Source organism: Canis aureus, chromosome 18 (genome assembly GCF_053574225.1).
Source record: "Canis aureus isolate CA01 chromosome 18, VMU_Caureus_v.1.0, whole genome shotgun sequence".
Taxonomy (NCBI): domain Eukaryota; kingdom Metazoa; phylum Chordata; class Mammalia; order Carnivora; family Canidae; genus Canis; species Canis aureus.
The window spans coordinates 48,622,123-48,694,211 of NC_135628.1; the positions used below are offsets into that span (position 1 = coordinate 48,622,123).

Sequence of the window (72,089 nt, forward strand, 5' to 3'; positions counted from 1 at the left end):
TCATCCCTTACATGTGACCCAGAGTTCATCACAAGTACCCCATCTAGTTTACATATACCCTCTCAGAACATGCCTGTAGCCCTCTTCCCCTTGTCCAGTGGTTACCTCTGCTTCATTACAATGTTAAAATCTCCACTCAGGGAGGAACACAAACCTCATGAATGTAATATACAATACATGTCGAGGCATGGTGTAGAGGCATGTTTCCCAAGGACTCATGCATGACCTCATACCCACCTGTCCATGCAATAACAAAACATCCCTTTGTGAATATTCATCCTCACCCTAAACAGAAGAAATCCCCTCACCCCTGATCCAGGCGTCACAGCTTTGTATTTATTCCCAGGATCTTCCTTGCTGCAAAAAACATCCTTTGTGCGACAACTCTACCTGGTACAGTCTCCACCTGTAACTAACCAAGGAATGAACTCATGTTAGTTCTGTAACAAAAGGTAGTCTTATGAGACACTTTTTAATGCATAAACCAATTAAACAAGGCCTTGGAGAAAATGTTTTGACTTCAGATGACAAGATCCTTGGATTTATTTTATTTATTTATTTATTTATTTATTTATTTATTTATTTATTTATGAGAGACACAGAGAGAGAGAGAGAGAGAGAGAGAGAGAGAAACACGCAGAGACACAGGCAGAGAGAGAAGCAGGCTCCACGAAGGGAGCCTGACATGGGACTCCATCCTAGGTCTCCAGGATCATGCCCTGGGCTGAAGGTGGCGCTAAACCACTAAGCCACCTGGGCTGCCCAAGATCCTTGGATTAAATGGAAATGAATTCTTATGTAAAATCACATTGCAAAAAAAATCTTGAAAATTATCTTGTTTTGGTTAGGCTTGAGGGTGAGGAAGGGAATCAACAAGCCTCAGTTCTTATTGAAATATGGGATGCACTGCAGGACAAAATGAACATATACCTTCCTTTCTAAGCTGAGTGAGTGTAACCCTTTTTCTGAACCTTCAGCTTAGCCAGAGTACTGGACTTTGAGAGAAAAAAAGTCAGTGAGCTGTAGTATGTAGTATGATAACACTCAAAGTAAGATTACTGCTTTGTCCTAAGCAAGCAGTAAATTTCTTTCACAGTTTCTGTGAAGGAAGACTATCTTGCCATCCATAAGAAAGCAGTGAATATTTTGCTACTGTTTTCAATTCCATCATGTGTGAGCCAGCTGCTGTGTTTAATAGGCATTTTGAGCCAGAGTAGAATTTATTTCATTTCAATTGAAAATAAGTCCTTTTGCATTTAATTCAATTTTGACTGAGAATTAACTATTTTGTGCAGCAAAAACTAAGCATAGTTTCCACATTAAAGAAATTTCAATTCTATACTTTTAGTTTAAATACTATATATATAATATATATACAGGCCTATAAAGGAGTTCAAGGAATAAAGCCTTTTTATGATAATTCTGTAATTCCTATCCCTACCTATTCACTTCTCTGATACCATAGTAAAGGAATGTTTTTTTTCAAAATCATACAGATTTGTGACTTAGACTCCTTTGTATTCATATTGTTTTAGATTATGGCTGAGTTAAAATTTGCTACTGAACACTGTCAATAACATTAATGAAAATCAACTTACTTTGATTTTACTTACACCAGTACTTTAACAAAAACTCACATTTACCTTATGAATTTTAAAAACGTATACAAAGAAACAAAATTAAAGAAAGGCAGACTCTGCCTAAGAGCCTTTTTTTAGTCTTTCCAAAAAGGTTGCCTTTAGTTTTAAGAATGGGGAAACTTGAAACTGCAGTTATATAAATCATGTACAATTTATCTATTTTATTAGCAACTTGGACAGAAGAAATTTATGACAAGAATTTAAGTTCTAGTTGAATATATTTTTTTGTACATGGAAAAACTAAAATTCCCATTACCTGCCTTCTAGACTTAAAGTGGATATAATTTAGGGGGATCATAAACCACACAAAGAGAGTAAGCTAATGAATTGGCCAAAATAAGCTCATCCAAGGAAAATGTCATTCTCTTCTTAAAATAGCAGTGAAAATTATTTCTGTAATATTATATCTACAATTAATGACCTCATTAAGTTACTAAAAGCTGTGAATATAATTTTTTTGTGTGGCTAAACCTAAAAATTATTCCAAAAATTTCCCCAGAGTAAAATGATTAAGAAATACTGTGCTCTTTTATAGATTATATAGATATATTACATATATAGATATAAATATACACATAAACAGAAAGCAAGCAAGCAAGCAAGAAAAAGAAAGAGAAAGAGAAAATCTTTTTCTATTATAATATCCCATCACTGGTAAAGTACTCTAGTATATACCTTCTAAAAATAAAGAGACTCTGCTATATTACCACAATACAACCCTCCCATTTAGGAAATCAACATTCATACAATGCCATGTTCCAGTTCACAGACTTCATTGTAATTTTGCCGACCATTACATGAATGTGCCTTTTTCATTTCCAGTCCAGCTACTTGTCCAGGAAACAGAGTTGCTTCTGATTTTCAGGATTCACAAATCTTCAGCCTGAAAGAGTTGCTTAATCTATCCTTTTTTATTCTTACTAGTCCTGAAATTTTGCAGGATTTTCATGCTTTGAGATGATCCCCTACCTCAGTCTGGAGGATGTATCCTCCTAACCAAACTTAGATTTCTCCATGGAGAAGTCATTATTGTGTAGAGAGATATTTCAATATTATACCAAGCATACAGTCCTTAACAAAGCTTCAACCATCATCATTGTTTTCACAATTATCATTGTCTATCATTCCTTCCTTATTTTGTTATTTTATTAAAGAAGATTTTTCTTTTCTCCCTATTTACTTGTCAGTATGGACTCATGACTTCTTTATGAAATCTGATAGTATTAATTATTTTGATTTCCAATTGTCCCAGATATACTCAGTGAGAGAACCATCAAGTTAGCTTTTATATACTTTGACATGACTTTGTCATTCTTTGGGCATGTCTTCACGTTCTGGTGTAAGATATTCCTAGACAAGAAGTTTTGTTAATGCAGATGCTATTTAGACACTAGGAATAATGATAAGTGGCTATCAGTGAGCTTATACTCATCTGTGAATAAACACACACACACACACACACAGAGTTGATTCTCATTATTTATAGCATACAAATAGACTTTATTATATGAAATCATTGCAAATTTCAAATTAGGAAATACTGAATCATTGCCCCTATGGATATAGGGTTAATTTTCTAGGAACCTCTGGTCACATTTCCACCAACTGATGAATGTATGACCATGTTTTATGTGTGTTTCTGTTTGAAGACCTATTACTTTATATATGTTATTAATTCATTAACATAGAACTCCTGGCTAACAGTATTATAAATCAAACCTGAACAAAGCTTATCTAATGCATGTATTTTTTTCCATAAGGCACATCATAGTTACCTTGTACTGAGGAACACTAAGTGGAGGGGTATCTGGGTGCCTCAGTTGGTTAAGCAACTGACTCTTGATTTTGGCTCAAGTCACCAACTCACAGTTCTGAGATGGAGCCCCACAGCAGACTCCATGCAAGGCAGGGAGCCTGCTTAAGATTCTCTCTCTCTCTCCCTGTGCCTCTGCCCCCTATCTCTCCTTCTCTAAAATTAAAAAAAATAGAAAATTTTAAAAAAAGAACACTAGATGTAACTTCAGCACTATGCCAAACATAGTGTACACATAATGTACATAGTGTACTTACCTCAGGAAGTACAGAAATGTGAAAACCATGGCACTAAGTAGACTGAGAAAACAAAATTTGTTCACAAATATGGGCATTTAAAAGAAAGCAGGGCATTTGTTTGTTTGTCCTTAGCTGGCAATATGCAAATTAGACAAGTCTGATTTTTTTTATGATTCTATTCATGACCGCAAATAACCATGAAAAAACTAGGTTGATTTGGGCGTCACAAATAAACTGTAGCAAGTAAACAAATTCTCAAACATGGAATCCATGAATAATTGGGATTAAGTTGTATATTTTAAAAGATAATAAGAGTTCATGCCCATGTTTTCAATTCCAACCCCAAATCTCATGGTTCAAACTAGCCTTTATGCCTGCCATGTTTGTGAATTATTTGTCAGTGCAGAAATGTAAGTGTGAATACAACTATTCCCAATGTATTGACTTATTTGTCCCATCAACAAACTAAACTACTCAATGTAACCAAACTCCCAGTCACTCTGACTATCTTCTCTACCTAATCTGTCATGACCCTGTTCCCTAGGTACTAGGGCATGCTGTGGATGCCTTCTTTTAGCCTCCACTCCTTATCACTACCCCACTCTCAGGAGCAAGGAACACTCAATGTCCAGCTTCTTTGTGTGCCTGAGTTTACTATCTCCACCCAGACTCCCAGGAGATACTCCCTTCCTCTTATCACCTGCTTCTAAGAACATGATGATTCAGTTTGAGTCAGTACCTAGGAATAAATTATTGAGTAGTAGAGTAGGTTTATGTTAAACCTTATATAAATTACCAAATACTTTCCCTTTTTAAAATTTTTTAAAGATTTTATTTATTAGAGAGACAGTGAGAACAAGAGAGATCACAGTGGGAGAGGGGTAAGCTGACTTATTGCTAAGCAGAAAGCCCCATGTGATGTGGGGCTGGTTCCCAGGACCCTGAGATCATGACCTGAACCAAAGGCAGATTTTTAACCAACTGAGTCACCCAGGTGCCCCTCCAATTACTTTCAATAACATTTTACCATTTTCTTCTTCATATGGCAGTCAACATTTGATGATGTCAGTTCTTTTTAATGATAGCCATTTGTTATGAGGTCAGATCTGACTGTGTTATTTTTTCCCTGATAACTAATAATGATAAGTCCATTTTATGGAGTTTCTGTTCAAGTGTTTTGCATATTTATTTTAATTTTTTATTAAGGAACAATTTACCTCTAGTGAAATGCTCAGATCTTAAAATTATTTCAGAGTTTGAAATCTATCAGCTCTTATATCCTACCTGAGTATCAATACATATATTTCCCCCATGACTCCAGAGTATTTTCCTGTGTCTCTTCTCAATGAATACTCGAACAATTCAATTCCTCCACCACCAAATATCCAGAAAAGTAATTTGTATCACCATAGTTTGGTTTTAACCATTCTGCAACTTTTTATACATATTTTTTTGTGTGAAACTTCTTCAATTGAGTATAGTTGTTTCTGAGGTTTATCTATGTTGTTGCATACATTAGTAGTTCATTCTTTTTTATGACTAAGTGGTATTTAATTTTATGATTATACCACAGTTTGTTTATCCATTTTCCCATCAATGGGCATCTGTGTTATTTCCACTTTTGGACTACTCTGCATAAACATGCTATAAACATTATGTACAAGACTTTTAATAGACTTACTTTTTCAGTATTCTGGTATACATAATAGGAGTGGAATTGCAAGGTCAGAGAGTAGCTATATACTTAACTTTTAAAGCAACTGGCAAAGAGTTTTCCAAACTTTTTCTACCTTTTGTCCACTTAAAATGTATGCTATTTTATGATTTAATGTTAGGAGATTTTTGTTTTCTAATCCACCAACAAAGTCTGGCCAAAACATCTACTCCTTGTTCGGTAATTAAAAGTATGCAGCAGTCATAAAACATACAAAGCAATGAAATAAGAGCAATATAGTTATATGAGAAAAACATTATCATCCCACAACTAAAACCCAGCCAAACCCGTCTTTCTTAAACGAAGGCTAGGAAAAAAAAAAAAACAAAAACAAAAAAACAAGATACAGGTAACAACTAGGGGAAGCTCTTCTAGAGAACAAGGATCAAAACTTAAGGTCTTGTTTTGGCAAGATTTGCATACTTCTATGTACTGATAAAATGCCAAAATGTAAAAAGTGTATTTATTACATTTTCACCCCATATGCATATTCTATGAAAGAATAAAAGAAAACCATGACTTTCACAACTATGGATGATTCATAACTCAGAATTCCTGAATTCTGTTGTAAGGGAGGAAAGACTTTTTGACACTCCTACATTTGATAGCTGAGTCTATAAAATAAGCTGAAAAAGACATATTAACAGGAAAACAGATAAACAAATTTATGAGTTTTTAATACTCCATGCACAGGATCATCACAGGGAAAAAAGATGGAGAGCTGTGAAAGCTTATACACCATCTTAATAAGGGAATGGAAAGAAGGATGAAGGCACCTTAGAAGAAACTAAATGATTTTGAAGAATAATGAGTGGGCCCTTAGAAGAACGGATGGGAGATATGATAGTCTAAGTCTGTCTGGGTGTGGTGTCAACTTGGTGTTGACTTGGTGTCAAACTCTAAAAGAGTTTTCTTACTGTGGCAATAGTCAATCCTCTCTGGGTGAAGAAACCTCCAGGGAGGGGATTTATCATGAATGAGATTTTTGGAGGATCTCCAAAATGATGAGGGAAATTCAGAGAGATGAGGGAAATTCAGAGAGAGAGACTTCAGCCCAAAAGAATCTATACACCGAAGTGGCATATTTTGCAATGGCATGTCCTGAACTCCTTCCCTCTCAACATAGTGTGTAGTTAATTTAGGGGGATCCCTGAGTGGTGCAGCGGTTTGGCGCCTGCCTTTGGCCCAGGGCGCGATCCTGAAGACCCGGGATCGAATCCCACGTCGGGCTCCCGGTGCATGGAGCCTACTTCTCCCTCTGCCTATGTCTCTGCCTCTCTCTCTTCTCTCTCTGTGACTATCATAAATAAATAAAAAAAATTAAAAAAAATTTAGGTTAATGTTCCAAGAGAAAATCTCAGAAAAGTCCACTTAATGACAATGAAAAGTAAGTAAAAGTAAACTAATACTAAAGAAGAGTATGTAATTGAAAGAAGAAACCACACTTGTGAAATTAACACATTTGTGAGTCTTTGTTCAGTTACAATCTCCAATCCATGTGCTTCTTTGGGCAGGCAGAAAGAAAGCTACAGCCTTCTTGGCTTGCTATGCCAGAGCACAGAGTTTCAAGCAGAGTAAAAATCTAGACATTTAAATGAAAATGGGAAGAAAGAAATCAAGTGAGGTAAATGCCAAAATCTGCATGTAAAATTTATACAAATCCTTTGCTGACCACTAAATTATACCACTACAAGGAAGGGCTGGAGGGGTGGGGAGGGAGGTTGGGAGGTGGTGAAGTCTGACAAAGAAAACGCAGCTTCTAGGAACTAAAATATCTCAGCGGAGATTTCAGTTACCATTGTCTGCAGAGAAATACAGTCTGAAGTTTGAGTCCATTCAAAATAACTGTATGCTAGAAGAAAATCACTCTTCAGAGACATCACAGATACTGAACTTATAAATATGTTGTTCAAAATGTACAATATACCATTGCACAATACATTGTTCAAAATTTTAAATTAAGGGGCACCTGAGTGGCACAGTTGGCTAAGTGTCTGACTTTTGGTTTCAGCTCAGGTCGTGATCTTAGGGTTGTGAGACTGAGCCTTGCATCAGGCTCCATGCTCAGCATAGAGTGTGCTTGAGATTTTCTCTCCCCCTCCCACCTGTGCTTTATCTCTCTAAAATAAAAATAAATAAATAAATCTTTAAAAACATTTTTCAAATTAAAAATAAACAAATTAATATATGAACAAACAGGAAAATGACCCATACTCAAGAAAAGAAAATCAACACGAAGTAATCAAAATGTTGTACCTACTAGAAAAGGAATTTAAATAAACTATCATGAAAACATAAACTATATAAAGAAATACACACATAATCTAAAAAAATAAAAATTAATAACAAATGGAAATGATCAATTTGAGAATTTTAATTTATATTCAAAAATTTAGTAGATGTGCTTAAAAACAGGTTAGAAGAAAACATTGATGAAGTCAAAGACAGATTGATAGAAAATATCCTTTGTACAGAAAGCAATTAAAAAAAGGGACTACTAACAATGAACAAGTGGAATTTGAAATTAAAAATGCAATACCATATACATTAACACACCAAAAGTAAAACACATATATATCTAAGAAAACATGTACAAAATCTACACAAGGAAAAGTATAAAAATCATAAATTGAATCAAAGAACTAAAGATATCAGATGTTCCATGGTCATATTTGAGAAGGCTCACTACTGTCAAAATGTCAGTTCTTCTCAACTTGATATACACCTTTAACATAATCCCAATTCCAGTAAGTTTTTTTTATTATTGACAAACTGATTCTTAAATTTTTTAAAGAGATAAAAGTACCAGAAGAGCCAATACGATACTGAAGGGGAAGAAAACAGGTGGAAGACTGATACTGCCCAACATGAAACTTAATACAAAGCTACACTAATCAAGACAGTATGGTGTTTGTAAAAGAACAAATAAATCAAAGGAACAGAAGAGAGACCCCAGAAATAGATTCACATTAATATACTCAACTGACCCTTGACAAAGTAGCAAAGGCAAGACAATGAAGCAGAATTAAGGCTCTTCAACACAAATAGCGCTGAAACTGGACATACACATGCAAAAAAAAAATGAATCTAGACATAAATCTTACCCCTTTTAGGAAAATTAACTCAAAATGGATCATAGACCAAAATATTTAACACTAAACTATAAAATTCATGGGAAAAAAGACCAAAAAAAACTAGATGATCTTGAGTTTCATGATACATTTTGTTAAATCTATAATGAGTGATCAATGAAAAAAATGAGTATGTTCAAATTCACTAAAATTAAAAATGTCTGCTCTGTAAAAGACACTGTCATGCAAATGAGAAGAAAAGCCACAGACTGGTAGAAAATATGTGCAAAGCACCTATGATGAAAGAATGGTATTCAATATGTATAAAGAATTCCTAAAATTCAACAATAGGAAAATAAATAACCTAATTGAAACTTGGATAAAATATGAATAGATCCCTCACAAAGGAGATATATAGATAGCAATCAGGCAATTGAAAAGATGTTCAGTATCTATGTTACCCGGGAATTGCTAATTAAAACGTGAGAAAGGGGTGCCTGGGAGGCTCAGTCAGTTAAGTGTCAGACTCTTCATTTTGGCTCCGGTCTTGGTCTCAGGGCTGGCACTGAGCCCCATGTTAGGCTCTGTGCTCAGCAGGGAGTCTGCTTAAGATTCTATCTCCTCTCCCTCTCCCTCTGCCCTTCCCCTCCCTGGCTCTCACTTTCTCTCAAAACACAAACAAACAAATAAACAAAAAACCCAACCAACCAACCAAATAAACAAAAACAATGAGACATCACTACACATCTTTTTAGAGCAGCAAACATCCAAACATTGATAACACCAAATGCTGGTGAGGCTATAGATCAAAGGAACTCATATTGATTATTGATGGAATGCGAAATGTATAGCCACTTTCAATGACAGTTTGACATTTTCTTGCAAAACTAAGCACACAGTCCAACACTTGTACTTTGTGTCATTTACCTAAATAAACTGAAAACTTGCATAGAGAACAAATTTGTAGGACCAATATCCACACAAAACCTTGCATATGAATGTTTATAGCAGCTTCATTTAAAATTCCCCAAAATAGGAGGCAACCAAGATGTTCTTCAATAGGTGAATAAACAAACTGTGACAGATCCAGATAATGGAGTATTGTTCAGTGCTTAAAATAAATGAGCTAACAATCCATGAAATGACATAGAAAAACTTTAAATACATATTGCCAAGTGAAAGAAGCCAATCTGAAAAGTGTATGTACTGTGTTATCCCAACTATATGATATTCTGGAAAAGATAAATCAATAGAGTAAAAAAGCTCAACAATTGGTAGGGGCTTGAGGGGAAAGACAGGAAAAAATAGGCAGAAAATAGTATTTTTAGAGCAAATTATCCTGTATGTTACTGTGACTCTGGATATACATAGTTATACATTTGTCGAAAGCAATGGAATTGACAACAGGAAGAATGAACCCTAATTTAATTAAGAACTTGGGTTTAATAACAACAGAACAGTATTGACCCATCATTGTAATAGATGTATCTCATTAATACAAGATATTAATAATGGAACACTACAAGTATGAAGGAATAAGAGGTATATAGGAACTATACTTCCAGCTCCTTTTTCTGTGAAATTAAAACTGCTCAGGGGCACCTGGGTGGCTCCGTCTATTAAGCATCTGACTCTTGATTTTGGCTCAGGTCATGGTCTCAGACTTGGGTGATTGAGCCCCACTTTGGGCTTCGTCCTGAGTGTGGAGCCTACTTGTGATTCTCCCTCTGTCCCTCCCCTGCTCTCTCTCAAATAAATAAATTAATTAAATATTTAAAATAACTGCTCTAAAAATATGGACTTTAATAGAAATCACAAATAAAAATTCAACCATTCAAATGACTACAATACAAGTAAGTAGACTGAACACTCAGAAGACAGATTTTTAGGCTAGGTGAAAAATCTAAACTCAAGTATACGCCCTTACTAAAGATACATGTTAAATAGAAAGGCACAAAGATACAAACTTAAAGGAAGCAAAATATGTACTGTGCATCTTGAATCATATTAAAGCTAGAGTGACTAGAGTAATTGTCTAAATACAGGAACAAATAGCGAGACGGAATATTACCACAGGGCAAAAGTGACATTTCATAATGATTACAGGTTCAAATGTATTCCCCAAATAATGGAAATAACAGAATTGCAAAATAGGTGAAGAAGATTTGGCAAAACTACCTGACAAATCCATAATCATAATTGCAATCTTTAACACTACTCTTAGTAACTGATAGACCAACTAGACAAAATACCAATAAAGATTTGGAAGATGTGAATATCACTATTGATTACTTTATCTCAAATGATATTTGTAGAAAACTACAACCAATACCTCGAGAATACAAATTCTTCTGACATGCACATACCAATGTAGATATTGAGCTAGGTCATAAAACAAATATCATTCAATTTCAAAGTAGACTACTCTTTCAGACTATGTTCTTAGACAGAAACAGAATCAGTAAAATAAAATTAGATGTTTCAGAAAGTCCCAAGTATTTCAAAATAACAACAACTTGCTTTTTAATAACATGTAAGTTAAAAAAGACAAATTCATAGTTCAATTTAGAAAATTACAAATGATTTTTAAAAATTTTTGATGAATATGTTACATATCAATATTTGCAGAAGGCATAAAATTATGCTTAGAGAGAAAAGCATAGCTCTAAATTCTTACAATAGAAAATAGGAAAGGCCTAAAATCAATCATCTGTTCATTGTATACAGCTAGAAAGGAACAAACAAATTAAATGCCAGGATGTAGACAAAGGGAAATAATTCAGGAATGAATCAATGACATAGCAAATAAACAGTAAATTAACAAAGCCAAAAGTTCAAAAGCTTATACTTTGAAACAATCAAAATCATAACAACAACTTGTAAAAAGACTGCCACTGGGAGAGAGAGGAGCACAGACACACAGAGAAAAGACAAGGCAGAGAAGACAAACTGCTATCATGAGAATGAAAAAACGTCTTACCACTAACATCCTAAAAATATCAAAGCTGGGAAAGTATTATGAACATCTTTATTCCATTACTTTGTTAAGTCACAGAAATTATCCCAATTTCTGTCTCCTTTTTAAAGATGTAGGACAATTAATCTCCTATAAATATTAACTAAAAATAGAAGTCAAACATCACATAAAGTTATCATAGAGAAAAAGAGAAGAGAAACAACTTCACACACAATTAAAATCTGACTTAGGTTTGCACTCGCATCAGGGTCCCTGAGAGGAGCCTGCTTCTCCCTCTGCCTATGTCTCTATCTCTCTTTATGTGTTTCTCATGAATAAATAAATAAAATCTTTAAAAAAAATGAAATCTCACCCTTTAAAAAAATTAAATTAAAACAAATGAATGAAATCTCACCCTTTAAAAAATTAAATTAAAACAAATGTATAACATGAAATCCCAACAAAACCAAAGCTTGCTTTTTATAGTACAATTTATTAATCAGATAAGCCCCTTGATCATTTGTTCGAGAAAAATAAAAGAGGGAAAGAAAAAAATCACACAAACCGTATCAGCATTAAGTAGGGAATATGAAGGCCAGTCTGAAGAGGAAATCAGATGAAGTAATTATTAATATCTCTATTCACTAATTGATTTATTGGAGAACTCCTTAAAAATAATACTGGCTAAGGCATAAGAAGAAACATGAAATGTCACTATATCACGTGAAGACACCACAGTGAACTCCGAGGGCTAACACCACATATTTTAAACATATGTCATGCATAATCGCTTCTCGGCCTTTTGGCTAAGATCAAGTGTAAACATATGTCATGCATATATGAAATGCAACTTTCAGAGGTGAACTGAAATGCATGAACATCTCGTGACTGTAGAGATCAAGATTTCTGTATTGGATGTACAAGTGTTAACCATTAAGGAATTAGAGTAAAAATAAGAACTTTTGTTTATCAACTATTAAGAGAGTAAAAAGTCAATGGGTAAAGTGGACAAGCATATTCCCAATATTTCTAAGAAAATACTTATAAAGAGAATGTACAATAGACTATGTAGAAACACAAACATACACAACAAAAATTGGAGACTTTTACCTATCATTTGATAAATGTCAGTTAAAACCATTATGATGTACCAACCACAAATCATCAGAATTGTGAAGATAAATAATAATGACAAAAATACTAAGTTTTGGAGAAAATATGGAGAACTCTTTTGTTTTGTTGAAGAAAGTGTAAGTTGGTCCTTCTTTGAAAATATGTTATGCAATCTCTACTAAAACTAGAAATGCATTGCATACATTCTTGGAATTCTATTCCTATAGTTATGCCTAAAAGAAATGCACACAAAATTTCATCCAAAAATATGTACTAGAACATTCATTTCCATAGCACTGTTTGCTTTTGTATTTTTTAAAGATTTATGTATTTGATAGAGCAAGAGTGCATGAACAGGGGGAGGAGCAAAGGGAGAGGGAGAAGACAGAGAGAAAATCTCAAGCAGACACCTCTCATGAGCAGGGAGCCTATTTTGAGGCTCAATCCCACAATCATGAGAACATGACATAAGAGCTGAAATCAAGAGTTGGACACTTAACTAACTGAGCTACCCAGGTGCCCCAGAAATAGCACTATTTGAAGTAGTTCAAAACCTTAGAAACTAATCAAAAACCTTTCAGTAGTAGAATGGATAAATAAGCAGTGCTATTGTCACATCAATTACACAGCAATAAGATGAAATATCTAAATCATGCAACAGCATAGCTGAAACCCATAAATTTAATGAAATTGAATGAAAAATGACCCAAACAAAAAGTACATTGTTTATCTCATTCATGTATAGTGCAAAAAAAGGACAAATGTTTTAGAAGTAGGCTGTGGTTATTCTTTCATAGGGTACTGACTGGAGGAGAGTGCGAGAGATAATTTTGAGGTATGGACAGTAATAGTTTGTAAAAAAAAAATCATCCCAATTCCTTTGCCTTCACTCTTAATTCACCATTGCTGTCAAAGCAAACCATTTATAACTCAAGTCAATACCCTGCTCAAAGCATATGTCTGCTCATGATGTTAATTTTGTCTGGATGACCTCACCTACACCTTACTCTAAGTCTTATTCCTTCCTAAGACTCAGTTCAATTGTCAGCACTTCTGCGAATACCAAAGTGACCATCCTTGCTCCTGTGCTTACCTCTGCTGTATCAAATTGAATGCAAAAATTCCAGGTCCCAGGGAGAAAAAGAATAAATTCTCTATTAATCAGTGTAGTAATATTAATATCTTTAAAAACCAAAAATAGATTTTATGAACACTTGTCTGTTATTGAAGATCTGTATTTGAACCTAAGAGCAATTATTTTTTTAATATTTTTAATTTTATTTATTCATGAGAGACACAGAGAGAGGCAGAGACAGAGGAAGAAGCAGGCTCCCTGCAGGGAGTCCAGTGAGGGACTGGATGGCAGGACGCTGGGATCACAACTTGAGCTGAAGGCAGACACTCAACCACTGGGCCGCCCAGACACCCTGTACCTGATAGCAATTATTAAAGTATTTAGAAACATTAAGGATATTGTTTTCTCTATTCTTCTCCCAGAAAGGATGATTCACTATTCTACTATTTCATTTGCTTTTGTTGGTCACCTGCTTTCTTTTAACCCGTTTTGTCTACAGGTGTATCTATCATAACTGGAATGTTTCTGTGTTGCTGGTGACTCACTGGAAATGATAGGCACTAGCAATGTAATTTCTGATTTATTTTAAATTTTAGCTACGAGCTCAATAATGTTTCTTTGAGTTCATTTATATGACAAAAACACTCTGTATCACCATAGAAACTTTACCAGGTTTACCTCAAATTCCTCAGGGAGGAGGAAGCATTAATGTGTCTGAATTAGAGAAAGATATTTCATTCCTGAGTCCAAATTTGGGAGATAATGACATTTCTGCAATGGAAGGGCAGTTTCTCCTGATGTACAGAACTCTGTTTATGACTTACTTGTTTCCATCTCTACCCGTTATCAAACAATTCAAGATACTGATTAGCCACTCCATTATAGGCAGTGCTAATTTCTGGGAATACGATTTTATGCAAAAAATTATGGATTTAATGGAGATGGAAGTTCAGTCATTTAATAAACAAAAGAAATAAAATGTGATTGTTAAAAGGCCAAATAAATAAAGTCATGAGGCTATTTAATAAGGAGTTTTACCTTATGAAATCAGTGCTGACTAGAAGGTAGCTAACTTCCATCCTTAGTCTCTGCTGATCACTTTCTTCACACTCCTGGCTTAAGAAATAATTTCTCTAAGAAGGCTTATTTGAGTAATTATATTTCACTTTGAATATTCCTTTACCCTGACTATGCTCAGGCACTGGTACAGAGTAGGATGTACTTGCTTACATAGAACTTTTTAATGGTGGTTTAGTATATAAATTTAATGACTTTTATTAGATTACCAACTTTCTGGAATATTCTGTCCATTTTAGTTCTCATAATACCTTGTGAGCTCTCACACAGAATACTTTCCTAAGTCCTCATTTATAGTGCTTAATAAATATGCATTGAGTTAAGGAGATTAAAGTGGAATTATGGAGGGATGCTTTACATGTGAAAGATCTTCAATTCTAGAAATATAGCAGTAAATTATTAGGGAGCTTATCGCCAGGAATCGACATATGCAGACCATCACTCTGTTTCATTCATTCAGTTCAAAATTCACTCTGTGTGTTCCTGGCTGTGAGAGAGGTCTCAGAGCTAGGCAAACTTTTCTGAACCAGTATAAGGAATTTTAGGACATCTAAGTTATTCAGATTTTATGCTCATAAGGAACACAATCTGCAGATGTTAAATTAGCCAACAGGGAGCATATTTGTGGGCCTATAAATGTCAGAGAAGCGTACTGAAACAGATAAAAGGAAAATAAGAAGAATTTATGTAAGTGATTTGAAGCTTAAACTACATTCCACAGATGAGAGCTGGCTCTATCTATAGAGGAATTTTAAAAAGCTGTTTTATTTTCTTCAAGCTTTTCAAAGAGTAAAAGAATAAGTGAAGAAAGGTTGCTCCCCTTTTATGTTGCTCTGTATAATTCTCATATTAAGAAAAGTGCAATGCGTACATTCAATTGCAATTTTAAAGGCCATAAACTAGCACCCACAGGTCTTAGTATCTAAATCTCTTGTATACTCATCTGATGGGTGACTATAACCTTAAAGCATGGTATTCTTGTTCAGTGGCTCATCTTCATGTGATTCCTCAGACCCACACTGTATCATAAAATTTAATTGCGGACTTTTGTTTGCTGATATTTCTACTGATTTGTTTTAATGTCATCCATCTTTAGATGCAGAAAGGGATTTTTAAATTTCAGAATGTGAACTCAATGTTAAGTGTTTTAAAATACACTTAAGTGTATTTATATTAATAAATTAATTGTTAATTGTTAAGTGTTTTATATTTCTACATTGAAGTAGAAATATAAAAAAAAGAAAAAGAAAGAATAAATAGATCTTTATATCTTTCTAATACATTTGATACACTGGGGAATGGTTTTTTCAGTGTTTGAGCTTTAAGAGCAGGAAAAAGAAAGCTTAGAAAAATAATTAATGGTACTAATACTCACTGATATAAAGAGTAGCACAACTGTTTTCAGTACATTATCAAGTGGGAAAAAGTAAGCTACATGATGGCCCTTTTTGAAATTCTTTTGTGAAAATTTTCTAATGATTCTTATGAGATTATGAAAGGCAGTATATGAAGATGGAAACTCGGACCTGTCACAGGGAACATGTGTGCTGCAGAAATGGTACCATTACTCTATCAACAAGCCGCTCATTAGGACAAATGATTATGTGCTCTCAAGGACTGAAGCATCATATTCATTATAATCAATCTGTGTACTTGGACTAAAGAGATTATTACAAATTCAGAAATACAGCAATTGTCCTATTTTCTTCTTCTTCCACAATTGGAAAAATGAACAATATCTGAAAGAAATCCAGTCTTACTGTTCACTCCTCAATCGTATGAACATACCAAGAATAAACCAGTTTCCTTGTTTGTGTCAAATTTTTTTTCAATATAGTATGCCGAAAGATACAACACTGTGATCACTATATAGAAAGAATAGAATTATTTTTAATATCTCTGAATATGCTATAAAGTACTAGTATAAAATAAAAATTATAGCTAGATTTAATATGCTTTTACTTGACTTTTCAACACCTTTCCATTGGTGTTAGAGAAAGATATTGCTTTAAACTAGGTGAGAAAGGAGGGCTGGGAGAGTGGAAATAGTAGCATAGTAAAGGTTCTTGAAATCTACATCTGTAGCCTGCCAAGAATGCTGACCAAGCTTTGTGTAGTACAGAACAGCTAGTGCCACTCAAATGCATAAAGAAAACATAAATAATAAAAGTGAAGCCAGCTTTTAAAAATCTAGACAAAAATAGTTTTCAATGCAAGGCAAGATTTTTAGGATCTTAGAAACTCTCTGCCAGAATTTGTTGGCTGTGTACTGCCGGTATTCATGAGAACTGAATACAAATTAGTATGTTTTGCTAGCTTTTGGATGCACCTAAATCAAATAATTGACTCCTAAACCGCCCCGTCTAGTGAAGATCTTTCCTCTTGTTATTAAATTTTAATTATCTCAGGTTTTCCGATTTTAAAAGTCACTTTTCATTTTTGAATAAAGCTGCTAACACATGGCATTCTTAAAAATGGATGAAAAGTCATGAGAGTCAGCTGACTAACCCAAAACAGAAAAGGCATTTACCATTCTCAGAAAACTGATTGGATCATGAAAACGTGTAAATTTTATTCCCAAGTGAATTATTACCTATACTGATTCTATTTAATTATATAAATTTTTACTTAAATATTGGAATTTCTACTAACACACAGAACACACGAATGGAATTGTCAGACTGTATTCCACTTTGTGGAAGGCAAGCTTGGGATTCTGACTACTGCCCATGTCCTCCAAAATGAACACCAGAGCAGCATAATTTTTAATCCATTTATATAACAGACTTCCATTTAAGTGTTATTTTCTTCAAGGAAGGACTTTCCATCTAAAATGGGCTTAAAAATAAATAGAATTAGATATTAACAAATAGTCATTATGCTGTCAAATCTCCGGCATTTGTTGTAGATTCTATAATGTAACACTATGATAAAATGCTAGGACTTAAAATAGTATCATCTAGGGCATCTGGATGGCTCTGTGGTTGAGCGTCTGCCTTTGTCTCAGGGCTTGATCTCTGGGTCCTGGGATCAAGTGTCCCATTGGGCTCCCCATGGGAAGCCTGCTTCTCCCTCTGCCTGTGTCTCTGCCCCTCTGTGTGTCTCATGAATAAATAAGTAAAATCTTAAAAAAAAATTGTACCACCAAGTCATCAGATTCATTGTTTCATTTGTGTCCAGAGAGAGGGAAAGATTGGACAGGATTTTCCTCCTGCTAAAATTACAAAGATTACACAGTGTTCTTGGTAACTTGTTTTAACTCAGATCCTCAGGATTTCAAACTTTTGAAGAGTTTCTTGGGAAACACACAAGGGAATGTGGACCTCTCTGAAGTGAAAAATGATAATAGCAAGCCAAAACTACAAATACAATGCTTGATGTTGATGATCTGTCTTCTATCTGTTACTTAAATTGCTAACAGATAACATTAATAATCCAGATTTTAGAGTTTTCTGAATACTGGTAGAGATGAACTAGGGTTAATTTAGGACATGGAAATACAAATTTAAATATACCAAAACTAACACACCACATGTAGTTTGGAGAAGTTATTTAGAAATGCCATCTAATAATCTGAGTAGAACATGGAGACTCTCCTTTCTTCCTGCCCTCTCCTCATTGTTTCCTCTCTCTTTTTTAACCCATAATGTGTTGGATCTAATAAAATGTATGAACACAGAATTCTATAGCTTAATGACACATCACAAAGTAAACACGCAGTTAACTGAGACAATTAGGTCGAGAGATTGAATTCATCTAGTGTATCATAACCCCTCCTAACTCTTTCAACAATGACATTCCCACATAATGTTACCTATATTTTGACATTTATGTTTTTGCATGTATTTATAGCTTTAAAATATCCAAGAACCAGTGTTTAGCTTTGCATTTTGTTTTATATAAGTGAAATCATATGAGATACATACTTTTGGGTCTGGCTTCTTGCATTTAAATTTATATCTATGAGATCCATTTGTGTTCTTGCATGGAGCTGCAGTTTGTTGATTTTTAATGGTGTATTTTACTTCATTATATTAATAAAACACAGTTTATTTAACTATCCTACTGCTATGGGAAATTTGGATTGTTTCTACTTTTTGATTAATAAACAATGCAATTATAAATAGCTTGGAATACATTTCTTGCGTGTAGATCAATTTATCAGTTTTTACCTTTATATTTAGTGCTTATTTTTAATGCCCTGTTGATTAAATCTTTGCCTACTGCAAGACCATAAGATATTCACTTACATTAACTACTAGAATTTAATGATTTTGCATTTTACATATTGATTTCTATCTGTAATTGAATTCTGTGGGTAATGTAAGGTAAATATCAAACTTTATTTTCTTCCACAAGGTTATGCAATTGATCTAGCATCATTTATGAATAGGACCATTCTTTCCCAATGTTTTATAGTACCATTTTTATTATCTTGAAATCATGTCCTGAGCTTGTCTAAGGGCTCTCTTTTGAGTTCCGCTAGTTTATTTCTCTTTTTTAGGATCCCAAATCCCAATTTATCAAAACTTTTGATTTTCAGTAAAGCATATATTCCTTATCTTCTAGTTACCTAATGTCTATTTTTGGCCTTCAAAATTTCATATAAACTTAAAATTATTTGTTACATTGTGATTACATTGAATATACAGAGTAACTTAGAAAGTATTTACATCTTTCTAGTACTGTATAGTGTTTAGTTACCAAGTTTCTGTTGACCTCATTAAAACTTTATTCTCTGTAATAGTCTATGTAAGACTGGTATTACTTATTCATTATTTATTCAGAATAGTTGCCTTAATCCAGAGTTCCATTTAAGAAAAAATTTGCAGTTATGCCTGCTTCTCTCTCTGCCTGTGTCTCCGCCTCTCTCTCTGTTTCTAATAAATAAATAAAATCTTAAAAAAAAGAAAGAAAGAAAGAAAAAGTTTTCAATTATTAAAAAAAATGGATCCCTGGGTGCTCAGGGGTTTGGAGCCTGCCTTTGGCCCAGATCTTGGAGTTCCAGGATCGAGTCCCACATCGAGTCCCACGTCCGGTTCCCTGCATGAGGCCTGCTTCTCCTTCTGCCTGTGTCTCTGCCTCTCTCTCTCTCTGTCACTCATGAATTAATAAATGGGCTCTTTAAAAAAAATTGTAATTATGGATTATGTTTCTTTAGTAGTTACAGGAATATTAGATTTCAAATTTTCTTACTGCAGTTTTGGTAAGATGTATTTTTCCTTTTGTACATGGAATATCTTTCTTTAATTACTGGCATGAAATTATTCATAATATTTTATTATTTTTAATGTATGTGTGGTAGATAGGTAGTAATATATCTTTTAAATATTTTGATTTTAGTTTCATTTTTCTCATTTTTATTAGTAATTTTGAAAAATCAATTTTCAATTGACTTATCCATTCTTTTTTTTTGTTTTCAGTATCATTAATCACCACCTGTATCTTTAACCTTCTTTTATTTTCTTTAAGAAATAGATGTCTAACATTTCCAGTATTTATTTTTTCTAATATATAAATTTAAAGCTATAGTTTTCCTTCCAAGTCCAGATTATTTCAGAATTTTTAAATCCATTATTTAGTACAACATTTAAAAATTAAAAACAGAACTAGAATAAACTAGAAACTAATAAACTAGAAAAAAGCAATCAAGCGTAGTGTATATTAAAAACAACAACAACAAAAAACACAACAGTTAAATCTTTGGCAAAGTGCTGATAAAAAATAGTAAATCCAAATAAACATTATAAATTGAGAAGTTACTTTTTAAAGGAACATATTATCCATACATAAATTTTAAAGTAATCAATTTTAAAGTATAGACATAAAAGATAATTTTAGATAGATATAAATTGCCAAAACTGAATGAAAAGCTACAAAGTTGATTATTTCAAGATACTATATAAGGCTGAAATAAAGGCAATAAAAGGAAATAAAAATTTTTTAAAGACCATTTACTACAACTGTTTGAAGAGTGATCTTAGAGATATGCAAAATAAATTGACAGAAAACTAAATGAGACAAAAACAAAATGGCATTTAATTTTTAGAGAATGGAGCCCATCTATAACAGAATTCCTATGAGTACTTGGTTTCTTTAAAAAATATCCAGATTAAATTTGTGGTAACATTTTGTTTTACAGTGTGTTCCTGAAGAGCAACATCACATGCTTGAAACTGGAACTAGTTCAGTTATCAAGCAGCATTTATTTGACAGTTTTTATGAGAATTCTTCCTGGAAGCCCACACACACAGAGAAACATATTGATTTCCTAGGTTTAATAGGCAGTAGAAGAAGTGACAGTAATTTATTTGTGTAACTCCTGGAGGGATGCAGTCTAGACCTAGGCAGGACTCAATGCTGTCAACCAAAGTAGATAGATTATCACAACATGTTTAGCAAATGATCATGCAGGCTAAAGGCAAACATGCCTTGAAGGTGAGGGGTAGTGGTGTGAGCCTGACCCAGAAGAATTTACTGTAGACTAGGAATACTTTTGCTTGAATTTCTATGAACATCACAAACATGGATACTGTTTAAATTATTAGAAGTTTCTTCCTCCTTAAAACTGGTAACCAAATCAAAATTAAAATTAGCTTTAACAACGTAATTACTTGGGAAAGTAAAAGGAAAGCCATTCTTTTTTAAATGCATTTTTACAAGAAAAATAATAACCCAAGGAAAAAAAAACTACATTTTTTTAAATTCCAAGAACTATTAACTCTACCAGATATTATAATCAAGTTTCTTTCTGTCATGCAGTTTTAATGATTGAGCCCCTAAAATAGAAGTCTTTAGTATATCTCGTTGAGTTAAAATAATTGGGTATTCTGGGAATACAGTCATAGAAAGAACTACCACTTTTTCTGGAAAGTCATAATGCAAATTTCCACCAATTATGCACAACCTACTTGAGTCTCTACTCTACAACTCAAACGTTACATTCTTAGGTTGTTTCCAGTACTCATGGACACCACATTCTGTCACAACAAAAATAATAGAAAATGTGTCTTCTCAGTCTATGTATAATAGAAATTTGCAGTAAATGCCCTGTAAGTAAATTGAAAAAAATGTTTTCCTCAGGTAATCTGGATATTTTTAAGTGATTTATACATTCTATCTAACATTTGTTCTTTAGAGTATAGAATTACTACATCACCATGAACTAATGTTTCCAGATATTACTGAGGTAGATTTGGATTTTAAAACTTAGTCCTGTGGTTAATAGAAAACACAGGTAGAAATAATGTGTTGCCTCCTCCCCTCAGTGATGTTTAACAGATAGGAGGAAAAGAATCAAGAACTCAGGTATGGGCAGATCCAAATCATAAATAAATTGGACTCGTGACCTTCAGATGTTTTTTGTTGTTGCTGCTCCTGTTTTCCTTTCTTGAGCTGAATAGCTCTTAATTCAAAGAAATCTTTAGTGAGGATCCACTATATAACAGAAAAAAAAAAAAAAAAAAAGCAGAAATGCTCTGGATGAAGCAGGTCTGGGTCACCAGGGCCTGCATTATGCAGCTAAGGTCACACACTATACTCACATGATGAAGTCCCTTTCTAAATTAGATGGAGTCCCATAGATAGGTCACAAAAGGCTTCTTCTGATCCAAAACAACTTTTCCATTAACCTTTATTGCTTGTACAAATAATGACAGTTCCTTTGGTTACGACTATATACTTGTTAAAACACAAATGTCCTTGCAGGGGTAATTAATTCAGTCCATTATCAATTATTAATACACTAAAACAAATTACTGTTCACAAGCCTTCCTTAAGGCAAGAAAATAGATAAAACATATTCTACCCAGAAATATTATAGGGGAAGTTTAGAATACTTAAACTTCAGCTACTTCAAATTTCCATAAGATATAGGTCACCAGTTATATTTTTTTTCACCAGTTATATTTTAATATAATTTTAACTAAATTTTATTATGGAAATAGCAAATATAGAATACTGAATTTTGAAGATCCATAGAATCAGGGAGGTGATCAGAAATTAAGGCAACATGGCTAAGAGGTAAGTAGTAAGGGCTACAAATATCAATGGTAGCATGAAAGTCTTGGCATTTGTGATGCTGCTGAGCAATTTAAAAGCTGATAGAAGACAATTCTCTACAGGTCTTTTGTGATTCTACGCATCTTGTGAAGAGCTATTGACAGCTTTTGTTCTGAATTACCTGTTAAAAGTTTTTATATAGAAAACAGCCTTAAAAGAAAAGAGTGTCTCCTTCTAGGGTAGAGGTCGATCAATTTATTTACCAGGTTATTCAAAATAATGGCTCTTTCTGGGGAAAAGGTAAAACATGTTTGCCATCCTAACCATGTGGTGTTTTCTGCTGTGCCACGAGTAATAAAGTTCTTTGTCTCTGGCCCAGGAGTCTGTGTGTTCTGTTAGCATCTATAAAATTATGGTAGGCTAAATTGTTAGCTTCTAGAGTAAAATCTCAAGCCCTTCTATAATCTTTACAGCGGTGCACCATACAGAAAAGGTCAGGAACTGAAAGTATTGCTCCCAATAAGTAGTGCAATGGGGCCTGTCCTGGCCAAGAATTGACATAAAAACTACTAAAGCAAGGTTGTACAAAAGAAAAAAATTAGCTCTTACAAGTTACCAGGAAAAGATCAGAGACTAAAAAGAGAAGCAACTGTTCATCAAAGGGGTTCTTTGGGTCTTGAACATGATTATTAGTCATGAGATCATCAGGCCTAATTTTATTATGCACCTTATTCCCATTTCAATAGGTTATCCCAAAGAAATCTAAATCTCATATGATTCTGTATTGCGTTTGTTCTGACACCCATAGAGTGCCTCTCCTGTCTCCCTGGTCCTCCTTGTACAAACTATATATCTTCCTTCCTGCTTTATATTTTTTTTGCTGCACTCATGATCATCCAACTTATTATGCATGTTTTTTTTATTATGCATGTTTTGTATAATGTCTTTGTTTGACTTCTTCCACTAGCATATAAGCACCAAAATGGTAGAGACTTGTCTATTCTATTCACTTTATTAATCTTTACTTCTGGAATAGGGTCTAGCATTGCTTAAATAATAAATAGACATTAGTTCAGATGAATTAATTAGTACATGAACAGATGAACAAGAATGGGGGATTGTGGTTAAACACTTCAGTTTATTTCAAGGCTTTCAGTTCCTTTGAGCCTTCCTTCCCAGACCCACTTACTCTTAATGCATAGCTCTAATCTGGATCCTTGAATGGCTGACTTATATGACGTTTTCAAATTTATCTAAATAGAAAAATAGGGATGCCTGGGTGACTCAGAAGGTTAAACATCTGTCTTTGGCTCAGGCCATGATCCTGTAGTCTCAGAATTGATCAAGCCCCACTTCAGGCTCCCTGCTCAGTGGGGAGTCCGTTTCTCCCTCTCTCTCTGCTTCTCTCCACCGCTGGTGCTTGCTCCCTCTCACTCACACTCTCTCTCCAATAAATAAATAAAATCTTTTTAAAAATAGAAAAATGCATGCAGCTCCAAGAGGAAAACATAATATAGTATGTCTCTCCTGGGACATGTAAACTCGAAGCTGGTGATCAGACAATCACTGCTGGGTGATAGCTCATAGAAAAAAATGTATTTCACACATATCTAACTGCAAGAAATTTACAAGGGGTTAATATTAGTCAATGCTTTACCTTCACAGAAGTCTAAGCAGATACTTAAAGATTTACAACTTTTTTTTCTCTACAGGAAACTCAGACACAACTCATGTGCCTCTTCATTTTTCATGTTAAAATGATCTAAAAGAGTTATGATAAGGTTTTATAAGAGTCCTTCCTCTGTAGTTATGGATTATCTGTGACTACTAGTGTCCTCAGCCCTCCAACTGAGTAGGAGTAGGACTTATTTGTCTTCCAGTAAAATGTCATAAATAAATGCTAGCTAGGGGGCGCATCTAGGGGGTTGAGCATCTGCCTTTGGCTCAGCTGGTGATCCCAGGATCCTAGGATCCAGTCCCGCATTGGGTTCCCTGCAAGGACTGTGCTCCTCTCCCTCTGCCTATGTCTCTTCCCCTCTCTTTCTGTGTCTCTCATGAATAAATAAATAAAAAATATATATTTTTAAATGTTGTTAGCTAGGATTCTAAAACCTGCCATATTTCTGTGTCTCAGGCTTAATAGTTCTATAGGTGGAATTCTGTACATGCAAGCCTTAAATGAATGCATTTGTTTTACTAACTTGTGGAACCCAGATTCAATCAACAAGTCACATTTTGATTTTTTTTCCCCTTAAAAATAAAGCTACATCATCATTAGCTGGTGATTGTTTAAAATTTGCCCACACAATCCTGTTGCATTTAGGAATTGATATATCCAACTCACACATATCTATATATCTAAACAAATATATACATACATATAAAATGTAATTTTTAAAGATCTATTTATTTGAGAGAGAGACAGAGGGAGAGACAGAAAGATAGAGAAAAACACAGAGCACAGGGGCAGGAACAGAGGGAGAAGGAGAGAGAGAATCCGAAGCAGACTGATTACTGAGCGAGGAGCCCAATGCTGGGCTCAATCTAAGGACACTGAGATCACAAACCTGAGCCAAACTGAGAGTCAGATGCTTAATCAACTGTGCCACACAGGTGCACCTATAAAAATGTATTTTTAACATACAAATATTGTTTTGTCAGTGACAAGAAGAACAATACAAAAAATATACAAACCACTGGTGTGAAATTGCCCTGTAAAGACCACTGTGTGAAATTAGATGAATGAGAATTTTAGATTTGGTTCTGGGTTTTTTTTTTAATGTGTAGGAAGAAATATTTCATGGTCTATTATGTATAAATAATATGCTTCTGGTTGTTACAAAATTCTAAAATGTGATCCTGAAACCTACTATTCTAAGAATAAATTAATTTCATTTTTTTCAAAAAGTTAATATTCAAATTATGACATGTAACTTACTTTTGACTGTCAGACTGTTCAAGCTGGATTTTTAAACCTTATCAATACCTATTGTTATACTGAACTCAAATGTTAATGTAATGTTTCTAAGTAGATTTACAGACAGACACATTGTAAGAGATTACTGATGCTTGTTAATGATTAAAAATAGAAAGAGAAATCATAACAGAAGCTCAGAAAGAACTTATTAGAACATTATTCATTTACCTGTATTCTGTAAGAAACAATTTAAGCAAAAACACCTGCCAGTGATGACCTATTCCGATTCAACCACCTTAAACAGAAATTTTGACTACAAGTCTGAAATAAACACTTGGAATTATTAGTAGATCTATATTAGCCCAAGTGATAAAAGGAAGGAAAGAAAGAAAGAAAAGGAAAGAGAAGAAAAGAAGAAGCATGTATTTCATTCAAAAGATAAAGCTATGGATGCACTATTTTTTTAATTTTTGGAGCCAACAATTAATGATGAATACAGTGAGTCCAGATGGGTGGTTTGAATTCTGCATCAGAAGTTGAACATCAAGTATGTGGTTTTGCTGATAGGAGGTTAAAATTAGCAGTTTAAATTAGCGAGAGAGGAAGTATTTTGTTCAATAAGTTGAACTGAAGTTCTTTAAATATTATGGCATAGCTTTAAAATTATCCAAAAAGGATGTTCCCATCTCATCTTATCAAACTGCCTTTCACTTATCTCCCACCTGCTCTCCCTTCCTTGCCCACATTCAGGTGAAAAGGGGGATCAGAATATTAAAGTTATTTAAAATGCAATGAATTATTTTTATTCTGCAAAGGAAATGTGTTAAGATAAAAGCTTATCAAGGAATTCTGGAGTTTTAGAATTCAGAAATATTTGCATGATTTCATTAATATGTTCAGAACCTTGGATTTTCAAACATTTGAAAAAAGATGTAAGGTTTCCTTAGAGAAAAAAAATTATAGGTATATGCACATAAACCTGCATCAAACACTTTCTTACCCATATCCATATACTCACATACAGACATTATTACACACATTTGCATATTTTCAGATTTGCACATATTAACAAAACCTCATGCATATTCATATGTTTTTATGAACACTTTCAAAAAGAACCATATATTCTTGATTTCTGTCTACAGAATCAGAATAAAAATTTAATTTAACCAGAGGTCAGCAAAATATGGCACATAGGCAAAATCCAGCCAAGTGGCTGTTTTTATAAATGAAGATTTTAAAGGAACATAGCCTAACTCAGTTAGCTGTGTATTATTTATGGCTGCCTTCATGCTATAATTACAGAGTATAATACAGGACTGTATGACCCCCAAGCCTAAAATATTGCAATCTAGCAACTTAAAGAAAAAGTTAGCCAAATCTAAAACAAAAGTCTGTATGTGCAGGGTAAAAAGAAAATTCAAGTAATTTGTAACCTACTCTAAAGAATTATCTAACAGCATGGTGGATTGAATTAAGACCATTTTCTGCCAAAAGATCCTACAATAATGTTGTATCACATCTCACATGTTATCGTGAGAAAATTACAAAATAATGTTTCACCTCTGCACATACCAGGGTACTCCAAGTGAAATTTCTACACAGATTCTCATGAGGCTGCCCCAAGTGACAGGAGGTAGAACTCTATCTATTGACCAAGGAGCCATGAGGGATGCTAATATGCACTCAGGGCCAAGGCTTTTTAGGAGGGGAAGGAGAATAAAAATAATAATAATAAATTATCATCTGTGAGTGAAATCAAATTTCTAACCTATGCTATGAAAAAGTCAGAGTTTGAACTTATACTGCCAAACCAAAATATTAGTATGATCAAATCTACCTGCTACGGAGTGCCTGGGTAGCTCAGCCAGTTGAGTTTCTGCTTTGACTCAGATCATGATCTTAGGGTCCTGGGATTCAGCCCCGCATTGGGCTCCGTGCTCAGAAGGGAATCTGCTTCTCCCCTCATTCCTTCTCTATTCTCTCTCTCTCTCTCAAATAAATAAATAAAATATTTTTTTTTTAAATCTATCTATTATACACAGAGGTATTTCCACAATTAAGCCCTCTCAGAGCTGCCATAAGTTAACCAAAATTAGATTGGTATTCTTGGATTAGTTTACAGTCCAAAACTAAAAAAAGAAAAAAGAAAAAAGAATCCACAATTAGATATCATCAAAGATGGTCCATAAAGGAGGAACAGCACCTAGACACTTAAGAAATAGAAAAATATACCCAAAACCAATAAAATATCTAGGAATAAACTTAAACAAAGAGGTAAAAGACTTGTATTCTTAAAATTATGCAACAGCAACGAAAGAAATTGAAGATAACACCAAGAAATGGACAAATGTTCCATGCTCTTGGACTGGATGAACAAATATTGTTAAAATTTTTTATACTACCCAAAATTATCTAAAGATTTAATGCAATCCCTATCAAAATACCAATAACATGTCTTACAGAACTAGAACACACTATCCTAAAATTTGTATGGAACCACAAAAGATCCTAATGGATAGCCAAAGTAATTTTTTAAAGATTTTATTTATTTGAAAGAGAGATAGCAAGAAAGAGAACACAAGCAGAGGGGAGAGGGAAAAATAGGCTCTGCACTCAGATGGGAGCCCAACACAGGACTCCATCCCAGGACCCTGGAATCATGACCTGAACTGAAGACAGATGCTCAACCGACTGAGCCACCCAGGTTCCCCTAGCCAAAGTAATCTTGAAAAAGAAAAACAAAACTGGAGGTAGCACAATTACAGACTTCATGTTATGTTACAGAGCTGTAATAATCAAAACACTGTGGTACTCGCATAAAAAGAGACATATAGACAATGGAACAGAATACAGAACCCAATAATAAACCCCCAATTATATGGTCAATTAATCTTCTAAAGGAGGAATGAATATCTGATGGAAAACAAAACCATCTCTTCAACAAATGTGTTGGGAAAACTGGTCAGCAGCATGCTAAGCAATAGAACTGGACCACTTTCTATCACCATATACAAAAATAAACTCAAAATGTATTAAGAACCTAAATGTGAGGCCTGAGAATATAAAAATCCTTGAAGAAAGTACAGTCAATAATCTCTGACATTGGCCATAGCAACATTTTTCTAGATATGCCTCCTGAGGTAAGGGAAATAAAAGCAAAAATAAAAATAAAAAGCTTTTGCACAGCAAAGGAAACAATCAATAGAACTGAATAGGTAACTACTGAATGGGAAAAGATATTTGCAAATGACATATCTGATAAAAGTTTAGTATCCAAAATGTGTATAACACTTCTACAACTCAACACTCAAAACCAAATAACCCAGTTAAAAAAACGGGCAAAAGATATGAACATTTTTCCAAAGAAGACATCCAGATGGCCAACGGACACATGAAAAGAAGCTCAACATCACTCATAATCAGGGAAATGCAAGTCAAAACCACAATGAGATATTACTTCACACCTGTTAAAATGACTAAAAATAAAAATCAAGAAACAACATGTGTTAGGGAGGATGCTGTGGAAAAGGAAACTGTGCATTGTTGCTGGAAATGCAAAGTGGTGCAGCCACTGTGGAAAACAGTATGAAGTTTCCTCACAAAGTTATGAATAGAACTGCCATGTAATCCAGCAATCACACTATTAGCTATTTACCCCCAAAATGCAAAAGCACTTAATTCAAAGGGATACATGCACCCTTATGTTTATTGCAGCATTATTTACAATAGCCAAATTATGGAAGCAGCCCAAGCATCCTTAGATAGATGAATGGATAAAGAAAATGTGGCATATATATGTATAATGGAATATTATTCAGCCATAAAAAGAATGAAATCTTTACTCACAGGTAGAATTTAAGAAACAAAATGAACAAGAAAAGGAAGAAAAAGGGACAAACTAAGAAACAAACTCTTAACTATACAGAATAAACTGATGGTTACAATAGTGGAGGTTTGTGGGGGGTTGGGGGGAAATTGGTGTTGAGGATTAAAGAGTACACTTATCATGAGGAACATTGAGTAATGTATAGAATTGTTGAATCTCTGTATTATACACTTGAAACTAATATACTACTGTGTGCTAACTATGCTGGAATTAAAAAAAAACTTTTTTAAAAATAACAGAAAAATCTGAAGAAGACTATACTCTGACTAAGCTTACAAACCTAAAATAAATAAGTAAATAAAAAGTTAGACATTAGGGAAATTGGCAAGTTGATGGGTAATATAACCATTAGAATTTCTTTAAGTTAAAACATCTATTTTAAGTTAAAAATTCAGCAGAATACTTAGGAAAAAATGGAAAACAGAAAAATACAACCTCTGAAAAGTAAATAAATAACACTGTATCAATTGACTTCAACACAATCCATAGGGATTCTCCCCCTCCTGATTCCTTTAGATATATTCAACATAGAACACTGTGTAAGCTTAAGGTGTACATATGTTGATTTTATACATTTATATATTGCAATACAATTACCACAGTATTTTTAGCTAATGGTTCCACCACATCTAATAATTATCATTTCTAAAAGAAAATGGGAAATAAAGAAAAAAAAAGGGCTAAGAGGTACCAAAGTAAAATGGAAGAGTATAATACAAATGCAATAAAATTAAATAACAAATTTGAGAGAAGCAGTATTATAAGAAATAATAATTGATAATTTTCTAGAATTGTTGAAAAACATTAATTTCACATTAAGAAATTATAAGTTATTCTCTCCATAGATATATAGATATGGAGATCTATGTATCTCTCTCTCTATATATATGTATATCTATACAAACATATAGATGAACTCCATATATGTGTACATTATAGTAAAAAAAGAAAAAGGAAAATCAAAGCAAAGAAGAATGTGAAAGCAGACAGAAAGGGTAGTAATTACAAACATAACATGATAAAAATTTAGATCAATATCAGGATTCATGTTAACAATACAGACAAGACACTAGAGTACACTTTCCATGTATTCAGTGATAACAACTAATTTAGATGTTCATATGCCACTAAGGTATCATTCAAGACTAAGGGAAGAAAGAGTATTTCCAGACAAAAGAATGAATAAGAAAGCTTACTACTAGTAGACCATGGTAGAAAGTATCAAACATGGCTTATGCTAAGAAAAATCTAAGCCTAGAATGAAAATAAGAAACTTAAAAAAGAAATGATGACAGAACAATACATTAGAAAAATATATTTGAATTATTTGAATTTAAAATTACTGTGCTATTTCTCAATAGGGAGTAGCTTCAAAATAATAAAGTTCATCAAAAACAAAGGGAATTAAATGTTGTTGTTGGTTGAAGATAGGAACATACATATTATTTTTAAGAATGACTATGAAGGGAAACATATAGAAAATGTAAATTCCAAAGAAAAATGGATAAAATAGGAACAAAGAAAATGTAGAAGAGTAGTCTGAGCACATATATATTGACACTTATCCATCTTTAGATCCATTTAAAATGAAAGTGATTAAATGTACTTGTTATACACAAGAAGTCTGGGGATGTTTGCATGAGCTGGGGATGGGGAGCACAGTGGGTGACATATTTAAATCAATTTATGGGAGACTAAGTAGACACTTCTTTACTGATGTAGCAGAGGAGGAAGAAAGAATATATTCAGGAGATCTAGACAGACTATCTGGAAAGGCTCCTGGATCCAGGTCTGGAAGAAAGTAAGACAGGCTGTTTACTGGGAGCAATGGGGGTGAGAGTGGTTAATAGGGACTCCATAAATGGAACTGGGATAGCTGACACTCCTCACACTCTTGGCCCTTTATCTGGCCATTTTAGATCACACAGAGGGCAGAGATTAAGTGGCATAGACATTACCTGGACCAGTGGAGAACTCCAGGCCTCAAGAGAATTTACAGAGTTGCTGAAAGAATTAGGGATCCTATGGTAGATGCTGGTTCCAGAATCTAAAATATCTTCTTATTGCTACACACAAGATGAACAGCAGGAGAGTAAGGAATGACTAAGATAAACTAACAGCATAGAAAGAATGAAAACAATTAGAATTGCAGGCTTCAAGAGAACATTTCAACATCTCTAATTTATATTTTTAGAATGACTCAAGAATGTATTGGTTACATCAAGATGGAATAGATACAAAATGAACTACAAAAAAGGGGGGATGGGTTGGGAAAGAGCTTTAAGACTGTGTACTCATTGTGCAAAGAAAAAAATTAAAGCATTAAAAAATGAAAAAAATAATGAAAGAAACCTTATTTAGAATTAAAAAAAAAAAAAAAGACTGAGATTGATCTTGAGAGAAAAGCAGCCTAATGCAGCATTCCAATAGTGTCCATGCATGAATGGCATGAATTTAAGCAGAGGAAAAGAGGGAAAAAATGGAAAGGGGGGAAATACCTCCAGTGAGAAAAGAAGTTATTTATAAAAGCTGGAGGGAAGATATCACAAATTTCACAGTAAAAGGACCTGCTTATTTCTACATTGAAAATAGGTGGAAAATATAACTAAATGAATCTTCCCCTTGATACATAACTTAGAAATGCAGAGCATTAAGTTTCTATTTTTTTAATTTTATTTATTTAATTTTTTTGAAAGAGAGAGCACACAAGCAGGGGGAGCAGCAGAAGCAGAGGGAGAAGCAGACTCTCCACTGAGCAGGACAACTGATGTGGGACTCCATCCCAGGACCCCGAGATCATGACCTGAGCCAAAGGCTGGCACTTCACCAACTGAACCACCCAGGTGCCAGAGCATCATGCTTCTAGAGAGAAAGTACAGGTTAGTTGCATCAGTTCTCATCAGAGTGGAATCTACAAATAAAATTGTGCAGGATCTTCAACACTTTTTTTTTTTTTTAGAGAGATTTTACTTATTTATTAGAGACGAGAAAGATAATGAGCATGAGGCTGAGGAGCAGAGGGAGAAACCAACTCCTTACTTAGCAGGGAGCTCAAAATGGGGCTCAATTCCAGGACCCTGAGATCATGACCAGAGCCCCAGGTAGACACTTAACCCACTGATTCACCCAGGAGCCCTTCACGCAGGCATCCCTCCTTATACTTTGATTGTAAGATATGATTTAGAACCTAAAATTCTCTATCTACCAGGACCACCAGACAGAAATTTTACCTCCCATGTTATCTCCTCCTTTGTCTTCCATGCTCCTTGTTTTTCATGCCTGCCTGCCTCCCTATCTTCAATTCCTTTTAAGGGTGTTATTTGAACATATTAAGAAGAGAAATATGAGTTAAAAGTAAAAATAAAGGAAGGCTATGCCCACAATAGAGAAATTCATCTGGAATTCCAGCAAAAAGGAAATGGTAACTTGCTATGTGAGCAAAGGAGACCTTGAAATAAAACATTAAAATCGGAACATAAGTTGAGTGACCTCTAAAAAAAAAAATAGTCTCGAAGAAGAGGAACAGATCAGATACCAAAAAGTATATGGAATAAATAGTCCATGCTAAACACAGCTCACATAACTTTAGCCAATAAGGGCAGCATAAAGGTGGAATAGAAATTCTGGAAAAAGAAAAGACAAACCTGATTCAAATGTGAAATAACCACAAATAAACATTTTTGAGATCTTGATGAAGAGTAAGAAAACAGAATCCATTCAATAGGAGGAGAGTTCCAACTTGAGCAGTTCAAAGCTAGGACCCTGACCCACAGAGAAAGACGTTTGTCATCAGTATCCTACGGTCTATGCAAGTAGCATGGTTACAAGTTTCAGAATTGTAACATTTATTTATTTATTTTCATCTTGACTGAAAACTTCAAAACTCAACAATGTAAATTTTAATCAACCTAGACAACATAAATACAAAGATTTTTATAACTGCCAAAAAATGATGGATGGGAAGGAGAAGGAATTGGAAGAAGAAAAAAAAGGAATTGGAAGAATTTTCTTCACCTGAGAGGCAAGTCAAGGCAACAGAAGTTTCAATGTATTATTTAAATATCATAAACAACCAAAAATTTAAAATAATATTAGTAGCAGTATATGACAGTGAGTTTGTTATAAAGTCTTAGCCATCATCGTAGTAAGTCATAAGATAATTTCTAAAGATAAATAAAGAACACAGACCATGTTATTCAGTGATTGTGGGGGGCAACAATCAAACTTGTGAGTGTAGTAGTAGTAGGCTGGGCTAGGACTCTGGCTTTCAATTATGATGCCTTCATTATTTTTTTGGTACCATGTATATATCCGTTGCCGTATATTAAATATGAAAAAATGAAAGAAATCAATGCACTGTATACATGTCTGGTTTTGAAATCTTAAACTAATAACTTATTACATATCTATTTCAAATATATGCAAAATTATTTTTATAGGCCATAAGGTGATAGTTTTCCCATGCTAATTTAAAATAAATGGAACATAATTTTCAGTAGTGAACTTTACTCACTCTTAATTTACTTACAGTTTCAGCCTGTAATCAAATTTAACAGTTTATTTTCATATAACTGTAATAGCGTTCATTTCTTTATTAGATCTAATTGATCTCAATGTGTCAATGGGTACTTAACAAAACTTAGTCCGCACCTTAGTGATATTAGATGAAATAATGTCTTAAGCAAGATAGACAAGGGTTAAATGATTTTATCTAAATAAATCAATTACAGAGCGACTGATATTAATTCACTAGCCAGTTCTTCATTAGTTTTACTTCACACAGTATTTATAATAAATTAACCAAGGATAATTTTCTCGAATACATATTCCAACCAATAAACTCACCAAATGTATTAGAACATTATTCTTTTACATCAAAAATTATGAACATGTTTAGTATTTTTAATAAATATTCATCTACTTCTTAATAAGTACCAGTGTGATTTTAAAATGGAAAAAGGCAAAGAATTGACAAGCCATGTTAGAACGAGAAGCAACTATGTGGAAAATACCTAAGTAGAGGTGGCTTCATGGGCATGCATTTAGGCAATCACACAACAGAGCCCCAAGCTGAGAACCTCACACTTGGTTTCATGCTCTGCTGTGGCTGTCCTGTTAATGTTAAAAACCTAGCATGAGGCCTCATATCTTCATTTTCTTTTGTTGTTGTTGTTTTTAGGTTTTATTTATTTGTTCATGAGAAACACAGAGAGAGACAGAGAGAGAAGCAGGCTCCATGCAGGGAGCCCGACGCGGGACTCAATCCTGGGTCTCCAGGATCAGGCCCTGGGCTGAAGGCGGCGCTCAACCGCTGAGCCACCCGGGCTGCCTCCGTATCTTCATTTTCTACTGCGTCCTGCAAATGATGCAGATGGGCCTTCCACAAATTGGTGTGCTTAGAGAAAGAACACAAGTACACCTTTCAGGAAGAAAATCTGAATTACTCTATTGTCAGTCTCCTAAAGTCTTGAATGTTCTTTATTTTTTTTCCTATGATTTTTACTTCTTGAATCCCCAGAGACTGAAAGAAAATTCATATGAATAACAACAGAGTTTTAAATTTATTTTTATTTTATTAATATTATTATTTTTTTAGAAGAGTGCCTTTTTAAAAATATTTTATTTAAATTCAATTTGCCGATGTATAACACCCAGTGCTCATCACACAGTTACCTCATCCCCCCACCTCTTCCCTTTCTGCAACCCTTTGTTTTCCAGAATTATGAGTCTCTCATGGTTTGTCTTCCTCTCTAATTTTTCCTCACTCAGTTTCCCTCCTTTCCTTTAGAGTCCCTTTCACTATTTCTTATATTCCACATATGAGTGAAATCATATAATTGTCTTTCTCTGATTGACTTATTTCATATTTATTTATTTTTAAAGATTTTATTTATTTGAGAGGAAGTTAGTGAGTGAGAAAGAGACCAGAGACAGAAGAGCAGGGGGAAGGGCACAAATATTAGCAGAAGCAGACTCCTCCCTGAGCAGGGAGCCAGATGCAGAACTCTATCCCAGGACCCTGAGATCATGACCTTAGCAATAGGCAGATGCTTAACCCACTGAGCCACCTAGGTGTCCCATGACTCAGTTTTTTTTAATATTTAAAATATGTAATTTAGAAAAGGAAAGGTAATGTAGACTTTCTCTAGACTTTTAAGAGGTTTTACTACACTTTTAAATATTTTTTCTCTTTTATTTTATTTTTTTTAATTTTTTTTTTTTTTAATTTATGATAGTCACAGAGAGAGAGAGGGAGAGAGAGAGAGGCAGAGACACAGGCAGAGGGAGAAGCAGGCTCCATGCACCGGGAGCCCGATGTGGGATTCGATCCCGGGTCTCCAGGATCGTGCCCTGGGCCAAAGGCAGGCGCCAAACCGCTGCGCCACCCAGGGATCCCTTTTCTCTTTTATTTTAATAAGAAATCATTATTCAACAGATATAAGTGTGAGGTCTAGAAAATATATATGTGCAAATAGTTTCCTCTGATGTTAAAATGGAGACATTTTGTGTCATGTTTCAGCTCTGTTAAGACTTTTGAAAACCAATTTAAAATTTAAACATAGATTTGTTATGTCATACCTCTGGCCATGTAGGCTTTAGAAATAATGTGTTAAAATTAACTTGCTATATTATTCCTCTGCTCTTAGGAAAGAAGAATCTTAGCTCATCTAGACTATAATTATTTTTCTAAACTAATTTAGTCCTAGTGTCCCAAGATCAAAGGCTAGTGTATGTACATGAGGTAATTTTCTATCTCCCACAATGGGTAGGAAAGATAAAACTATCTGTCTGTGGACTCAGTCTTTTAAGAATGAGGGCAAAAAAAAAAGTAGATTAATCATGGTATCCACTTGAAAAAGTACCAACCCCAAAGCTCACATTTTAATTACATTCTGCTATTAAAATTTGAGGACTTTAAGGTTATCTCACCCAAGTTTCTCTGAAGAGCAGAACTCTGATTACTTAACTATTCGAACACATATAGGGAGCATAAGTTCCAAACATGGTGGCCCATACCATATATGGACTATTTTACCCAAGAATAAGAATTTTTTTCCTCTATTTTTGGAGAAACTTTGCTTCTCTGTAATATGAGACTAGTTAGCAGATTTGTACTTAAGGTCAAAAATGCACAGGGTGTTTCTCAAGATATGCTACCTGAATATGGTAAACTTGTCCCCTAAAGTTATCTGAACAGCAGTTTCCTCTAAAGTAACAGAGATTAAACTACTAAAATATTCATGATAGGAAACACATGCTTGGAGAAATGTAAGGCAATAAGGAATAGTAGGTATAGGAGACCAAAAGAATTTCTCATTCATCATATCCTCCAAGAACCCATTCACTCTTTAAATCATACACAGCTTTTAGCCAAAGCTGAGAATGTTCATTTCACAAATAAAGATGACAATAAAGTAAATGATATTTTGATATACATTACATATGCTAGTGATATAAACTAACAAATTACCATCTCTGTGTTAGAAAAAGTCAGATTTAAAAGGCAAACATTCCAGCTGTATATATGAATAATATCTAGATGAAGAGTAATCTTTTAAAAATATTTTATTTAGGGACACTTGAGTGGCTCAGTGGTTGAGTGTCTGCCTTTGATCCAGGGCACGATCCCAGGGTCCAGGGATCCAGTCCCACATCAGGCTCCTCAAGGGGAGCCTGCTCCTCCCTCTCCCTGTGTCTCTGCTTCTCTCTGTGTGTCTGTCATGAATGAATGAATGAATGAATGAATAAATAAATAAATAAATAAATAAATAAATATTTTATCTAAATACAATTAATTAACATATAGTGTATTATTGGCTTCAGAGGTAGAGGTCAGTAGTTGAAGAGTAATCTAAGCATAAATGAAGATCATCAGAGTGACCAGGTGATCTTGGAGTCCATTCCATTTAAAACTTGATGTGATAGGACTTGAGACCACATTCAAACAACCAAGTTCCATAACAAAGATTTTAAGTGACTAAAAGTTTTTGATGTACTATGCTCATGCCACCTCCATCTTCAAATAAGACACTTCACACTAAAGTACTATTTATGTGACATATGATTTCATATTTTCATATCTATATATTACTATACATTTTAATATTATCAAAGAACAAATATATAGTAGATATTTGTAATAGGAAGGCATAAATTTAATGGCTGTCATAGATTTCTGAAAATGACACGGAGGTTATTTCTTACAATTTTTGTAGAAATCTATTTTCTTTTTTCTTCCTGTTGGAGGGAGGCTGTATTAATCCTGGGCTGTCTTGACGCCAATAAACAGGAGGTGTGGGCTAGGCTCCTCACAAGAAGAACCGGAAGTGTCAATAAGGGAATGTAGTAGGGATTAAGAAAATGCAAAGCCTCACTATCTAAGTCATGCTTTTAAAATTCCAGTCCTGGGATGCCTGGGTGGCTCAGTGGTTGAGCGTCTGCCTTTGGCTCAGGGCATGATCCTGGGGTCCCGGGATAGAGTCCCACATCGGGGTCCTTGCCAGGAACCTGTTTCTCCCTGTGCCTGTCTCTGCCTCACTCTCTTTGTATGTCTTTTATGAATAAATAAATAAAATCTTTAAAAATATATAAAAAATAAATAAAATTCCAGTTCCTTATCTCTTTGCTTCAGGGTTAATATGAATACAAAGGCAATCAGAAAGTCTGAAATTAGTAAATGGGAGATGACATCATTATCTAATAACAAAGAGAAAATAGACTTAATAAGATTAGTTGTCTGTACAATCTTTCTGATAATTTGTAATGCTAATACTAAATACATCTTTTTAGCAACTTCATTCTAAACTGAGCAATTTCAAGGTCCTAAGATCCAGTTACATGCCCTTAACACTCTTTACTATTTACCAATGATCACAATATTTTTAATTTGTAATTTTTATTGCTAGTATTTTTAAGTTCTCTAAGGGCAATGATAAATCTGTCTTGCAGCGTAGTATATGTTCATTGTCCAAAAAATGTTTGATGAGTGAACTTATGAGCATGATTATTTTAGTTCAGTTTAGTTCAAAAGTTGTTTATTGAACACCTGAGAAAGGCTGAAATAACAAAGATTAATAAAGTAGGGCACTGCCATAAAAAGTAGCCAAACTGATGGTACATGATATTCTGTACCTAATGGCTCGTTATGTTTTAAGTCTGTATAAGATACTATGGAAGCACAGAGTCAGAATTCAGCCAGCAACTTCCAACGAGACTTTCTGTCTAAACTGAATCCTGAAATTAAACCAAGGGTTTGCCAGTAAAATCAGGATGATAAAAATATTTTAGGCCAGAAAAACAGAACAAGAAATTTCAAAAGCATGAGAAAACACACATGGGGGAAAAAATTATGTCTGACTATTGTTTTATTAAGCAGTAGTTCAAAGTCACTTTTGTTAAATGTTTCTAATTAGAAGGGTTTTAAGACTACATTAGCTGATTTTTCACGTAACTTAATTTTTGCCAAGAAAAATATCATGACCAGAAAAAAGTTATACCATTTGTGGATATATGGGCTCAGAATAACACACCAGAATGCAAACACTGGCTCTAAGCATAAAGTGGGCAGCTCTCAGAGAAGCTCACAAGAAGAAAATATACATTATAGTTAATATATAAAATGTATGTTTTTGTATTTTTTCTAACTATGGCCAGAGAGATTTAAGTTATTTTCCTACATAGCTCACCTATATGCTTTTTTTAAAAATAATATCTCTTGTATACATTCTTATTATATGGAATTTTTCCCTAGTGGATTATATATTACTATAATATATATATTATATATAGTTATATATATAATATATATAGTTATATATATATATAACATATTGGGAAAAAACAAATCATCCTTACAGAAATTACTTAGAACGTTACAATGAAGAGAATTTTTAGAGTTGTTTCTACCTTAGCCTATTTATAAACTTTAGAAATAAATAAGGAACAGTTGTGTTTTGTTTCATTTTGTTTTGTTTTTCATGAGAGACACAGAGAGAGAGGCAGAGACATAAGCAGAGGGAGAAGCAGGCTCTGCGGGGAGGCTGATGCGGAACTGTATCCCAAGACCCCGGGATCAGGACCTGAGTCAAAGGCAAATGCTCAACCACTGAGCTACCCAGGCATCCGAAGAAGGAACAGTTGTTATTCTCAAATCTACTTAATGTTTTGCTTTAAGTGCCTTGAAATTCTTCATTTTTTTTAAAGATTTTATTTATGTATTCATGGGAAACAGAGAGAGAAAGAGAGAGAGAGAGAGAGAGAGGCAGAGACAGGCAGAGGGAGAAGCAGGCTCCATGCGGGGAGCCCGACGTGGGACTGATCCTGGGTCTCCAAGATCAGGCCCTGGGCTGAAGGTGGCAATAAACCCCTGAGCCAACAGGGCTGCCCGAAATTCTTCATTTTAAGCAAGGGACCTGAATTTTCTATTGTATTCTGTCAAATTATGACAGACAAATTGTATAACCAGTCTTGCTTATTTCTCTTTTCCTTAATACAGACAATTATTATTTGTTGTTTTGAGGAAGATTCTATTGCTCTCACAATAAAAAAAGATCTTTCCCAACTCTCTCTCTCTCTGTATATAGATAGATAGATAGATAGATAGATAGATAGATAGATAGATATAGATAGATATAGATAGGTTTCCATTAATGACCAAGGTAAAAAAGAAATTATGACAATTGAAAGCTATCAATAGATTCTCTGATATTAAAATTAAAAGCCTAATTCAAAGAAAAGTGTTAGAGTTTAATATGTTTTGGTCTAAAAATGAAACTTTTTTTTTCTCTTTTCTGAGATCCCAGTGAACACAACTTGCTCTCATTTGAAATAGTTGCAAATTTTTAAAAAAATTTTATTGAAGTTCGATTTGCCAACATATAGTATAACACCCAGTGCTCATCACGTCAAGTATCCCCCTCAGTGCCCATCACCCAGTCACTCCAACCCCCCTCACCTCCCCTTCCACTATCCCGTGTTCCTTTTCCCAGACTAGGAATCTCTCATGTTCTGTCACCCTCTCTGATATTTCCCACTCATTTTCTTTCCTTTCCCCTTTATTCCCTTTTATGATTTTTTATATTCCCCAGATGAGTGAAACCATATGATGATTGTCCTTCTCCGACTGACTTACTTCACTCAGCATAATACCCTCCAGTTCCATCCACATCAAAGCAAATGGTGGGTATTTGTCTTTTCTAATGGCTGAGTAATATTCCATTGTATACATAGACCACATCTTCTTTATCCATTCATCTTTCGATAGACACCAAGGCTCCTTCCACAGTTTGACTATTGTGGACATTGCTGCAATAAACATTGGGGTGCAGGTGTCTTGGTCTTTCACTGCATCTGTATCTTTGGGATAAATCCCCAGTAGTGCAATTGCTGGGTCATAGGGTAGCTCTATTTTTAACTCTGAGGAACCTCCACACAGTTTTCCAGAGTGACTGTACCAGTTCACATTCCCACAAACAGTACAAGGTTCCCCTTTCTCCACATGCTCTCCAACATTTGTTGTTTCCTGTCTTGTTAATTTTCACCATTCTCACTGGTGTGTGGTGGGATTTCATTGTGGTTTTGATTTGTATTTCCCTGATGGCCAGTGATGTGGAGCATTTTCTCATGTGCTTGTTAGCCATGTGTAGGTCTTCCTCTGTGAAATTTCTGTTCATGCCTTCTGCCCATTTCATGATTGGATTGTTTGTTCCTTTGCTGTCGAATTTAATAAGTTCTTTATAGGGATCCCTGGGTGGCGCAGTGGTTTGGCGCCTGCCTTTGGCCCAGGGCACGATCCTGGAGACCCGGGATCGAATCCCACATCAGGCTCCCAGTGCATGGAGCCTGCCTATGTCTCTGCCTCTCTCTCTCTCTCTCTCTCTCTCTCTGTGACTATCATAAATAAATAAAAATTAAAAAAAAAATTAAAAAAAAAAAAAAAAAGAAACCTTATAATAAGTTCTTTATAGATCTTGGAAACTAGCCCTTTATCTTATATGTCATTTGCAAATATCTTCTCCCATTCTGTCATCTTTTAGTTTTGTTGACAGTTTCTGTTGCTGTCCAGAAGCTTTTTATCTTGATTAAGTCCCAATAGTTCATTTTTGCTTTAGTTTCCTTTGCCTTCATAGATGTATCTTGCAAGAAGTTGCTGTGGCCAAGTTCAAAAAGGGTGTTGCCTGTGTTCTCCTCTAGGATTTTGATGGAATCTTGTCTCACATTTAGATCTTTCATCCATGTTGAGTTTATCTTTGTTTATGGTGTAAGAGAATAGACTAGTTTCCATTCTTCTGCACGTGGCTGTCCAATTTTCCAGGACCATTTATTGAAGACACTGTCCTTTTTCCCAGTGGATAGTCTTTCCTGCTTTGTCAATTATTAGTCAACCATAGATTTGAGGGCCCATTTCTGGGTTCTGTATCCTGTTCCATTGATCTATGTATCTGTTTTTGTGCCAGTACCATAGTGTCCTGGTGATCACAGCTTTGTAGTACAACTTGAAATCCAGCAGTGTGATGCCCTTGGCTCTGGTTTTCTTTTTCAATATTTCCCTGGCTACTCGGGGTCTTTTCTGATTCCACACAAATCTTATGGTGATTTGTTCCAACTCTCTGAAGAAAGTCCATGGTATTCTGATAGGAATTCCATTGAATGTGTAAATTGCCCTGGGTAACGTAGACATTTTCACAATATTAATTATTCAAGTCCATGAGCACGGAATGTTTTTCTATCTTTGTCTGTCTTCCTCAATTTCTTTCTGAAGTGTTCTGTAGTTTTTAGGGTATAGATCCTTTACCTCTTTGGGTAGGTTTATTCCTAGGTATCCTATGGTTTGGGGTGCAATTGTAAATAGAATTGACTCCTTAATTTCTCTTTCTTCAGTCTCATTGTTAGTGTATAGAAATGCCACTGATTTCTGTGCATTGATTTTGCATCCTGTCACATTGCCATATTGTTGTATGAGTTCTAGCAATCTTGGGGTGGAGTCTTTTGGGTTTTTTATGCACAGTATCATATCATCTGTGAAGAGGGAGAGTTTGACTTCTTTGCCAATTTGAAAGCCTTTTATTTCTTTTTGTTGTCTGATTGCTGAGGCTAGGACTTCTAGTACTATGTTGAATAACTGTGGTGAGAGTGGACATCCCCTTCATGTTCCTGATCTTAGGGGAAAGGCTCTCAGTGTTTCCTCATTGAGAATGATTTTTGTTGTGGGCTTTTCATAGATGGCTTTTAAGATACTGAAGAATGTTCCTTCTATCCCTACACTCTGAAGAGTTTTGATCAGGAATGGATGCTGTATTTTGTCAAATGCTTTTTCTGCATCTATCAAGAGGATCCTATGGTTCTTGTTTTGTCTCTTGTTGATATGATCTATCACGTTGATTGCTTTACGAGTATTGAACCAACCTTGCATCTCAGGGATAAATCCCACTTGATCATGGTGAATAATCTTCTTAATGTACTGTTGGATCCTATTGGCTAGTATCTTGAGTATTTTTGTATCTGTGTTCATAGGGATATTGGTCTAAAATTCTCCTTTTTCGGGGTCTTTGTCTGGTTTTGGAATTAAGGTGATGCTGGCCTCATAAAACGAGTTTGGAAATATTACATCCCGTTCTATCCTTTCGAACAGCTTTAGTAGAATAGGTATTATTTCTTCTTTAAATGTTGATAGAATTGCCCTGGTAAGCCATCTGGCCCTGGATTTTTGTGTGTTGGGAGGTTTTTGATGACTGCTTCAATTTCCTCCCTGGTTATTATTGGCCTATTCAGGTTTTCAATTTCTTCCTGTTCCAGTTTGGTAATTTGTGGATTTCCAGAAATGCATCCATATCTTCTAGATTGTCTAATTTATTGGTATATAGCTTCTCATAATATGTTTTTAAAATAGTTTATATTTCCTTGGTATTGATTGGTATGTCTCCTCTTTCATTCATGATTTTATTAATTTGAGACTTTTTTTCTTTTTATAAGGCTGGCTAGGGGTTTATCAATCTTAATTCTTTCAAAGAACTGCTTCTTGGTTTTGTTGACCTGTTCTACAGTTCTTCTGGGCTCTATTTCAGTGAGTTCTGCTTGAATCTTTATTATCTCTCTTCTTCTGCTTGTAGGTTTTATTTGCTGTTCTTTCTCCAGTTCCTTTAGATGCAAGGTTAGCTTGTGTATTTAAGTTTTTTTCCAATATTTTGAGGGAGGGTTGTATTGCAATGTATTTCCCTCTTGGGACTGTTTTTGCTGAATCCCAAAGACATTGAATTGTTGTATCTTCATTTTCATTAGTTTCCATGACTCTTTTTTAATTCTTCTCTAATTTCCTGGTTGGCCCATTCATCTTTTAGTAGGATGTTCTTTAACCTTCAGGTGTTTGTTTCTTCAAAATTTCTTCTTGTGATTGAGTTCTAGTTTCAAAGAATTGTGGCCTGAAAATATGCAGGGGATAATCCCTATCTTTCGGTATCAGTTGAGACCTGATTTGTGACCCAGTATGTGATTTATTCTGGAGAAAGTTCCATGTGCACTTAAGAAGCATGTGTATTCAAATTGTGTTTGGATGTTAAGTTCTGTAAATATCTGTGAAATCCATCTGTTCCAGTGTATCGTTTAAAGCTTTTGTTTCTTTGGTGATGTTGTGCTTAGAATATCTGTCATTTGCAGAAAGTGCCATGTTGAAGTCTCCTACTATTAGTGTATTATTATCTAAGTATGTCTTTACTTTGGTTATTAATTGATATACTTAGCAGCTCCCACATTAGGGGCATAAATATTTATGATTGTTAGGTCTTCTTGTTGGATAGACTCTTTAAGTATGATATAGTGTCCCTCTTCATTTCTTACTACAGTCTTTGGATAAACTTTAATTTATCTGAATGAGGATTGCAATCCCAGCTTTCTTTTGAGGACCGTTTGAATAGTAAATGGTTCTCCATCCTCTCATTTTCAGGCTGGAGGTGTCCTTACATCTAAAATGAGTCTATTGTAGACGGCAAATAGATGGGTCTTGCTTTTCTATCTTCCCAAACCCTGCATCATTTTTTTAAGATTTTATTTATTTATTCATGAGAGACACACACAGAGAGAGAGAGGCAGAGACACAGGCAGAGAGAGAAGCAGGCTCCATGCAGGGATCCTGATGTGGGACCAGATCATGCCCTGGGCTGAAGGCAGCAGTAAACCACTGAGTCACCTGGGCTGCCCACCCTGCATCATTTGATGGGATCATTTAGCCCATTCATGTTCAGAGTAACTATTGAAAGATATGAATTTAGTGTCATCATAATACCTATTCAGTCCCTATTTTTGTGGATTATTTCTTTGGGCTTCCTCTTTTTTTTTTACCTAGCCCCCCTTAATATTACTTGCAGAGCTGGTTTGGTGGTTGCATATTCTTTTAGTTTCCACCTATCTTGGAAGCTCTTTATGTCTCCTTCTATTCTGAATAAGAGCCTTGCTGGATAAAGTATTCTTGGCTGCATGTTCTTCTCACTTAAGACCCTAAATATACCCTGCCAGCCCTTTCTGGTCTGCCAGGTCTCTGTATAGAGGGCTGCTTGCTGTTAATCTGATATTTCTCCCCATATACGTTTAGAATCTCTTGTCTCTTGCTGCTTTAAGGATCGTCTCTTTATCTTTGGAATTTGAAAGTTTCGCTATTAAATGTCTAGGTGTTGAATGTTTTTTATAGATTTTAGGGGGGAACCTCTCTCCCCTGGATCTGAATGCCTGTTTCCCTCCTCAAATTAAGGAAGTTTTCAGCTATGATTTGTTCAAATATACTTTCTGGCCCTCTGGCCCTCTCGGTGCACTCTGGAACCCCAATTATTCATAGGTTCTTCCTTCTGAGGCTGTCATTTATTTCCCTTAACCTTTATTCATGGTCTTTTAATTATTTTTCTCTCTTTTCCTCGGTTTCCTTCCTTGCCCTCAACTTGTCTTCTATGTCACTCACTCTTTCTTCCACCTCATTAACTATTGTCGTTAGGACATCTAGTTTGGATTGCATCTCATTTAATTGATTTTGTATTTCATCCTGATTTGATCTAAATTCTGTAGTAATGTAGTCTCTAGAGTCCTTTATGCTTTTCTCCAGAGCCACCAGTAGCTTTATAATTGTGCTTCTCAATTGGCTTTCTGACATCGAATTGTAATCCATATTCCATAACTCTGTGGCAGAAAGTACTGTTTCTGCTTCTTTCTTTTATGGTGAGTTCTTCCTTCTAGTCATTTTCCTCAGTGCAGAGTGGCTGTATAAGTGAGCTGAGTCAAGAATATCAAGCACGACCTAAGTAAATTTCACCCTAGAGGATTCTTGCTAGAAGCAAAAACCCTTCTCTCTGTAGCATTCCAGCTGTTCTCTCTTTAAATCTCAGGTCAAATTCATATGTGTTCAGGATGCTTTGAAAGTTATCTAGGTAAGTTGGTGGGACCAGGTGAGTTGAGAACCTCTACTCTTCTGCCCAAATTAGTTGCAAATTTTAATCCCAAATATATTTCTAGAGAAAGTTCCACATTTAACTAGAGTGGTAAAACTTTTATCAGACTAATTTTATTGTAAAACTAAAACAAGTAAAGTGTTTTGTTTTGTTTTTTTAAGGTGTTTAGATCTATCAGAGAAGAACAAAGGCACTGGGGATTTAAGGAGTGTCACTATCATGGAAATAAAATAAAATGAGCCCCAAAAATCTGCACATATTCTCTCTTGAAATAAACAATACTTTCACTGGAGGATGCTGAGAATGTTAAAGCAGACACCAAAGAGGCTGTAACACTAATCAGGGTTTCCAGAATATACACAGTAAAGACAAAAAATTGGCATCACAGCCTAACAAGAATGAGGCACTATGGTTAAAATTCAGGCTTTCACATGAGACCTTGAAAGAGGCAAACTCTGAGAGAGAGAAAAAAAAAAAGAGAGAGAGAGGGACAAACCTGAGCTGGAGTAAGACATTCTGCCTATACTTCATTTACTTATTGGAAGAAAATTAAATCTAATGTGGAGAAACAAAACATTATCTCAAGCCTTTGCTATTGTTCATGTACCCTGCGTTCAATAAGAATTATCCTGAGTAAGAAGAGATAAGATGAAACGACAAAAATCAAGAACAGAGATAAAGCAATAAACCCACAAGTGATCCAGATACTATAGTTTTCAAAAATGGATTTAAACTAATAATGTTAATAAAATAGATTTTAAAAGATGGATAATTTCACTGGAAAATTGGCATCTATTCATTTTAAAAGAGCAAATCCTCCTAGACATTAAAATATAGTAGCTACAAATACATGCTGAGATATAATGGAAGAGAGGATTAGAGAATTCAAAGACTCATAATCAGAAGATAGCCAGATAGAAATAGGAAGAAACAGAGATGAAAGTTACAGAAAAGTCTGAAAGAAACATATGGATATGGTAAAAAGATTCAAAATGTGTGTTATTACAGTTTCAGAATAGAGAAGATGAGAGAATAGATGTCTTAAGAAATACAAGCTGAAAATTCTCCAAAATGTATGAAACTTATCAAGCCACACTTTCAAAAATGAGTATGAATGCACAGTAATATAAATTCAAAGGCAAAGCACAACCAGGCATATATAATTAAAATTCTGAAATCAAAGTGAAAGAAATATTTAAAGCAGTAGAGGAAATAACACCAATTTCCTTCAAACAGGTAACTATAAGCTGAAAAATGTACTTTCAATAGAAATTTATATGTCATATTACTAATTCTCTCCCCCATTAAACTTTTAATTCTGTGACAGATTTTTGATCAACTTGTTTTCATTAAAAGTACTGATTTTTAAAGCTAATAACTTAAAACTGCCACACACACACAAAAAGACAAATGGTCCACAAAACCTCCTTTCTCTCTGAAGGTTTTATGATGCATTGTTATCATTATCCAGTGGCCAATTGACACAATTCTGAGACTGTTCTCCCACTACTGATTAAGACTGGAGTGGTAGGTACTGGAGTAATTCTCATTTAGCCTTCTGAACTTCTGTACAGACCGGTGGTGATCTTGTCACTGCCTGCTGTTTCTTGTCCACTGCTTTGATGACACCCACAGCAGCTGTCTCATGTCACCAATAGCAAAATGGCCCAGAGGAGGATAGTCTGAGAAACTCAACACACATAGGCTTTCCAACAAACATACCAATGATGGCAGTACCACCAGATTTCAAGAACTTGGGGCCATCTTTAGCTTTTTTTCTAGAACAATGATCAATCTTCTTTTTCAGCTCAGGAAACTTACAAGCAACGTGAGCTTTGTGACAATCAGCACAGGTGCATATCCAGTGCTGATTTGGCCTGAGTGGTTTAGGATAATCACCTGAGACATGAATCCAGCTGCTTCCATTAGTGGGTCATTTTTGCTGTCACCATCCACATCACCACAATGAATATCTTTGATAGATACATTCTTGACAGTGAGGCCCACACTACCCCATGAAGAGCCTCACTTAAAGCTTCAAGGTGCATCTCAACAGACCTTACGTCAGTTGTAACACTGGAGCAAAGGTGACCATCTCGCCAGGTTTAAGAACACCAGTCTCCTCTCAAGCTCACAGGGACAGTACTAACACCACCAATTTTGTAGATGTCCTGGAGGGGTAGTTGCAAGCGCCTGTCAGTTGGAGGAATTGGTGGCAAAGTGAGACCCAGAGCTTCCCACAGTGTGGTTCCACTGGCATTACCATTTTAATGGTAATTAAAATTACCATTATAAATTTTAATGGGTGACTCTATCCTCTAAACCAAGGCATGTTAGCACTTGGCTCCAGCATGTTGTCATCATTCCAACCAAAACCTGGCACAAATGCTATGTCAAGGATGTAGCCAATTTTCTTAATGTAGGTGCTGACTTCCTTAATGATTTCCTCACATCCCTTCTGGCTATGGGGTGGCTCAGTGGAATCCATTTGTTGATATGAGTCTTTTCCTCTCCCATTTTGGTTTAGGTTTAGTGGTAGTTTTCACAACACCTATGTTCTGGCAGCAAACCCATTGAGAAAAGGAATTTATTAATTTGTCAATATTTTCCTACAGGATTGTTGTTTTAAGCTATAGTTATACAACAGAGGATTAAAAAAAACACAAATTACCTATGTATCACATGAGATAAAGATATGAAAGAATGTATTTTAGATGGGGATAGGTATCAAGCAGTAGAGTAATGTAAGAAAGAGGCTACAAAGTGAAACAAAGGCTGCTATTTAAGTGATTTAAGAAAATATTTGACAAGGAAGCCATGTGGACATCTGGGGGAAGCATTTTCCAGGCCAAGGAACAGACTGTGCAAAGGACATGAGTGGGCACATGCTTGGTGTGTGATCAAGAGTAGGTGGTCATGGCCAAGTAAGTGGGTAGAATGAAACATAGAGGGTACCAATTCATGAAGGTTTTATTTTACTGTATTAAGAATTTGGACTTTTTAAATAGAATGAGAAGCAAAACCGTTGGATAATTTTGAGGCAAGGAGTAACACGACCTGACTTACTGTTTTGATCAAATAATCCAGGTTGTGCTGCTGATAGACCATGCAAAACCAAGGGCAGAAGCTGGAAGACCTGTGTTAGGATGTATTTTCTACCATCTTTTGACATCCAGAGCAACTGCTGGGAGGTCTGTTGTCATATAGCTATCATTTCTTAGAAATAATCAGTCCCTCTTTACTGACTTTTTAAAAAATCAGAATAGCTAAAATAGAAAGGAAGAAAATTACAGAATTTGGAGAAAATATGGGTCAAGAGGAACTTACACACTGATGATGGGAAGTAAATTGGAATAATTACTTTAGAAAATTGTTTGGTGGTATCTATCAAAGCTGAACAGATGCATTCCCAATTATTTACCAGTCTCTCTCCTACATGCCCAACATAGATGTGTACACATGCTTATTAACAGACATGCATAAAAATATTCACAGCAGCACAATTCTAACTAGATCTGGACAGAAAGCTGTCTAAATGCCCATCAATAAGAGAATGCATAAAAACATTTTGGTATACTCATACAATGGGAATAATGCAGCAAGAATGAATGAAGTTTAACTGTACATACCAACCACAGTCTCATTAGTATGTTTTGTCTGTTTGCAATGCATCCTTTACCTTTTGAGCACTTCCTACTTTTTTTACACCATAAGATGTTCCAAACTTATCTTGCTTTCGCTTTGTCATGCAGTCAACAATTCCTTTAAGGAATCTTGATTCTTTAAAGTGAGAATAGATTAAAAAGCCAAGATCAAGAAGATTGGGGTGCTCATTTTCTCCTATGGTGCCACTGTTTCTGGGGTCTCTCTGAAAATGGACCTAGGAAGTAATGAGTTCTTACTGATACTTACCCGTTCCAAACCAAGACCTCAGGATTTATTCTAGCTTTCCCTTTTCTTTATTTCTAACTACATTCTCTACAAATTGAGCCTTTAAACTTTCATCATAAAAAAATACGTTCATTTGTTCAATCTTTAAATATGCTTGATGCCTGAATTGTGAAACTATAATCCTGTGAAAAATATCTACATTGCAATAATTGTGTATAGATTTTTTTAATTTCTAGTAGATGGTTAAAAGATAGTAGTTCCATCAGTTACTTTCTATCTATTCTAATTGTTGTGATTTATCAACATCTTTGTCAAATGAGATTTTAGCATTGAAAATGTTCTTTTTCACTGTTAATGCTTGTGGACTTAAATTCTATTTGGCCTGATAAAGAGCATCGCTACTCCTACTTTCTTACTAGTTTCTAATTACCTGATATACCTTTGCCATTTCTTAAAAAATTTGTCTTTGTAAGTCAACTTTTCTTCATCTGCCTCTTGAAAATGACAAACACGTCTTGTTTTGTGAGCAAATTCAGTATCTTAATAGGTAAACTAAGTTTATTCCCACTTATTTTTATGTCAAATATGTTTGGTTTTATTTATGCAACAACATTTTATAATTATAGGTTTTATGTTTTAATTTCATCCTTCTTTATATGATATAATCTCATTTAAATGGAAAATGTATTTTGGAATGTTTGTAATTTTATTCTAGGTATTACCTTTGTACTTATACCATATAAATGCCCTTAGTTCCCAGATTCCATGCTCAAACTTTTAATATCTGGTTTGTCAGTTTTTAATGGGATTCTTTATTTCCTATCTTTTGCTTATACATGTGTCAAGGACTAACGTAATGTTATATATCAACTTAAAAAGAATCAGTGAGCTCATCCAAACTCATAGGTTTAAAACGTCTTCCATAACCTTTTTATTTAAGGAATGTTTAACTAGATATAAAATCCTTGGTTCACACTTTCTTTTAATGATTTTTTGCATATCCTGCTCCATTAGGTCTTGTTCTGAATGTTTAAAAAAAAAATTGAATGCCAATCTAATTCGTTTTGCCTTGTAATTTATTTTATCTTTTTGGCTAAAGAACTAGAATATTTTTTTTTTCATGTCTCCCTTCAAAGTTTAATAGTTTTACTAGGATACTTCTAAGATTCATCCTGAGATAATTTTCTCCTATTTGCCCTTTAATTTGTAGATTCAGGTTTTCTTTTTTTTTTTTTTTCAAAAAGATGCTTGAGATTCTAGTTTAAAATCTTAGTTATATTCCATTATTGTTTCTTCAATGGGTACCTTTCTTTTTCTTTTTTTTCTCCCAGATGCTACATGTTTCAAAGACAGTCACTTCACATTATAGGAACTTAAGTTTCTTCTATGAAAATCATGCTGTGATAATTCAGAACACTTTATTTTACAAAGCATTTTCACTATTACAGTTGTATACCCTTAATGGCAGTCGTTTGAGATTAACTTTAGATATATTGCTAGCTCCTCTGTTCTCTCTTTCTAGCGCTTCCTCCCCCACCCCTCTCTCCCTCTCACCCTTCCCTTTTTCTCCCCCTCTCCCTCTATTTCTGTCTGCTTTTCTCAACACAAAGCCTTGCAGTGGGGCAGGATTAATACATGGTATACCCTGGGATCTAGTGACTTTTATTTCCCTACTTTTAATTTTACACTGTTTGGGCATTCTCCATTTTCAACTTATGAAAGCTTGAAGATATGATTTTAGTACATTCCCTTTTCTTTTTCTTTTCTTTTTTGTTTTAGGAGGAAATATTTGGAGACACAGACCTAGGTAGTTGCCATTGTGTTATCTACCTGGAAATCTTTTAAATATATTCTGTGATTCAAGAGCAAATCTATGTATTATTTAATTTTTTTCTCTTCCTTACCAAATGGCATCACACTATGCATACTATTATGTATTCTCTTTTTTTTATCCATTTAAAACAGAGAGAGAGAGCCAGTGAGTATAAGCATGGGGAAGAGGCAGAAGGAGAGGGAGAAACAGACTCCCTGCTAAGCCAGGAACCTGATGAGGGGCTTGATCCCAGGACCCAGTCATGATCTGAGCAGAAGGGGGATGCTTAACCATCTGAGCCATCCAGGTACCCTATGTATTCATTTTTAAAATCTACATTTATCTTGAAAATACTTCTATAGCAGTTTAGACCTATTATTTATCATATAGATAATGCATATGTTGCCAAAATTTTTTAAATACTGCTATATTAAACAGAGTTACGCGACAAAAAAAGAATAATTAATAACAGTGTTCTCAGTATCAATGGAACTTACAGCCACAATACTAACAATAATTCCTATGGAAAAATACTAGTACAGGTGTAAGCATGGCAGATCACGAAATAGTGGAGCACTGCAATAAAAAGTTGTGAAGACTGCTCAACAGAGGGGGCTATAAAGAGCCAAAGGTACTGAACTGCCTGAAAATTAGAGAAGTTCACCTAATAACACTTCTAAGTCAAAGCCTGTGGCAAAAAGGAGGAATGTAGAGTGGATTAACATCATTTTTGTGCAGCACCTTGTTGCTTTCAGAGGAAATTTCTGTTGCCTTCATCTGCTGGTACTTATAAGCACAAAATATTAAAATGCTGGGAACACTCTCATACACATCAACATACAGTCCATCTAATAGCAATAATCATTCCTCTATTTACTTATCACATATGAACTTATTTGTATTTCATCAATAGATTGTAATCAGTTGTATCTCATCCCCCCACATATACAATTGAAATCTTAAATAGAAATTCAAAAAATTGCCCCATGTCAGCTCTTTTTAACCGCATTTATAGAGGTGCCTGATGTCATGAATTTCTAAGGTTCTTGTGAATACTCCATTCAAAGTGTTCATTTGTTTGGATTTTTTATTTCTGACCCTGGATTCAATTTTCTTATTCCATTAATGACATGCTTTCCATCTTCTTAAATTGCATGGTCATCAGCTCCATTTTCTTTGGTTTTATAGACTTTTGTTGGAAGTCAATGACATTTTTATTGATAAAAACTCGCTATTAACTATGTAAGTCTCCTTAAATATTCAATGTTCAATTATTCCCATAATTAACATAACCATCAATAAAAATGAAAATACACTATCTTCCTTTTAAGTTATTAGCTTATGTATTCTACTAAAAAGAAACAATTTAGAACAATCAAGACAGAACTTTCAATGTAATATTTTGATTAATAACATGAGATTTTGAGTGTGACAACCTAGATTTGAATTTTGGCTTTGGCCTTTACTAGCTGTACAACTTTCAACAGGTAGTTTAACCTTTTGATGTTCAGTTTTTACATGTATAGATTTATTGGGTAGATTAAATGTGAGTATAGATGTTCACAAGACTTCATAAATGCTGCATTTATAAATTCACTGCAGAGAGCTATGTTCAATAGCTTAGTATTTTTCCTCTTTTCAAACCTTATAGAATATGTATTAGAATGATTCAACAATTATCTAGAAAATAACCCTAATGAGATAAATGGGATAGGTTTGACCTTAACATGGGTCATTTCTAGAAAGTGTACTCATTTTTAATTTTTTCTGTGTAGAGTTGGAATGTTGGAGAAAAGGAGAGATATGTTCAAGTATACTTACCATCTTGCAAAGAGTCAATTATAGCTGTCTTGGATGGTGATAAATGCCTTCTGCTACATAGTAAAAAAGCTGAATGTGAATAAAGCTAATGAATGTGATACAACAACTTTAGGAAAAAATTTTATAAACTTCGCCTATGTGCTTCTGAACATACGATAGATAGATGATAGATAGATAGATAGATAGATAGATAGATAGATAGATAGATGATAGATAATAGATAGATATAGATAGATATAGAATATACACACATATATATACAACCTAGAATTCTATTGTTAATAATATTAGCCAACCATGAACCTAAAATAATATTTAGGAAATTGAAGACAGCTCTGAAAGGCAAGGATTTCTTGAGTCAGCAACACTGTCACTTCATTGGATTGTTTTTCTCTTGAGACTAATGTAGAGATAGTGATTTTGTTTAGTCAGTTTTGTGTTTCAAGGTTTCTTCTTTTATCAGCATGCTTTCATATGATCCTTTAACACAGAAATAAGGATTACAAAGTATTGCCTAATTTACTTTTTAAAAAGATATTTCAATGAAATATGGACCTTAGATTTTTGGGCAAAGATAGAAATTTCCTACAACTTTATCATCAGCAGGTTACGGACAAACTTCAAAAACCTTAAACATCGTGTCTTAAACTGCTTTCCCATTATCCATCTGTCCAAAGGATCTTTATTTTTGAATACTGACTTTTCAAGTCAACTCTTTCTCTTAGTGTCTTCTACAAAAAGTTTCTGTTTAATTAATAAAAGACCCTTACTTCAAAATGTTAAACCTAAGTTGCAAGCCTGATTTATAATAATAAAGTACTTCTCAGAATAGTTGGATTACCTAGTTGTACATGTGTATCTTCATAAAATCTCAACATATATATTCAATAATGTAACTGTTCTAATGTTAAGTTACTAAAATTACAAGGGTTTTATTAACAGCTAGCATTTTAGATTGATTTAAAATGGATCTTTTAATATAGTTTAGTCAAATTGTATCATTTCCCAGTATAATATGCAAATATTATAGTGCTGTTCCTATAAATATAGGTCTTTCCATTAAACACATGTTTAATTTTTAGGGACGCCTTGGTGGCTCAGTAGTTGAGCACCTGCCTTTGGCTCAGGCAGTGATCCTGGGGTCCAATCTTAAAAAAACAAAAATGTTTAATTCTATATAAGTCACACACTTCATATCTCATAAGTAGGTCAGGATACGTTTGAGATACAGATTGCTATTACAGAGTAATCATTTGTATTTATCTTTCATTTATTCAACATGTTTTTTAAGTGCTTCCTATATACCAGGCACATTTTCAGGGCCTGTGGATACAGCAAAAGAAAATAAATGAAATGATTTCTGACAAATAAAGAGCTCGCATTTTAGGAGTGTGGGAAGAAAAACACTAAGTTAAAATGTGCATATACAAACATTCATAAACTCACACAAACACACTCACACACATGCATGCTATAATTAAGAAACCTGGAATAGACAAGAAATGTAGAAGACAGGACTGAAACAAAAATAGTTGCTAGACCTGGGAAATGAAGTCCGGGGTTCGGGGCAGCCCCTCTTAGCTCACCGAGACATTGACTCCCAACTCCAGTGTCTCCATGCAGTTTCTTCCCCAAGGAGTCCCTCCATGGCTCTGCCCTGTCCCTCACCCTTCATCTAGTGGAAACAGAAGTATTCAATAAGAGATGAAGAGTCTGTCCTGGGGCTGGCCCTTAGCAAGGCCCTGTGGAGGTATAGAGGTATGGCTGCAGCTGGGAGGTTCAGGAGTGATACTCAGAATGTTTAACAACTAAATGGACAGCAGCCATACCTTTGGTGCTAGAAACTAAAGACCCTACTGTGCCAGAATTTAACAGTTTTCTTGTTGGGTCCTGAGGAAATTGGGAGAGGTGATAGAGATATGCCAGAGAAGGAACCGGAGCAACCAGGAAAGTGGAGGAATATTCAGAGGGCTTTGTCCATTTACTGTTCATTCACTGGATGGAGTATGTACTGGAGTGTACCAGTTGGGTTTCATGGTTCATCAAATCTGATAGCAGCTATAAGATAAAAAGTATTATTATTGGCTATTACCTATCTTACTTTCAGAAGAAGTATGGCTTTTTTTTTTTTTTTAATAAATGAGGGCTCTTGTTTTTGTTTTTTAAATTTTTATTTATTTATGATAGTCACACACACAGAGAGAGAGAGAGAGAGAGAGGCAGAGACACAGGCAGAGGGAGAAGCAGGCTCCATGCACTGGGAGCCGGACATGGGATTCGATCCCGGGTCTCCAGGATCGCGCCCTGGGCCAAAGGCAGGCGCCAAACCACTGCGCCACCCAGGGATCCCAGTATGGCCTTTGAATTATGGCATATAGCCTGGAGAAATTCTGTGAAGGAAGGAGCAGAGTAGACCCAGGCAAGCAGGAGCCCAGACACAGTGGCCTGGCTGGCTCCAGAGGGTGGCGGGAGAGCCAAGGACCCGTGAGATGAGCTCAGACACAACCTGCATCCACCATCTACTTCTGGGATTTAAAACCAGTTTCTGGAAGCCAGGATGGCATTCCTGTGGCAACTGATGTAGAGGGTCTTTGAAGCCCGTGTCTTAGAGCTGGAAAACAGCTCTGATTCTGAGAAGCTAATGCTTCTCCTTCACTGCTGGGAAGAAAGCTAGGAACTGTTTTCTGGGAAACTGTGGCATGTGCCCTGGGGGCCCAATGAAGCAAAAGGAAGATGCTCCCCAGCAGTGCTCTAGCCTTGTGCTCTTCCTGCAGGTCCTAAGACCTCCTTGTCAGTTCCTTCTCAGAGCTACTCTGAATGGCTCCTATCATTCTACTGGTGTTTTTCATCATCCAGGATACTGCATCTCTTTTCCACATCATCATTTTCCTCTTGTTCTTCAACACCTTTTTCTTGCAGGCTGGCCTCGTCCACCTTGGATTCCGTAAGTTCAAAGGGACCATCGTCCTCACAGCTGTGTTCTTCGCCCTCAGCATCTCCCCTTCATGTCTGGGTCATGAATTTACACTGGAAACACTCCAACTGCTTTGTCTGCACACAGGGACTTCAGATGCTTTTGTATTCCAGAGGCTGCAGCAATATTATACTGTCACTTCTACAAATGGACAGCTGTGAGACTGGGTGATCCTCACTTCTGCCAGGACTCTTTATGGCTGTGCAAGTTCACACAAGTCCAATTCTTGCCACGTTGATGGATGCCTTTCCTTCATCACAGAGCCTACATTTGTGTACAGCAAACTGCTTAATTTACCTAGGACAGACTCAGGCCACTTGCATTCTGTAATTAAGAAAGAAAATCTTCCTTCTTGCAAGTTAAAGTATTTCCCAATAGACTTCAGTACATAACCCTCCCTAGCCTCTCACCTTAGTTCTGCCCCCCTTCCTTCCTGCTCTCCACCCATCTTCCTCACAGAAGGCTGAGGCTTTATCCTTAGGAAGCTGTCACTTATCCTGGTACAGAAGGGGCTCCTGGCACCTGCTTTCTTTGCACCAAACACTAATTAATGACTGAACACTGCAAATAGTGACATTTCTAAGCTCCTGACTGATCACACCATAGGCATTTAGATTTTATACCCAAGGCACTTTTTTTTTACACTTTATAAGTAGGAAATAAATTGATTCTACTTCCATAAAAAAATAGTTGCTCATTTGAAAAATCAGTATTAGAACTCTTAAGCCTAAGGGTTCATGCATAAACTAACATTAGAGTCCTTTGTATACAAGTCCCATCTTTTTAAAGTGATTTTCTTTATTTTTGGTTAATAATTTTATAGTCATTTAATGTTAACATGGAGTTCAGAGGTTAAAAATACTCTAGATGTATATATTGACAAATATATACAGAAGCATATCCCCTGTTGAATTTTACTGTCATTTATTTTATATATTTAGAATGAATTTTTGATAATTTTAAGAAGCATCAAAAGTATGTGTACACACATGCAAGCGTATGTGTTAACATATACACACATGTGTGTTGTATGGAAACATGAATCCTAGCATGTTCATCTTGTTTCTCAAAACAAAGCTTGGGTATAAATGTTATTTCCTGATAGACACTTATACTGCTAAGAATAATAAGGGTTACAAAGAATAACAGAATAACATTTGTCACCATGACTTTGGCATATTTATCAGATACTGTTTCTTACACAATATACCATTTGCCCGTCTATCAGGCACCTGCTAAATAAAACTACATTAAAAATAAATTAATCCATGGTAATTTTCACTAATTATTAATATATTACTAGGTTTGGGGAGGCTGGGTAACAGAGTAAATTGGTTTTCTTTTGATAAGTTTTGGAAAATGCACTTTAACCCAAATGAAAAATATTTTAATGCTAAAGTTTCAGATATGTGACCTGTCAATCAACAAGTATCTTACAGAGATGGACCTTCTCAATTTTTGTCTCCTGATAAGATGAACCATGATATTTATGTAACATGCTTAACACCAGGTATTTTTGTATGATTTTAAGAATATGCATCACATCACAAACACACATACACGAAATGACACCACTAAAAATATAAGAAATAGCTTTCATTTTGTCCTAACCTGAGATTTACCTTTTTGACTTTTTAGAGATCATGAGACTGCCTCACAGAAGATACTGGCTTTAAAAGTGAAGACAAATGCTATTGAGTTCAAACAGATTTATGTTTAAAAGTAGAAGTCTAAGTGCTGCTACACGCAGATAATAATTTCAAATAAATATAACAATCTTAATAATTTTTATAAATGTCACTATTATTAGGTCAAATAGACAAAAGTATAGGTTTCTAGGAATATCTCTACCAAATACAGAATGCTACAAGATAGGTAGAAAATATGTAATAGAATTGTTCTGGGTAATACTTTATGAAAGAAACAAATGGATGTCACTTCTCTGGTACACACATTATTTCATTAATTTAGATAAAATACTCTATGCCCTGCTACAACTTTTTGGAACAAAATTTTGGATGGTACATACACTCAGAAAATAGCTCTAAGTCATTCTTTATTGGCAAAGAAGAGTTATGTATTACTATCTACTATTAAACTAGATTTATTTATTTATTTTTAAAGATTTTATTTATTTATTCATGGGAGACACAGAGAGAGAGAGGCAGAGACACAGGCAGAGGGAGAAGCAGGCTCCATGCAGGACTCAATTCCAGGACTCCGGGATCATGCCCTAGGTCAAAGGCAGGCATTAAACTGCTAAGCCACCCAGAGATCCCCTAAACTAGATTTAAATTTGAAATATCAGTACATTACTTTCTCCATGACCTCCCTGAGCACCCTAGGAGACTTATTTCACATTTTTATGTTTTAGAGATACAGGTAAAATGCTTCTTTCCCAACTGAGCTATAAACAATATTGAAATTGGTGTTTATGATTCTCATTCAAGTGTTTTATACTTTCACATGTTTGGTCATAAAGCTATGTATTGTTCTGGGGTGCCTGAATGGCTCAATAAGTTAAAGCATCTATCTTTGTCTCAGGTCATGATCCCAGGGTCCAGAGAGAGAGCCACAAACTGGGCTCCTTGCTCAGTGGGGAACTTGCTTCTCCCTCTTCCCTGCCCCCAGATCATGTTCTTTCTCTCTCTCCTTTAAATAAATAAAATCTTTTCTTAAAATATATATTGTTCTGTGCATTTTCAAAATCTTTATTAATGGAACTTATTAATTAATTAATGATACTTTTCCAACTGGATCTTTTCATCCAATATCCTATTGTAGAGATGCAGAAAGAATGATACATGTAGATGTTGACTGTATTCTATTGCATGCATTAATGGGTTTAACCACATATGATTAAACAAATCCACGCTTAGATAAACTACATATAAAAACATTTTAGTACTTCATGCAATTCATTTTACTTCACTTTGAGAGACAATATTGTGAGAAAAGATTTGAAATGATTACCACTTCCTTTTACCTCCTTCTTTGATTTACACTTAAATAGGAAACATTTTTTACTACCATCACTATGGCTATTTTTATTTAAGGAAAGTTGAGATATGAATCCTGTGACTATAAATCGTAGATAGATAAATCTTGGATTTAATATGTCTACTGGCCTCAGATTGCAATACAGTTTGTGTGTGCCGGTCAGAGATGCACACTGCATTGGATCATAACACTGTGATTCAGATCAGATCGAGTCAGGCACTAAGTTATCATCAGACGTTTTAGGTATCAAATGGACCAGGAGCTTAAAAATCATTTTTTAGCATAAAGAATATTTAGTATAATGTATTTTATGACTGCTGCACAGATCATTTCACTAGGAGGGCATTAAAATAGGTTTGTGCCTGATGAAGCTGTATTTGCCATGTTTTATGGAGAATCTTACAAAGATTCTTTCTTATAATCAATAATCATTATTTTAAAATGAATTACATTCTAATGTGTCTTGAAATAGGGTATTTTGCCATATTCTTCTATGTTTCTCTAAAATATGCAAGGTAAATATTGTTATCCAAGAAGGTGAGTTTTCTTAGGATACCAGATTGGCTAAATAGAAAGTAAAGCATTTTTAAAAGAAATAAACCCTTTAATATGTAACTCAGAGTCTCTGAAAGTTACACATATTCATGTTTTCCCTTGAAAAAAATCAGGTTTGATATTACTGAAACATAAGATTTCATTTTCAAGCATGAACAAGATCAGAGGAAGATGGATAAGCCCATCCAATGGTTTTTGTTTAGTTCCTCCAATACTTTGGCCCTGACTCCTCCACAGTTTAGAGCTATACATCCCCTCTCTAAAACCAGTTTGGGCTTTGAGAATCTCTGAAAAATCATGCTTCCTAAGAAGGATTGAGGAATATATTCAAAACATTAAATATGCATTTTAGTGTATATATAGTATCGCTTTAAATATACATACATATTTATGATAAACAAAAGTCTTGGAAGACATATATTAAAAATAGCACTGAGTATAGTTACTGTGTGATTTTAGATTTTTTTTTCTTTTTTGTTTTTATAAATGATAGTCTTTTAAACAAAAAATTTATTTGTTTACAAATGTTTAGTAACACTTACTATATAGAAGCTACTTTTTAGGTTCTGAATAGTGAACAAAATACTGTCTTTATTATGGAGATTATAAAATTAGATTAATTTCTATTTGAAAATAAAATAATGTAAATTTGATATGCTGACAATTTTGTAAAATTTCACACTTGAAAGCTATGATTATTTCTGCATGATGAGAACAAGAATAATTCTTACTTTCTCCTTTCTCTCATTGTGTGTCTTTCATGATTACATAAATAAAATCTTTAAATTTTTTTTTTACTTTTTACTTTTACTTTTTTTTTTACTTTATTCAATCACTTCCTTTTAATCTTACATTCTTATCCTCTCATCTCTCTTCTTTCCTTAGGAATTTCTGCTTGAATTTCATGAATTTGTGTCCTATTATAAACTTAAAAAAAAAAGGTAACTTAGAAAATGGATTTAATTTTTATTTAAATTCCAGTTAGTAAAAATATAGTGTAATATTAGTTCCAGGTGTCAATATAGTGATTCAACACTTCCATACAACACCTGGTGCTCATCACAAGTGCCTTCATTACTCCCCATCACCTACTTCAACTATTGCTCATCCACCTCCCTTCTGGTAAACTATCAGTTTATTCTCTATAGTTAAAGAGTCTGTTTCTTGGTTTGTCTCTTTCACGTTTTTTTTCCTTTGCTTGCTTGGTTTCTTTTTTAAATTCCACGTATGAGTGTAATCATATGGTATTTGTCTTTCTCTATCTGGCTTATTTCATTTAGCATTGTGTATTCTAGCTCCATCCACATCATTGTAAATGGCAAGATTTCATTTCTTTTTTTATGGTTGAGTAATATCCCATTATGTGTGTGTGGGAGGGTGTGTATACACAAATATATAGATATAGATAGATAGATATAGATTATATAGATAGATATAGATATAGATATAGATATAGATAGATATATACCACAGCTTCTTTATCCAATCATCAGTTGATGGACACTTGGGCTATTTCCATAATTTGGGTATTTTAGATAATGCTCCTTGTATCCCTTTGATTTGGTATTTTTGGTTTGGGTAAATACTTAGTAGTACAATTGCTGAATTGTAAAGTGGTTCTATTTTTAATTTTTTGAGGAAATTCCACACTGTTTTCCAGAGTGGCTTCACCATTTTGCACTTGCACCAACAGTGCAAGAGGGTTTCCCTTTCTCCATATCCTTACCAATACCTGTTATTTCATGTGTCCTTGATTTTAGTCATCCTGAAAAGATGAAATGATAGCTCATTGTAGTGTTGTTATGTATTTCCCTGATAATCAATGATGTTGATTATCTTTTCATGTGCCTGTTGGCCATTTGCATGTCTTTTTTGGACATACAAAGGGTATTGGTGTATTCTGCCCATTTTTAATTGATTATTTATTTTGAGAGTATTGGATTTGATAATTTATATATTTTGGATACTAACCCTTTACTAGAAATGTCATTTGCAAATATCTTCTCCCATTCTGTAGGTTGACTTTTAGTTTGTTGATTGTTTCCTTCACTGTGCAGAAGTTTTTTATTTTGATGAAGTACTTGATAGCAATAAGCAAAAGAATACAACTGGATCATTTTCTTATACCATACACAAAAATAAATTCATAATGGGTTAAAGATCTAAATGTGAAACATACAATCAAAGAAGTCTTACAGGGGAATTCAAGCAGTAACCTCTTGAACATTGGCTATAGCAACTTCTGGTTAGATAGGTCTGCTGAGGCAAAGGAAACAAAAACAAAAATAACGGACTTTACCAAAATAAGTTATCTTCTCTTTTATTATTGTATCAAATATCTTTTGTATCAAATATCTTTTATTATTATTGTATCAAATATATTTTCTAAAATATGGCCTCATTCCCTCTTTTCAGAGTAACATGGCTTAGCATTGGTCATGCAGATATACCCCAATGTTCTTTATGTATTTGTTGTTGATGTCATTTTTTTTGGTGGTTGTTCCTTTTTTTCATTTGCATAGTATGTAATCACAATAATTAGCTAATACATATTTGGCATAATATAAAAATTGTCCACTCAATGACCTTCTATATTCTGACTCATTCTCATTTTTTAAATTATTATTATTATTTTTTTATTCATTCAGAGAGAGAGAGAGAGAGGCAGAGACAAAGGCAGAGGGAGAAGCAGGCTCCATGCAGGGAGCCCGACGTGGGACTCTATCCAGGGTCTCCAGGATCACACCCCCGGCTGCAGGCGGCGCTAAACCGCTGCGCCACTGGGGCTATCCTCATTCTCATTTTTACTCTTATAGCAGGAGTCAATGTTTATATGGAGTGATCCAAAACTTATCTACACTGTATTTCTGGGAGTTTCTATTAGACTCAGTTGGGAAGCCTTATTGCCTGCTTCCCTAGAAATCATAAACCTGTAATTCTCAGCATACATGTTACACAGTCTTTTCTTTTTCTTCCATTTCCAAAAATTTGCTCAAGAAAACTATAATTTGGGGGATGCATTTAGTCACACACACCCCCACAGTGAGTATTTAAGACAAGTACTGATATATTGATTTTCACAGTAGTTTCAAGTATAAGTAATTTAAGACCAGGTCTTCAAGTTCCATTTTAAAATGGTACCAGGCTAGTAAAGAATCACTAATTAATGCCACTTAAAATTCAGTAATTATTTCAAGACACATAATTCTTAAAATCATAGTTATTTTAAGCTGTAAGAAAGCAGACATAGGAATATAAACCCAATGAATACAAGAAAGTAACAAGTCCCCTGCTAGATGAGATCCATGATGGATTTAACCTTTAACAGAGAAGTGAGAGAAGGAAAAAACATCTCTAAATGTTGTTAAGAGGAAAACAGCTGAAATTTAAACATCAGAGTAACTGTCTGTCACTGCAGTTAAGGCAGGAGAAATAAGGATCGCTTGCTGCCATGGGACAGCAAGGGGTCTGATGGAGTCTAATGATGAATGTAGAGGAACAAAGAGAAACTTAACACGTGGCTGAGCCTTACACAATGCCTCAAACCCTCTATCCTTCAAACCTAAATAAATGACTTGGCAGATGAAACCGTCTCATTTTTATGGGAAATAATTTACACCAGTTTTTTTTAATACAAAGTATCTCACATTTAATCAAATATTATGAAATGTAAAAACATATTACCATCATAAAAAAATAATACCATCAGACCCAGAAATGTCCAGCTGTTGGAATTACTAGCAATGGATTTCAAGGTAATCATGATAAACATGTTAGAAAATTTAGAGAAGAAAGTAAGCAACATGAGGGAATAATGTTGATTTTCAGTAAAGATAAATTTTCAAAAGAACTGAATGGAAATGCTAGGATAAAAAATGTCACATTAAGCATTAAGATTTATTTTTTGGGGGGGAGGTTTTCAAGAGAGCTGTAAACAGCAAAGAAAGAATCAATGAATACAGACATTTCAGACAAAATCTGGAAGAATTTATCTCCAGCAGACTTGCTAAATAAGATCTGTTAAAAGAATTTCTTTAGATTGAAGAGAAAGGATGCCATATAGAAAACAAATTCTGAAGGAATATCAGTGCCTATAAGAGTAAATATATGATAAATACAACAATCTCAAAAGAACACAACAAAAAATACTCTCTTCATAAATTAGCAATTGGTCTCATTAATATCCCTCCTTCAGTCATTAATAAGGCAAAGAAAATCAGTCAATATCTAGAAGATTGGAAGAACTATATCAAACAATTTGACTTAATTGTATTTCTATAACATCACACCCAATATAAGCAAAATACAAATTTCTCTCAAATGTACTGGAAACATTCACTGATGAAACCCATATGCTGAGCCACAAAACAAGTCACATTTTGTTAGAATAGAATTTGTACAGAATTTGTTCTGATATCAAATTCTAAATCACTAATATCAAAATTCTAAATCACTAAGTAGGATATATCTAGACAATCTCCACATGCTTGAAGATTATGCAATCTCTAATAGATGATGGGTCAAAAGAAAAAAATTAAAAACCACAACAAAAATAATAAATGAAAATTCAGCTTGTTAAAAGTTGTCCCATAAGCTAATCCATGCTTAGATCTATAGCATTAAATGCATAAAGGAAAGTAAAAGGAGTCAAATCTATCGTATAAACTTCTACATTAAAAAAGTAATTGAGGGGTGCCTGGCTGGCTCAGTTGGCGGAGCATGTGACTCTTGAGCTTCAGGTTTGTGAATTCAAACTCCACATTGGGTGTAGAGATTACTTTAACAAATATTTTATTTTATTATTTTTTTAATATTTTATTTATGTGTTCATGAGAGACACACACAGAGAGAGAGGCAGAGAGACACAGGGCAGAGAGAGAAGCAAGGCTCCTGCAGGAAGCTCGATGTGGGACTCATCCCAGGACTCCAGGATCATGCCCTGGGCTGAAGGCAGGTGCCAGAATGATATTTTAAAAATATGATATCACAGGGATCCCTGGGTGGCTCAGTGGTTTAGCGCCTGCCTTTGGCCCAGGGCGCGATCCTGGAGACCCAGGATCGAATCCCACGTCGGGCTCCCGGTGCATGGAGCCTGCTTCTCCCTCTGCCTATGTCTCTGCCTCTCTCTCTCTCTGTGTGACTATCATAAATAAATAAAAATTAAAAAAAAAAGATATCACAAAGGCTGATTAACAACTACCATGATAAACAATGTAAGGGAAAATAATTTAAAGCTCTAATCTCGCATCTTCCATATATATATAGAAAACTACCTGCACACACATATATACATGCAAACACACATATATCTTAAACCCTTGGCCATATCAATATTATCTAAAGTTTTCCAAAATTAAATGTACCAGCCGATTTTTATGCCTTGTCGAATAATAGGAAACTATGGTACATATGTGGGTTTCTAATTAATTTGTAATGCTTTCTCAGAACTTTCAAAAATCGCTAAAGAGAGTATAGTCTTGGCCTCAAAAATGACCACAAAGATAGCTCTTAACCCATTTATTAAATAAAGTATATTATACTCCCTTTAGTAGTAAGAATTACTTAAGAAATTAAATGATATAGTTAAAATCGTATCACACTTGAAGAAAATAAGGAAATAATTTAGCTCACAATGAAATTAAGTTTGGAGGTATTATATAGATTATAGGTTTATATAGGATAATCAGATGCTTATTGGTAGCACATAAATATGAAACCTTTCTTATATAGAGTTAGTACCATTGTCATCTTTTATTTACATAAAGCAAATGTTTTCCTAAATATGTTACATCTTTACTTATAGTAATGATTTATTTCCATTCCTCCTTTCTTATTCCTTTGTCCACTCCCAAGGGAAATTCATAGTGCTCTGTTGTCCTACTCACCCTCAGAGTGGAATGCAGTTCTTAGCTCAATATAGGAGTTGTGAATTTAATTAAATTGGACTCTAAGGATAAAGTAATCATTCCTAAGTTCTAAATAGAGCAGAACCAAGACCTTTAGAATCAAATGTTGAAAACATGGATCCACTAGAAAAGCCAACACACAAGGAAGATTTGGACATCATAGTGTTTAAGAAAAACCCCAAAGAACTTTGTAATAGCCAAGTAACAGAAAACAAAAAACAAGACAAAAACAATTTGTTCAGCACCACAGTGGAATACTTAAAGTATTAAACTTCAGTTTAACACTTAAACCAATCAGGTTAACATTTCATGTGACAATCTATTTATATAAATGTAAATTCATTATGCATTCTGGAGAAAATATTGTTTAAAATTATTGACTTGAATATCTATACAGATGTCTAATTCTGCTTTTGAAAGCATAATAATTTCTGAGAAAGCATATAATTTTGAGATTGTATTGAGTAAATCTTCAGGGGTTACTCAATAATCTTCAGGTGAACTATTACATTTTGGATTCTATGGAATTGTGGCACATTACCTCCTCTGAGAATGGAGCAATAGTACAGTAACCAGTGTATGGATTTAAGTAGCAATGGGGCAGCACTGATGATTTTTGCAAAAATTTCAATGATGGATCAACATTTTATGAAACTATCAGGTAATAAATTGCCTCTTAAATTCTACCAAGTTTTAATTTTGTTATTTTTAGCCAGAAATATCAGTATTCAAATCATAGACTGCACATTTCCAAAATTTGACGTTAATTAGGCTGAAGACGTTTTTTCACTGACAGTTTTGAACTTTTTGGATAACCATGAAATTAAATTTCATGAATATAAAGCAGAGTGAAAATATTTCCTTTTCAGAGAATTAATGAATTTTATAATTTCCTTTAAAAGTTTTTATTAATAATAGCAGCTGTCCATGTACCAAACTTTTACTAAAAGCATTTTACAATGTAAGAACTCTGAAGTCAGAACTGCGTTATTTTTGTCTGACAGATATATACATGTTATAAGTAATATATATGTAATCACCTCCAAAAAAGTGATTACAGAACACAAGAAAGGCTATTCATTTACACTTCTTAATCAGGAGAAAAATGTTCATGCACAGAAATAAATACAATATAACTTTGCATAGATTAGTACCATTTTAACAAAATTAAACAAAATTTTATTTTGGTAAGAAAAGTGAAAATTCCATTTTATTTGGTCATTGAATAAATTAAAAATTTTAAACATCTACCATTTGTTCTTAAAGTCATGGTGAATGTGTTAATAGAAAAAAAGTTAAGTTTTTGTCCTCAAAAAGATATTAATCTATATAAGGACATCAGATGATATGTAAATCTTGGAGATGAAAACAAATGAAAATAAAATCAGATGTCAGAATGTGTGGTGCGGAGCAGAAGGAAACACTAGTACTTTCTTTATATCTTAAATGTCACTTATGATACAAATCAGGAAGCCAGATGCAGTGATATTTTCTAAAAATCAAGGTGATATATGTGCTTTTTACAACCACACACAGTCTGGTTTCTGAATGATGTATGGTCTTCTCAAGCCAATGAAGAATAAAGTAATAATATCTGTTTTCTTTGAAGAGTGTTTTAATTTCTTGTATTGCTCTTTAAGTGACAAATATAAGTATAAACCAGATAAAAATTCATAGTTGATGCATAATAAATTTTAAACAAGTTAGTTTAATAAAAAATACTAGTTGTACTATCAAAAGACCTAGGTCTTTCCTCATTTTTCCTAGGAACTAAAAAATTACCTTTATGTTACATACATAAAACAAAACATGGGCCACCACTTTTCATTCTTCTTTACTGGTAAAATTTGTAAGTCTCTAGTCAGGCTACAGAAAAACATTACAAGAGAAGACACAAATTACAAATATCAGAAGTTGAAGAGTACCCATCACTACTGATCCCATGGACATTAATAAATGAATATTAACAAATCTATGCCTACAAATTTGATAATCTGAACAGAACATTCCATGAAAGTCATAATCTAAAGAAACTCACAAAAGGAAATATACAGTCTGAATAGATCTCTATTAAAACAACAAAATCAATAATTGACAACCTTCCAAAATGAAACTACCTGTCCCAGGTGTTTTCACTACTGAATTCTAGCAAATATTTCAACAATAATGATACCAATTCTCTGCAATCTAACCCCCACCCCCACCCAGAAAAATAGCTAGCAAACACTTCCTAACTCACTCTATGAGGTCAACATTACTCAAATAACAAAACTGAATGACAACTTGGACAAAAAGAAACTACAAACCAAGATGTTTCATGAAAACAAATATAAAAACCTACAAAAAATTAGTAAATAAAATTCAACTCTGTATGAAAAATTACCTTTATGTTACATACATAAAACAAAACATGGGCCACCACTTTTATACCAAGAACAGGTGGAATTGATTTGATATATAAGGCTGTTACCAACATTTTAAAATTAATTATTATAATGCATCACAACAGGCCAGACATGAAAAATTTTATTAATACACAAAAAAAGTTTGAAAACCTCAATACTGTTAATGATTAAAGAAACAAAAAACTTCCAACTAGAAACACAAGGGAAATTAATCAACTTGATTTAATAAAAACAAAACTAATATCATCTTTAATGGTGAGAAATCAGATATTTTCCCCCTAAGATCAACAACAAGGCAAGGGTATCTTCTTTCACTACTCTTATTAAGCATTATACTGGAAGTCCTTGCTAATGCAGTAAGAAAAAAAGTACATGAAAGACGTACAGGGTGAGAAGAAAGAAATAATACACAAGGGCAAATGAAAGCAAATGAGAAGCTGCTCAGTGTCTTAGGTCATTAGGGAACTGCAAATTCAAACAATGAGATACCACTGTGCATCTAGAATGACTAAAACCCAAAAACACTGACAACCCTAAATACTGATGAGAACGTGGAGCAACAGAAACTTTCATTCATTGTTTGCAGGAAAAAGAATGGTATAACCATTTCCATTTAGAATACAATTTGGCAGTTTATTATGAAGTTAATCACAGTCTTATCATATGAATCATCAGTTACCCTTTCTTTTTTTACAATTTTATTCATTTGACACGGGGAGAGAGAGAGAGCGTGAGAGAGCACACAAGTAAGGGGAGCCGCAGGCTTCTTGCTCAGCAGGAAGCCCAATGTGGCTCTTGATCCCAGGACCCTGAGATCATGATCTGAGCCTAAGGCAGACACTTAACGGGCTGAGCCATCCAGATGCCCCCATCAGTTACACTTCTAAATATTTTCCCAAATGAGTTGAAAACTTATGTTCACACAAAAAGCTGCACATAAAGTTTATATAGCTTCATTCATAATTGTAAAATATGGGACGCAACCAAAATGTCATATGATAGGCAAGCAATTAAACTGTGGTACATGCCAACAATAGAAAATTATTCAGCAATAAAAAGAAATGAAGTATCAAGTTATGAAAAACCATGGAGAAAAACATCTAAATGTTTATTACTAAGAAGCCTGCCTGAAAAGACTACATACTGTATCATCCCAACTAAATGACATTCTGGAAAAGACAAATACATGGAGACAGTAAAAAGATAAGTGTTTGCTGGGGATTAGGGGTAAGAGTGAAAGATAAACAGATGAGCACAGGAAATTTTAGGGCAGAGAAAATATTACATAGAACACTGTAATGCAATATACATCATTACTATGATACTATGCATTTATCAAAACTTCCAGAATATACAACACAAAGAGTAAACCCCAATGTAAACTACATGCTTTAGGAAATAATAACATCATTAATGATTCCATTTTAATGGATGTGTCACCCTAATGCAGGAAATTAATAATATGTGAAACTACAGGAAACTGTGGAAGAGGACATACAGAAAATTTTCAGTTTCTGCTTAATTTTTCTATAATCCAAAACCCTAAAAATATAGTCCATTAATTAAAATAAAAATTAAAAAAAAAACCCTAATTTCCAGTCCCAGTTCCACATGTAAGGAACCTGGAAATTCTTACTGAGTTATAATAATAAAAAAGCTAAACAGACTGACAAATCAATTACTCTTTGTGGATGTGTAAGAGAAGGAAGGACATAGGGCAAATAAACCAATTGCCCCCAAGACTGGGAAGCCAAAAATGAAACACAGGAGAAATGAATTACCACAGTAGAGACTCTAGCAGAAACCACCATGGAACCAGACGAGGGTAGGAAAACCCAAACTGTAGCTGCTGAATTCCTGGAGCTCAGCACAGACAACTGAGTTTAAAACTCCTGGGGAGAAGAGTCATAGGAAGCCCCCCCACAAGATTTACCTCCAGGAGCTTGACCAGTTTCCCTCAATAAATAAAGAAGAAAACCTACCTCCTTGTGTTTCCTGCAGGGGGAGGGGAAAAGTAATTATTTGAATTATCAAATAATTATTTGATAATTATTGAGGATGGAATGCTCAATATGTTGGAATTCATCATACTCTTCCTCCTACTTTAGTGAATGTTTGAAATTTCCCAAAATAATAAAATCAATGATAGAAAGCTTTAAAATAGAAATAAAAAGGAAAGGAAGGGAAAGGAAAGAGGAAAGGGAAGGGAAGGGAAGGGAAGGGAAGGGAAGGGAAGGGAAGGGAAGGAAAGGAAAGGAAAGGAAAGGAAAGGAAGAAAGGAGAAAGAAGAAAGAAGAAAGAAAAAAGAAAGAAAGAAAGAAAGAAAGAAAGAAAGAAAGAAAGAAAGAAAGAAAGAGAGAGAGAAAGAGAGAGAAAGAAAGAAAGAAAGAGAGAGAGAGAGAAAGAAAGAAAGAAAGAAAGAAAGAAAGAAAGAAAGAAAGAGAGAGAGAGAGAGAAAGAAAGAAGAAAAAGAAAGAAAGTCAAGTCCAGCCAGCTCCAATTTTCTATGGGAAAGAAGTGAAATAGTATAGCTCATTCTAGTCATCCTGTACCACCTAAGGGAAAGGAAAAAAAAACCTAAGAAATATTTGTGAAGTTCATAGTCCAGAAAAGGCATATGTTAACTAAAAGACTAACTAAAATATCATGAGACCTAATCATAGGACTATAGAGTGCTTACCGCTCCCCACACTTCATATCACAACACCAAAGGTCTTTTTACAGCTGTTCCATTTACCTAGTACATCATGTCTGGCTATCAAGAAAAAAGAGAAGGCATACCAAAAGGGCAAAGAACACAATTTGAAGAAAGAGCAAGCATTGGAAACAGACATGGTAAGGATATTAGAATTATCAGACAGGAATTTGAAACAATGGTAATTAATATGCTAAGGGTTATAATGAATAGAACAGATAGCATTCAAGAATACAAGGGCAATGTAAGCAGAGAAATGGAAATCCTAAGAACGCAAAAGAAATGTTAGAGAGAAAACACAGTGATAGAAATGAAGAACATCTTTGCTGGGCTTGTTAGCAGACTGGACACAGCTGAGGAGAAAAATTTCCAACATGTTTTACTGAAACTGAATACCGAAGTGCAATAGATTCAAACATAAAAGAATCTTTCTTGTCTTAAAAATGATGGTGATAAATTGCTAAAAAGAAAAAGAAAAAAATAGGAACTATTGGGAAATAGCCGATATTTACTATAAATTAACTTCATATTTTGTCTGGAACTTTACACAACCAGAAAAAAATATATATATATATACACACATTTGTGTATGGTTTTCTGTTGGTAGATAAAGCATGGTAATTTCCTTGTTATGTTCAAAGGATGGGAAAATAACAAAAGTTTTGAACTAGAAAGAGATATTTATAGTTTAAATTGAAAAATAACTGTCAAAGAAATTTTCATAGATACATAAAATATAAGCATATTAAAATCATCTGTTTAAAAGAAGAGACTATTAGAATGGAATAAAAGAGAAAACCTGTCATATACAGAATATAATAGATATATTTACGGAAAAATATTTTCAAAATTTTAAAATCAAAGGAATATAAAAAAGATATATTAACCAAATGAAAGGTGGATGGGGGGACATTTGTTATGTAACAAGAACAAAAAATTGTTTATAGAACACAAAATAGAAGTAAGAATGAATCTTGACATTTAGTACTACTTAATATTAACTGCAAAGAGGGGTTTGAGCAAATTATATAGTATGTGAATCATATCTCAATAAAAAGGTTAAAAAAAAAGATTTCTTTTTGGAATGATGATTAAAG

General features: G+C 34.4%; 1 pseudogene; it reads left to right on the forward strand.

The window, feature by feature from the left end:
* The first annotated feature begins 22,709 nt into the window (after window positions 1–22,709).
* Window positions 22,710–56,669, forward strand: LOC144289177 (transmembrane protein 138 pseudogene; annotated as a pseudogene).
* Window positions 56,670–72,089: the final 15,420 nt, after the last annotated feature.